The sequence below is a fragment of the Chlorocebus sabaeus genome, chromosome X (genome assembly GCF_047675955.1).
Source record: "Chlorocebus sabaeus isolate Y175 chromosome X, mChlSab1.0.hap1, whole genome shotgun sequence".
NCBI lineage: Eukaryota > Metazoa > Chordata > Mammalia > Primates > Cercopithecidae > Chlorocebus > Chlorocebus sabaeus.
The window spans coordinates 78932612-79004700 of record NC_132933.1 but is presented as its reverse complement, the minus strand read 5'-3'; the positions used below and the strand labels follow the sequence as shown (position 1 = coordinate 79004700).

The following is a 72089-nucleotide window of genomic DNA, read 5'->3' as shown; positions in this document are numbered from 1 at the left end:
TAAATGAAAAAGGCAGACAGGAGATTCAGTGTCAGGCTGACACAATGAGGGAAAGACTATCAGCAGTTGATAGCTTTGAAGATAGAAGAAGGGGGCCATGAGCCAAGAAATGTGAGTAGCCTCTAGAAGCTGAAAATGCAAGAAAACGGATTCTTCCCTAGAATCTCTAGAAATGCAGCCCTGCCAACGTTGTGATTTTAACTCAACGAGATGCATTTTAGACTTCTGACATCTAGAATTGTGTTGTTTTCAGCCCTCAAGTTTGTGGTAATTTGTTACAGCAGCATTAAGAAATTGTACAATGACCATGTGCAGTGCCTCATGCCTGTAATCCCAGCACTTTGGGAGGCCAAGGTGGGTGGATCGCTTGAGTCAAAGAGTTCAAGACCAGCCTGGGAAACATGGTGAAACCCTGTCTCTACAAAAACACAAAAATGAAGGCAATTTCATATAAAGATGATATGCAATCTATGACAGCAGAGTAGCTAGTGGAAATCACAACACCTAATTCTATTTTTATGTCATTCCCTAAGCCCTGGTCCCATGTGGATATAGCATTGTTCAGGGCTATCTCTTTGCTGTTCTTTTTTTTTTTTTTTTCAGACTCACACAAGCAATGTGGAGAAGGAACATGAAAACATCTTTGAGGTAGAGCTTAATACAGATGTCAATCTCTTTGTGAATAAGCAATTAAAGGTAGAACTACTGTCCAACATGTGAGAAGAGTGAGTGGCTATTGCCGGACATTTTTAAATACACATAAAATGTGTTATAAATGGTAGAATGCCAGGAATAGAAGGAATATTTTATAAGTTACCTAGTCAAAGTTCTGGCTTCTGGGCAGAAAACTATCTAAACTCAGCCAGATCATCAATTTCAACTAAATCAGGAAAACACGGAATCATCTTTATCTAGGTAGTGTTATAGTTACATTGCCTCATTTATCTACACATCAGGAAATTCTTTCTCATTGCTAATATTTATCATTCTTATAGTATAAGCAAATGTTTTAATTCTATTATGGTAAATATAAGGTTTGCATAATTAAAACACTTTAATCTGGAAAGACAGCAGTAAACCCTTCAAGCAAAAGCCCAAGTAGATTCAAAAATAATAACCAGAGAGGTTAAAGGTAAACCAGTAGAGTGATATGTTACAGCAACTAAGGGATAGAGGCAGGAATTTTTAAAAAGAGAGAAGAGAAATTATGTTAACAGAAACAGGTTAGCCAGCTGCCAGTTTAGATGAGCATAATGAGTCTATTAGATAGATCATTGGTGACTTTTATCAAAACACTATCAGTGGAGTTGTGGGAGTGGTAGCCTGACTATAATGGATTGAGGAATTAAATAGTGATGAACCCCAAAACAGAAAGTCTGAAGAAATTCTCTTTGAGCCAAAAAAAAAAAAAAAAAAAAAGGCTGGGTGCAGTGGCTCACACCTGTAATCCCAGCACTTTGGGAGGCCAAGGCAGGAGGATCACCTGAAGTCAGGAGTTCAAGACCAGCCTTGCCAACATGGTGAAACCCCGTCTCTACTAAAAGATACAAAAATTAGCCAGGTGTGGTGGCAGGTAACTTAATCCCAACTACTTGGGAGGCAGAGGCAACAGAATTGTTTGAATCCGGGAGGTGGAGGTTGCAGTGAGCTGAGATTGAGCCATTGCACTCAAACCTGGGGGACAAGAGGGAGATTTCTCTCAAAAAAAAAAAAAAAAAAAAAAAAAAAAAAAAAAAAATTCCCTTTGAGCATCTCTACTGTGGAGATGAAATAAGAGAGAAGTGGATTATTTAGTATAGAGATGGAAAGGTATGGAGCTAGAACATGTGGGTTGTGAACAGTGGATAATTAAATCAGGACCAGTAACCTAGATATCACATTGGGCTGAATTGCTGGGTTATTCATTCATTCAGGCAACATATGTTTGTTGAGAACCTGAATGTACCAGGTAATAGAGACACAAAGGTGGTTAAAATAGACCTTGGCCTCTGTCTTCAAGAAGCTTCCAATCTGAAGAGGGATGAAAACACCTATTAATCAAACAATCCCACAAAGGCAGGTATGATTATACACTGACAAATATACCTACTTTGGTGTCAGGAAATTAAGAGAAGCAACTGATGTGATCAGTGAACAAGTAAGATTTATTAGGAAGATGGAAGGGCAACATTACTTCAAATATATTGCAGGAAACCCCAACCATGGTAACAACATCAGGCCTATCTTTATGTATGTTTAATAATGCTTAACTTCACTTTTGCTCCTATCCTCCCCAAAGCAATCTTCAAGTTCTTCTGTATCTTTGTTTTATTTTCTTTGTTCTTTTTTGTTTCATTTCCTATACTGTTTGTATTCTATACTTTGACAGTTCAGTGAACTCCTTTGATAGATCCCAAGTCCTCCTTTTTCAATATTCACAGTTACAATCATTTTTGATCACTCCAAAACAGAACTTTGAGTGTAGATTTTCTAGGCTTCTTATTTTATTTTTAGACATTATATAGAAAAATTAGAGGGAAGGGAAAAGAAGGATGGCAACACGGTAACTGGGACAGTGTTCAAAAGGTCCAAGTCCTACTTCTCACTCCATACAAATTATCTGCAATTTTTTTTATTTTTGAGACAGGCTCTTATCTGTCACCTAGGCTAGAGTGCAGTAGCACAATCATAGCTCACTATAACCTTGAACTCCTGGGCTCAAGGGATCCTTCCACCTCAGCATCTTGAGTAGCTAGGACTACAGGTGTGTGCCACTACACACAGCTAATTTTTTTATTTTTTTATTTTCATAGACACAGGGTCTCACTGTGTTGCTCAGACTGGTCTTGAACTCCTGGGCCCAAGCAATCCTCCTGCCTTGGCCTCCCAAAGTTCTAGAATTGTTACAGGAAAGAGGTCCCAATCCAGGCCCAAAGAGAGGGTTCTTGGATCTTGTGCAAGAAAGAATTCAGGGTGAGTCCACAGTGCAAAGAAAAGCAAGTTTTTTATGAAAGTAAAGGAATAAGTTAATGGCTACTCCATGGACAGAACAGCCCCAAGGGCTGCTATTTGCCCATTTTTATGGTTATTTCTTAATGATATGCTAAACAAGAGATGGATTATTCATGCCTTCCCTTTTCAGACCATATAGGGTAACTTCCTGACGTTGCCATGGAATTTGTAAACTGTCATGGCACTGGTGGGAGTGTAGCAGTGAGGATGACCAGAGGTCACTCTCGTGGCCATTTTGGTTTTGGGGGGTTTTATCCAGCTTCTTTACTGCAACCTGTTTTATCAGCAAGGTCTTTATGACCTGCATCTTGTGCCAACCTATATCCTCCTGTTAGAATGCCTTAAGCATCTGAAAATGCAGCACACAAGGTGTCAGCCTCATTTTACCTAGCTCCTATATAAGATGGAGTTGCTCTGGTTCACACACCTCTGACATTTTTCCCCTCCCTTTTGTAAGAGAACTTTTAATCCCAAGGGTTTCAGAGGGATGAAGATTCATCTTCTGTAACTACATCAAGCTGAACAGGGGTGACAATATTCCTGCCTAACTATTAGTGTCTCTTGTGTTCAGGGTAGAGAGGAGCTCAGTCAGAGAGCATCAGTACAGTGAGAGCCATTCATAACTCCAAGTTCCAAGAAGAGATGATACCTGGAACATTAATAAGTGTTCAATTTAAGAAAACATTCAGTAAGTTTATCCTGCATTCCTACACAAAGAATACAACAGCAATATGTTCCACAGCACTAAAGCAAAATAAGTAAAATTGTCCCAAGTAAACTAAATAAGAAGGCTTTCTATGAAATGGGCAACTGTTGGAACCAAGCTGATATGCGGTTGCTAGCTGATTTTAATGTGCTCAGAATTAGAATATTGATCCAGATTTTTACATTACCCATCCCTCTTGTTTTTTTCTCAGCAGCAGTCAGGGGTCACTGGTTGGTTCACAGGAATAAGCAGGTTAGCTTAAATTGCAGAAACAAACTTAAAAACAACTGATGAGATGAGAATTTAATAACAAGGGTACCGCAGTTCTTGAAACATAATATTTCTCTCTCCAGTTTCCCATTTTTACTAAAGGCAAATCATGGTAAGACTGATTTGTTTTATTATACTTGGCCTGATTATTTGGATAAAGTGCAGCAAGAATATTTTTCAAATATCTTTTTTAAAATTGGCCTTGTTGTAACTCTGTTCCATAGAAGGAATCTCAGATAAGACTTTTTTAGAGCCGATCCCTGCCATGGATTTTTATCCTCAAATACCTATGAGTTGAGTAAATTCCTCTCCTCTTGGGGTCCCAAGATAACTTGGGGCTCCTGGACCTGTTAGAAAGTGACATTCTTTACTTACCACAGGTCAGAAAACCTGTACAGGGACTCTGTAGGCAAGGTATGAGGTGATTTTTTCCCCAAGGGGCTTTTACAAGTTTGGTTTTACAAGTCAAGTTTGATTCCTTAAAGGAAAGCATGCTATTCCAGTCAAAGCCTTGGCAAAATAACCAACTTCTCCAATTGTGTCCTGTGCAAAAGAAAACAGATTATTATTACACTTATGCAAATAACTACATTGCCATAAATTAAGAATACTCACAAATAGTTTCCAAATTCTAGAGAAATCAGGTAGAGATAAACAAATATGCTCCACGTTGTGTTCACAGAAGTATAATTTACTCAATTGCTACAAGCTGTAAATAGCTTAAAAGAAAAGTTTTCTTGACTCTGAAAAATAAAGCAAAGGATCAGCAACATTTTAAGCAAAGTCAAAAAGATTACTTCAGACTTCTTTAGTTTATGCAGTTAAATCCTGTTCTGTTTGATATTCATGAATGTTTCAGTTCTAAAAGTTGTTTCCTCTATTATAATGTCACAGTTTCCAAAGTTATTAGAAACCTGCATTCAAAAACACCTGTTAGAGATCAATAGTTGATTATAAACTACCTTTTAAAGAGGATCAAAACAAGATAACAATTGTCTGTGGATGCTAAAAACTCTTAGGACAACCACTATTGAAGACACTAAGGAAATTTGGCTACTTCTGTGGCATACAAAATTTTACATAACAATTATAACTATTAATAATGTACACTAAGTTATATTAGAATAACAGGAGTTTCTCATTATTTTGGAACATATACCAATTAACACATTTATACAAATATGGCCCAAAGAATACCAAACACTATTTCATATTTGACAATGCCTCCTGTACGATTTTAATATACCAAATAAGCCAAATGTCACTTTTACATTTTGTGCATTATTAATGCCAAACCCAATTCTTAATAAAACCTTATAGACAAATCTATCCAATTTTTTTTTTTTTTTTTTTTTTTTTGAGGCGGAGTTTCGCTCTGTCGCCCAGGCTGGAGTGCAGTGGCCGGATCTCAGCTCACTGCAAGCTCCGCCTCCCGGGTTCCCGCCATTCTCCTGCCTCAGCCTCCCGAGGAGCTGGGACCACAGGCGCCGCCACCACGCCCGGCTAGTTTTTTGTATTTTTTAGTAGAGACGGGGTTTCACCGTGTTAGCCAGGATGGTCTTGATCTCCTGACCTCGTGATCCGCCCGTCTCGGCCTCCCAAAGTGCTGGGATTACAGGCTTGAGCCACCGCGCCCGGCCAATCTATCCAATTTTAATGCCTGACAATAAGGTAAGATTTTTATAAACATGTTATTAATCCTTTACATTTTTTGTTAAAGAGCATATTATAAGCAGGTTTTTACTCTAAGAAAAACCTGTGAGGGCAAAGCACAATGGATCATGCCTATAATCCCAGCACTTTGGGAGGCCAAGGCAGGTGGATCATGAGGTCAGGAGTTTGAGACCAGCCTGGCCAACATGGCAAAACCTTGTCTCTACTAAAAATACAAAAATTAGCTGGGCATGGTGGTGAGCACCTGTAATACCAGCTACTTGATAGCCTGAGGCAGGAGAATCATTGAACCAGGAGGCAGAGGTTGCAGTGAGCTGAGATCACACCATTGCCCTCCAAACTGAGTGACAACAGCGAGTCTCCATCTCAAAAAAAAAGAAAAAAGAAAAAAAAAAACCTGTTGTGATTTTATTCCAATGTTCAATTTGTGAAAAAACTGAATAATACCCCTTTAACTTTAGCCAATATGTTCACACACAAAATTTCTTACAATTAATCTTTATAAACTTTCCACAATTTGTTCAAATATTTAGATGTTTCCTATCTCACTTAAAACCATCCTTTAGCCCTCTGAACTTAGGCAAGCATCCACATTCCCATGCTTTCTTATAATCTTTTACCAAAAGTACATTTTACTTTTCTTAAATGCTTTGCATGTAGAACTGTTTCTGCAGTAGTCTTAATTAAATGTTACAGTGTTAACTCTTAGCAACTTTTGGTGAAAAACCTTAGTAAGTTCGGGATTTTAGTTATGTACTAGTGTGGAGCCTAGCCTAGGATACATCAAGCAGAAGTGCAGATAAGGTCTGACTCTTTACAGCACAGCTAGGGTGCCTGGCTCTCCACATGTCCCCAGGCCTTATCTAGAATCTAATGTCTCCAAGGTAGGTACATTGAACAATTTTCAAAAGTCAAAGAAGCAGTTTATCACCTTAAAGCAGTTAGCAAACTTAATATCTGACCTGCCTAATTTAGACCAAATGTTTACATTTTTTAAGATATTTTTGTTTTATCAATCATCTTTAAAACTACTTTTTTTTATTTTCCAAAGATTACTTAAGTCACATGAACTAAAAGGCATTACACATTTTATTTTTCTGATGAAATATCTGATTTAAGCACTTATTATTTTTAAACCAATTAAAGCTTTTTTATATCACACACACACAACACATATAAATACACAGACAGGCAGGGTACAGTGGCTCACACTTGTAATCCCAGCAATTTGGGAGGCCAAGGCAGGTGGACACATGAGGTTAGGAGCTTGAGAGCAGCCTGGCCAACGTGGTGAAACCCCATCTCTACTAAAAATACAAAAATTAGCTGGGCATGGTGGAGGATGCCTGTAATCTCAGCTACTCAGGAGGCTGAGGCAGGAGAATAGCTTGAACCTGGGAGGTGGAAGTTGCAGTGAGCCAAGACTGGTCCACTGTACTCCAGACTGGGTGACAGAGGGAGACCCTGTCTCAAAAAGTTAATAAATAAATACACAGACAGAAGAAGATAAAGGGCTTATCCCCTAAGGTGGGAATCAAACCCTGAACACAGGCCACCATTGTGAAAAGAAAAAGCACAGACACATGGTTACAAGGTCAAGCTCCCAAGGACATACAAAACAAGAAGGAAACCTCATCCAGTTTTTTCAGGGACCTGCAGCAAAGTTTGTAACTGATCAGTTTACTGGGCCATCTTGAACGGCAGGTTTACAGGTGTCCTTAACTCATGTTCTATCCTAAGATACCCCTCTTTATGACAGAACAACATAGAAAGACACACAACAGATTTGCTACAACTTAAGACTAGCCTCATAAATCAATTTTTTCACTAATCAAAACTTTACAGAGGAAATGAACAGTGATTTTTTGCCACCCATTCAACCAGTTTCAGAGAGAGAGAGAGAGAGAGGAAAGCATTGCCTGAGGCAGGGTGGGGAAGGCCAGGCACTCAGAGTGCCAGAGAAAGCCCCACCCATTGCAACAACACTGAAAAGTTCAGGTGGCTACTTGTCAGTCATGAAGGGATTTTTTCCAGCAGTCTCATCAGCTCTCAAGTTTCCCTTTTTAGGGAGGGAAAAACTCCCCATGTTCCACAATCCTGTACATTCCTAATTCTGTCAACTATAGCCATCAGCAAAGAGGGCAAGGCAGATCAATCCAAAGAGAATAGCAGTTAACATCCTGTAATGCCAAACCTGTTCTTAGCTGAAAGGGGCTTTACTGAGAGAGACTTTACTGAGAGGGGTCTCTAATCCCCTAAATCTTAGAAGAGATTCTAAACACTCCTAAGTTGGGCCTCTAACCCAGTGTCAGTCAAGCATCTTTGCCTTTTATTGAGAGGAAGCTTTAACCCTCTCTTAGGAGAGACTCTAACTCCCCTAAGTTGAGCCTCTCCCCAATCCCATCCTTTACCTGGGTACCCCACCACTTACCCAAAGTTGTCCAATTAGTAGTGCTGCAATCTATTTCCTTTGTTTTGGGGGGTCTCCTCAGTATTATCCCTTCAAGTTTCACCAGAAAGATGTTACCAGACCCCATCACTTACCCTAAGTTAGCCTTTAGATTGGGGTTTTCTGCATTATAGTCACTTTAGTGGTTGCCAGAAAGATGTTATCAGACACCCAACACTTAACCAAAATTAACCTTTGGATCAGGTGTTTCTGCACTATAGTCCCTTCTGTGGTAACCAGAAAGATGTTACAGGAAAGGGGTCCTAATCCAGGCCCCCAGGAGAGGGTTCTTGGATCTCATGCAAGAAAGAATTCAGGGCGAGTTCACAGTGCAAAGCAAAATCATGTTTATTAGGAAAGTAAAGGAGTAAGAGAATGGCTACTCCATAGACAGAGTAGCCCCCAAGGGCTGCTGGTTGCCCGTTTTTATGGTTATTTATTGATGATATACTAAACAAGGGGTGGTTTATTCATGCCTTCCCTTTGTAGACCATATAGGGTAACTTCCTGACATTGCCATGGCATTTGTTAACTGTCATGGCGCTGGGGGAAGTGTAGCAGTGAGGATGGCCAGAGGTCACTCTTGTGGCCATCTTGGTTTTGGTGGGTTTTAGCTGGCTTCTTTACTGCAACCTGTTTTATCAGCAAGGTCTTTTTGACCTGTGTCTTGTACTGACTGTCTATCTCATCCTGTAATTTAGAATGCATTAACTGTCTGAGAATGAAGCCCAGTAGATCTCAGACTCATTTTACCTAGCTCCTATTTAAGATGGAGTTGCTCTGGTTCACACACCTCTGACAGGATTACAGGCATGAGCCGTTATGCCTTCCCCAATTATCTGCAATTTTGAGTAAGTAATTTAAATCCTCAGACCTCAGGATCTTATCCCTTAAAATAGAAAACTTCAAGTACATAATTTATAAAGTTAGCATTTTTTCAACTCTCTCTTTTCCCAGCCATGCTAATGTGTTTTAAGCCTTACCCCAGCCAAACTACGGAAAAGCAAAAATTACTTTGTTTCACTATTACCCCTAGTGGCTAACACACTAGCAGGTCATCAGAATATTTGCCATTCCTACAAAATTCCAAGATTCTGTGATGATCCTTTGAGTATAAGAATCACACAGATACATGCTTTCTTTAAGTTATCTATGTTATGTTTTCTCTTTACACCCCCACCCCATTTCCTGACTCCTTTTTAAGGGGTCTTTGGGATCATGAAAGCAAAATGCAGCATCCTCAGTGTCACATGCATCCATGTGAAGAGACCACCAAACAGGCTTTGTGTGAGCAATAAAGCTTTTTAATCACCTGGGTGCAGGCAGTCTGAAGAGAGTCAGCAAAGGGAGCTAGGGGTGGGGCAGTTTTATAGGATTTGGGTACATAGTGGAAAATTACTGTCAAAGGGGGTTGTTCTCTGGTGGGCAGGGGTGGGGGTCACAAGGTGCTCAATGGGGGAGCTTCTGAGCCAGGAGAAGGAATTTCACAAAGTAATGTCATCAGTTAAGGAAGGAACCAGCCATTTTCACTTCTTTTGTGATTCTTCAGTTGCTTCAGGCCATCTGGATGTATACGTGCAGGCTTGGGCTCAGAGGCTTGACATTCCTGTCTTTTTATATTAATAAGAAAAAAAAAACAAAATAGTGTTGAAGTGTTGGGGTGGTGAAAAATTTTTTGGGTGGTAGTATGGAGAAATAATGGGTGATGTTTCTCAGGGCTGCTTCAAGCAGGATTAGGGGCAGCGTGTGAACCTAGAGTGGGAGAGATTAAGCTGATGGAAGATTTTGTGGTAAGGGGTTATATCGTGGGGTTCTTAGAAGGAATATTTGTCATATAGAATGATTGATGATGGCCTAGATACAGTTTTGTATGAATTGAGAAACTAAACGAAAGACACAAGGTCCAAATAAGAGGAGGAGAAAACCAGGTATTAAAGGACTAAGAATTGGGAGGACCTGGGACATCCAATCAGAGTGCCTAAGGGGATTCAGCGTGATTATTTGCTTGGTTGGTGAATTTTTGGGCCTATCCTTGAGTTTTTTTATGTTGTCACATATCAGGCCAGATTGATTTAGGTAAAAACAACACTCTTCATTAAAAAATATACAGAGTCCCCTTTTTTAGCAGTGAGTAAGTTGAGGCCTTGGTGATTTGGGAAGAAAGAGAAATGCAAAGCCAGCAATTGTTTGTTAAAGAAGGATTAGAAATGGCTAGGAGACAGTGAGTGAGATTGATAGTGTTGTGGAGATAACTGGAGAGAGATAGAGGGTGGCATAAGAATGGGAATGAGAATAAGAGTGAATATAAAAGTAAAGAATAGGACTTTATTAGGGTGAAAGTATTGGAGTGTGCCTTGCCACTGAAGATCTTCTATCCACCTCAAGAAAGACTTAAGGAAGGCGGTTTGAGGTAAAACCAGGAGATATGAGTTATGATGGTTTGGAGGAAAAGTGTAAACTGGCAGTGTAAACAAGGGCAGGGCATTTACGAGTAGTTGAGAATGGTGAATAGGAGTATGACTAGACAGAAGATAGAAGGGATGACAAGTTTTTGGGGTACAGTCAAAGGAGTGGGGGTGACTGTGTAAAGCCTTGTTGCAAAAAGTAGGGTAAAAAACTTAATAGAATGAAAGAATGTATTAGGCTCATAAGGGTTACTACTGTTCTTCAGAAATGTGGGTGAGTTTAAGGAAAGTAGGGTTGAGTACTTGCAACTTCTAGGAGGAAGAGGAGAGATTAGGCTGGCTGTCCAATGGACACAGCTTTATTCTGGAACAGTGAACCTAATGGGGAAGGTCTTGCAGGCGGATGGCAGTTGGGGTATTATAGATGACTAAGTAGGGTCCAGTCTATCAAGGTTGTAGAGTTTGAGGGGTCAGATTCTTAACAAGAACTTATCATCCATCTAGGGTGTCTTTATATGGCTGGGAATATGGACTGGGCAAGAGAAGAGTATAATAGTAAAAGTTTAAATAGACTGCACCCTGTAGCATCTCAAGGACAGTCTCTAATTCTGAGAAGGGCAAGAGGTAAAAGAACTGTCCAATCTTTTTTAAGTTGGAAGCTAGGCTTGGTGAGGTGTGTCTTTAAAAGACCATTAGTCCGTTCTACCTTTCCTGAAGATTGAGGATGGTAAGGGGTATGAAGGTTCCGCTGAATACCAAGAGCCTGAGAAACTGTTTGGGTGATGTGACTAATAAAGGCCAGTCCATTATCAGACTGTATAGAGGTGGGAAGGCCAAGCCTAGGAATTATGTCTGACAGAAGGGAATAAATGACCATGGTGGTCTTCTCAGACCCTGTGGGAAAGGCCTCTACCCATCCAGTGAAAGTGTCTACCCAGACCAAGAGGTATTTTAGTTTCCTGACTCAGAGCACGGGAGTAAAGTCAATTTGCCAGTCCTGGACAAGGGCAAACTCTTGAGCTTGATGTGTAGGGAAGGGAGGGGGCCTGAGAAATTCCTGAGGAGTAGTAGTATAGCAGATGGAACACTGAGAAGGGATATTTTCAGGATAGATTTTTACGAAGGAAAGGAAATGAGAGCTTTTAAGAGGCAGGTTAGCAGTTTGCAACTTACATGGAAGATGTTATGAAACGACAACAGAATAGAATGGGCCTGTGAGACTGGAAGGAGATATTTTTCCTTGGTGCAAGAACCATTTGCCTTGTGTGGGAAGAGACTGATAGGTGGAAGTTTCAGTGGGAGAGTAGGTGGGAGTGACTGATGAGAAGGAGAAAAACTGGCCATGAGGGACAGAAGTTGAGACGCTAGCTGCTTCTTTAGCTACCTTATCAACATAAGCGCTGCCCTGAGTGATGGGATCTAACGCTTTTTGATGGCCCTTGCAGTGAATGACTCCAACTTCCTTTGGAAGTAAAGTGGCCTTAAGAAGAGTTTTTATTAAAGAGGCATTAATGATGGAGAACCCTTGCATAGCAAGGAAACCTCTTTTAGCCTACATAACAGCATGGTGGTGCAGTATATGGAAGGCATATTTAGTGTCAGTATAAATATTGATGCATAGTCCCTTTGCAAGAGTTAGGGCCCAAGTTAAGGCAATGAGTTCGGCTTACTGAGAGGTAGTGGAGATAGGCAGAGCAGTAGCCTCAAGGATAGATGTGGAAGATACTATAGCATAGCCTGCCTTTGCTGATGAGTGGTGATTAGGCCTGATGGAACTGCCATCAATAAACCAAGTGTGATCAGGGTGAGGAACAGGAAAGAAGGAAAAATGGGTAAATGGAGTGAATGTCAGGTGGATCAGAGAGATAGTCATGGGGGTCAGGTGTGGTATCAGGAATAATGTGGGAGCAAGCATAAAACAGTAAGGTCAAGTTGTTCAGACAGAATGGCTACAGGGCATGGTCCTGGCTCTTGTGTAAGAATTCCAACTGCACAGCCCTGCACTTTGGCTGGGTGTAATGAAAAAGGTTTGGGATGAGTTAGGGATAGCTAGTGTGGGAGCAGCTTCCAGGGCTGTTTTTAAGGAATGGAAAAAGGAGTGGGGAAAGAATTTAGGATCTATGGAGTCAGCTAGGTTTTCTTTTGTGAGTTTATATAATGGTTTAGTCAGGATGGTAAAACTAGGTATTTAAAGGCAAAAGTACCTAACCATGCCTAGGAAAGAAAGGAGTTGTTGCTTTGTAGAAGGGGTTGGGGTTTGGGAGATTAGCTGGACATGATCAGCAGGGAGAGCATGTGTGTTTTTATGAAGAATTACGTTGAGATACCTAACGGATGAGGAAGAAATTTGGGCTTTGGAGGGGGATGCGCAATGTCCTTTTGAGAATAAATGTTGGAGGAGCAGGAGGGTGTCCTGTTGGGAAGATTTGTTGGAGGGGCTATAAAGTAGAAGGTCATCAAAATATTTAATAAGGTGAGAAGCAGATGGATGGAAAGACAGTAAATCCTGAGAAAGGGCTTGACTGAAGTAATGGGGGCTGTCCCTGAAGCCTTGCAGCAGTACAGCCCGGGTAAGTTGCTGAGACTGATGGGTGTCAGGGTCAGTCCAGGTAAAAGCAAAGAGGGGCTTGGACGAAGGGTACAAAGGAATAGTAAAGAAAGCATGCTTGAGATCCAGAACGTAATATTGGGTTGTGGAGGGGTTGTGAAGGGAGATATTGAGGATAGGAGAGTATATGGGTTTGACACCATGGGGTGGATAGGTAAGACAATTTGGTTGATAAGGCGCAAATCCTGAACTAACCTGTAAGACTTTTCCAGTTTCCAGTGGCGTCATGCACAGATGGGACATGGCTTAGGAGGAATCCCAGGCTGCAGGCATTCCTTGGCCCAGTGGCCAGATTTCTGGCACATGAAGCAAGATCCTGGGGGAGGAGGTCCTGAAGGAATGCCTGACCATGGTGGCTTAGATGTTTTGAAGTTCTTGTGTGCTGGAGATGTGGCTGGGGTTTCTTTCACAGTGGAGGCAAGTAATTGCAACTCTTCTCTATTATTGTATACCTTGCAGGTGAGGTTGACTAATTCCTGTTGTGGGGTTTGAGGGCTGGAATCTAATTTTTGGAGCTTTTTCTAATGTCAGGAGCTGACTGGGTGATAAAATGCATATTGAGAATGAGATGGCCTTCTGACCCTTCTGGGTCTAGCTAGGGTGGTAAAGTGTCTAAGGGTTGTTGCCAAATGGGTCATGAACTGGGCTAGGTTTTTATATTTGATGAAAAAGAGCCTAAACACTAACTGATTTGGGAGAGGTCAGCCAAAGGAAATGGAGCATTAACCTTGACTACACCTTCAGCTTCAGCCACCTCTGTAAGAAGAAACTGTTGGGCAGGTGGGGGAGGGCTAGTTGAGGAACGCAACTGTCAGCCAGACCGGGTGTGAGGAAGGGAGGTGATAGAAGGATTATAGGATGGGGGAGCAGAGGCTGAGGAAAAATTGGGACCTGGCTCAGCCTGGCGAAGGGCAGTCTGGGGAGGAGGGGAGAGGTCAGATGGGTCTGTAGAAAAGGAGGATTCAAAGGACTCAGAGCTTGGGGTGGAGACTGAAGGAAGAGACAGGAGAGAAAGAAGAAAGATTTGGGACGAGACACATTGGGAGCAGAGATTAGGAAGGGACTGATGTGCAAAAGAATTCCTGGACATCAGGCACGTCAAACCATTTGCCCATTTTATGACAAGATTTATCTAGATCTTGTAGGATGGAGAAATCATAAGTGCCATTTTCTGGCTATTTGGAACCATTGTCGAGTTTGTATTGGGGTCAAGTTGTATTGCAGAAGAAAATAAGGCATTTAGGTTTTAGGTCAGGTGTGAGTTGAAGAGGTTTTAAGTTCTTGAGAACACAGGCTAAGGGAGAAGAAAGAGGAATGGAGGGTGGAAGGTTGCCTGTAGTGAAGGAGGCAAGCCCAGAGAAAAGAGAGGGTAGAGACATGGAGAGAAGGGGTGGGGGGTACTTGCCCCCCAGGGAGGTGGTGCTTGCCACCAAGGTGAAGGATCAAGGCAGGCATCCCTGCGGTGATCAGACACCTCTGAAATGTGGGTGAATAATCAGGCAGGCATCCCCACAGTGATTTAACACCAAAGGAAGACTGTCTTCCCAAGTCCATGACTGGTGCCAGAGTTTTGGGTTCACAGATAAAAAGTGTCTCCTCTGTCTCTACCAGAAAAGGAAAGGCACTGAAATAAAGAGAAGAGAGAGACTGAAGGGTGGCACAAAAATTGAAAGGAGAAAGAGGTTGAGGGCTAGTGAGAGAGGTTGGAGAAGGAGTAAAAGGAGGCTATTTACCCAATTTAAAATTGGTGAGATGTTCCCTGGGCTGGTTGGTCTGAGGACCAGAGGTCATAGGTGGATCTTTCTCATGGAGCAAAGAACAGGAGGACAAGGGATTGATCTCCCAAGGGAGATCCCTCAATCCGAGTTATGGCACCAAATGTCACGTGCATCCGTGTGAAGAGACCACCAAACAGGCTTTGTGTGAGCAATAAACCTTTTTAATCACCTGGGTGCAGGCAGGCTGAGTCCAAAAAGAGAGTCAGCAAAGGGAGCTAGGGGTGGGGCAGTTTTATAGGATTTGGATAGGTAGTGGAAAATTACTGTCAAAGGGGATTGTTCACTGGTGGGTAGGGGTGGGGGTCACCAGGTGCTCAGTGGGGGAGCTTCTGAGCCAGGAGAAGGAATTTCACAAGGTAATGTCATCAATTAAGGCAGGAACCAGCCATTTTCATTTCTTTTGTGATTCTTCAGTTGATTCAGGCCATCTGGCTGTATATATGCAGGCTTGGGTTCAGAGGTCTGACACTCAGCAGCTACTACCATCACTGGCACCACTGCCACCACTGCCACCACCCCACCACACCCCAGTTGCTTCGCTTTCCATCAAAGAAGCCTTTTCAGCAACAGCCAATATTTGTACCCTCACCAAGCCCTCTGATTTTCCCAATCACAAGGTCTTCACTACGATATTTTCTTCATTCATAAGTGCAACCTATTCTCCATCCCCAAGGTAAGTCAGTTCTAATTTTTTTTGCAAGGGTTGACAGAGGTAAAGCCTGTCCAGATACCCCAAAGATGTTTCATCTTGGCAATTCTTGACTCTTTCAAGGAAATAATAATAGTCAAATATAACTAAGTAAAATAAATAAGAATATATAAGGTCTGTAAACCAAAAAGAAAAATTCTAAGCCCCCCAACCAACTGAATGGACCCCTCCTCTCAGCCAAGGGCATTCTAAAGTTAACCTGAAAGACTAGTTCAGACCATGATGGAAATGGATGATCAGGCATGCCTCATTATATCCTCCTCCCTTTGGAATTTAGGCACAACTGACCAACATTAACATTAAAACAGAGACCTTAAGATTGACAAAGCAGACTCTTTGTAGCAATAAGATATGAACACAACAGATAGCAGGCCCCAAAATATATTTATTAAACATATTTTTAAATGATCCTGCAAAGCTGTCTCTGGTGGGGAAACCTACATTCTGTAGAGAATGCCCTTCCCTTTCCAATTATTTTCCCTTATCCAGGAGAGAATTAACTAAGAGTCTGGTACCTTTTTAAGTCTGATAAGAAACGTTTACAACCTATTCTCTCTGAAGCCTGCTACCTGGAGGCTTCATCTGCATAATAAGAGCCTTAGTCTCAGAAGCCCCTTATGTTAATGCAGATACTCCCTTCTATTGATTTCAGGACTTTAATCAGAAAATATTTGAATCTACCTATGACCTGGAAGCCCCCACTTTGAGTTGTCCCAGATTTTCAGACCCAACCAATGTACATCTTACATGTATTGACTGATGTCTTATGTTTCCCTGAAATGTATAAAACCAACCTGTAGCCTGACCACTTTGGGTACATGTTCTCAGGTCTCTTGGAGCTGTGTCATGAGCTATTGGTCACTCATATTTATTTAGCTCAGAATAAATCTCTTCAAATATTTTATAGAGTTTGACTCTCTGTAGACAAGTCCTAGTTTTAAATCAGTTACCTTGTGGATGAAGGAAACCAAAATGCTCCTCTTTAAAATACTGAGGATTGTTGAGCTAAAGAAAATTAAAGTGCAGGGGGACACTACCCTCCCCCTTCTTGCCTGATGGCAGGATAGCAATTTACAAAGACAAAAGGTCTTCCTGCCCTCCCCTCTGCCATTTTTCACACCTTTACAAGGCTTATCAGCTCAGAGACAGTGGCACTCGAAAATCTAGAAAATCTAGGAGCAGATTTTACTCTTCCCATACATTTATCTTCTCACATTTTCCTGCCTCTTAGAAACCTGAAGATGCTCTCTTACTTGTCTTGTCACTATAGGATTTATGGCTTTTTGTTAAAATACTATTTAAGCAAGGACCCTAAGCCACTGCCTTAAGAGAGAGATACTTTCAAGCTGAAGCCTCTCCTGCATGATGGGTGTAGCACAAATCAATAAGTTTCTGCTGGTTTTTCTCTTGTTAATTTTACTTTAGTTTTTAGGAGAGTGTCTCAACTAAGAACCTATGAGGGAAAGAAAAGAAATTATATTTTCTCCTCTGCACAGATAATCTGACCACTTCTCTGAGCCCTCCTAAATATAACACAGCTAAATTATCTTAAATAACATATACCCATTAGTCAACAAGTCAGTACAGTGCCTCTACTGGCATAGCTATAAACTAAATGACTTGTTTTTATTTCATTTATTTATTTTGAGATGGGGTCTTCCCTCTGTTACCCATGTTGGAGTGCAGTGGTACAATCTAGCTCACTGTAACCTCTGCCTCCCAGATTCAGGTCATCCTGCCACTTCAGTCTCCTAAGTAGCTAGAACCACAGATGTGTGCCACCATGCCCTGCTAATTTTTTGTATTTTTGATAGAGATGGAGTTTCTTCTTGTTGCCCAGGCTGGTCTCAAACTGCTAAGCTCAAGCAATCCACCTGCCTCAGCCTCCCAAAATGCTGGTACTACAGGCATGACCCAAGGCACCCAACCAAAATGACTTGTTTTTAGACAAGAGGTTAGAAATTTCTTTCCTCAAAGGGCCGGAGAGTAAGTAGATTAGGCTAGGGTTTCTCAACCTCAACAGTATTCATATTTTGGGCCAGATAATTCTTTATTGTGGAGTGCTTTCCTTTTCACTGTAGGATATTTAACAGCATCCCTGACTTCTACTCCCTAGGTGCCAATAACATCTTATTTTCAGTTGTGACAACCAAAACATTTTCCAGACATTTCTAGATGTCCCATAGGAGGCAAAATTGCCCCGAGGTGAGAATAACTGGTATAGACTTTGTATTCCATATGCTATCTGTCACAACTACTCAGCAGTGCCATTATAGCACAAAAGCAGCCATAGACAATATGAAAACGAATGAACATGGTACTTTCCCAATAAGTACTATGTATGGAAACTGACATTTAAATTTCATATAATTTTTGTATGTAACAAAATATTATTTAAAAATTTTAAACATTTAGAGATGGAAAAACCATTGTTAGCTTGTGGGACAAACAAAAACAGGTGGTAAACCATAGCTTTCCAACTCCTATTTGTTTTATTTTTGAAAGTTTAATAATATATGTAATTTAAACTACTGTATCAAAATAATATTATTTTAACATGTGGTAATTATAAAAATCAATTCATAAATTCAGTATGTATTTTACACTTACAATATATCTCAATTTGGACTAGCCATATTTTAAGTCCTCAATAGTCATATATGGCTAATAGCTAATATATTGGGCCATGATGCCCTAGAGTATTTGCTTTTAGTTATTAGGCATACTTCCTCTCAAGAGGCCCTGGTCATTGGGAACATGAGGTCACTTTCCTTTGAAGGTAAAAGCCTCTAAGTCCTGTTATTGATCTAAACTCACACACGAAAGAAAAAAAACTGTAAGTAAGGTTTAAAAGACCACCATGACAAGATTTATCCAATTTGTGACTGTATTTCTGATTGGCAATTCAAAATTGTATTTGGCTTAGTAATTTTTCTTGCTATCTTGAAGAGGATCAATCCCAGAAGGTCTGATAGACAATGAGTGTTTTGGTGTAACTAGGTTTCTTTATGTACAAAGCTACAGAATTCCCCTTGAAGACACTGTCCTTGACATCCCTGAAACAGCAAAATAGCCTTTTTTGTTTACTCCACAGCTATGTAGTATATGACAGTTAGTGCATTGTAGATAGGGCCATCTATTGAAATCTACATATAATTATACTCTATTGAATATCTACTTTAAAACAGCAAACATGAGAGCCTACAATTGACATCTCACTGTTTAAAAAAAACAATTTCACATATATATTCACAAACATACTGAAGTGGTCAATATTCAAAGCAAATAGTAAAGACTCAGATATTCCTCACTTTGCACCATGGTTTAGTTAAATAATACAAGTACCCCAACAACACAGTTTAAATTTCAGTTACCATGGTATATTGACTGTGATACTAAATAAAGTACAAATTTCACTGCTAGGTTTTCAGTATGTAAATTACTATATAACTAACAGATGTGAATCATGATCAATTATGAATCACATCACTTCTTTCAGTCTTTGGTGACTGGTCACTTATCATCTATTCAGTATATGTGCAGAGAACAAGTCATGTGTTTATGTTGCCTCTTTGTCTCCCAGTGATAAACCTAAGTGACATTTAACAAAAATGTATAATGAAAGAGGGAATTGGCCAATAAAAGATGAAAGCTCAAGAAAGAAACTAAAAGGCACGATGCTGGAAATGAAATTCAAATCAAAGGTAAATGAAGTTATAGAGGAAATAGCTGATGGTGGGAATGTTGACACTTCCACTGGTTGGAAAGGCTATATAGATATGAAGCCAGAGGAACTTAGTTAAATCAGACATTGACATAAATGAGGAATTTGGTTGTGACAAGCAATGCCTATTTTAAACCAATGGCTTGTGTCCTCATTAGGGACTGTCAGTATACCAAAAGAATGGGTGTTAAGTCTAGGAAAATTATAATACATCCTTATGTTGACTTTTAGTTCCCAAGATTTCCTATGACTATAATTACTGTTTTTAGTATTTAGATATTACTGCTAATGGCAAAATGGCCTATGAGTAGAAAATATGAAATTTATATTTCTCTTTATCCAAATTTCCCAGTGGATCCCTGGCCCTAACAATGTTTACCACTTCTTACTGTCCATTTTCACAGATATGGGGTACATGATTATATGCCCTCAACCCATATGTTTTCTAGGTAACTCTACTACAGAATAAAGTGGTACTCAAATTACTCTCAGCTTGCTTAATATCCACTCTAGGACACCGAAAAACAAACACAAAGGGACTAAACAAGATGAATAGTATGTATCCCATTTCTTTTAAGTCCACTATCTTGATATCATGAGGCCCCCTCACTGGTTTTATGTAGATGTGCTACTGGAATGCATAAGCCAGTGCCAATTCTTATTTTCCAAAGATGTTAAAAGATTAACAAAGGATGGGAGGAGAGTGAGGATCAAAAAAACTACCTATCAGGTACTATGCTCACTACTAGTGTAATGAAATCATTTGTACATCAAACCCCATGACACACAATTTACCCATGGAAATTTACCCGTTGGCTTTTGCTGCAAAAGTACCCCTTGAACCTAAAATAAAAGTTGGAAGAAAAAAAATTAACATAGCAAATTCTTAGACATTGTTCTGACTTGTTTGCAAGAACTATGCTTTCTTTCTAAGCTGGTGGTGGATAGTTCTGTTGATTTTTTTTTTTTTTTTTTTTTTTTTTTTTTTTTTTTTTTTCATTATCTATCTTCTCCCTCCCTAGCATTGCCACCAAGGGAAACTATTTCATGTAAGACATTCTTTTCCCTCCGGCCACTTGGTTGGCCCTAATTTCTCTGAGCACATCTTTTCTACCTGTATTGTGAACCACAGAGCAGGCCTAAGGGAAGGTTATAAGGACTGTAAGATTGGTCTGTATTGTCTCAGTCTCTTTTAATATCTACTCCCTTGTGTATGGTACTCCTTCTTCTCAGAGACTGAAGGCCTATTCTCTAACTTCTTCATAATCGGCTTTCAAAATAGGATCTGCTGTCAGTGATTTATCCCTTTAGTGCTAGGATGGTAAATAAATTTTATCTTGCATGCCAACTCTAAATTATCAGTAGCAGTCACCTGAAATGCTACATGAAGGATTCTGGGGATGCATCCAGTTGAATTAGTTATGAGAAGAAAAATTGGTTACTATAGGAAAGAAAATCAACAATTCAATGGATTAAAGAGAAAGAATGTTAATTATTTCTTACATGACAGTATCAATGTAAAAAGTTCAAATCAGAGAGGGAATTCTGTTTCTTAGTCATTCAGGGACTTGATTTCCTTCCAAGTCACTGTACTTTCATCTCATAGGGAACCACTCTCATCTGTATGACTGAAACTGGGTAGCCATTACATGTGAGTTAAAGCTGGTGGGAGAAAGTATGGAAAGGAGAGCATACCCTGTGTCTTAGGACCCAGGAGTGGAAATGGCACACATCATTTCTACTCACATTTTATTGATTATAACAGTCATTTGGCTATGCAGAACTGCAAAAGAAGCTGAGAAATGTAGTCTAGTTTGGCAGTCATACATCAAGCAAGAATGGGAGAATGTATTTTGGGGGGCAACGAGCAGTTTTTTCCTTACTAGGTTTAACAAGAATCAATGCTGTGATTAATGAATGAAAGTTTCCACGAGTTGGAAAAAAGAAACTGTGGCAACCACCCATATTATGGTATTAGCTGATCTTGCCTTAAGTGTGAAATGGAAGTCTTGTTTTCTTTCCTAGAGGGTTCTGAAGTTTAAATATAATTCAAAAAAATTTAACAGACATTTTCTACTATGAGAAAGGTACTTTTGTTAGGTACAAAAATAAACTAGTCCCTGCTTTATCACTTATTGTAGAACCAAAGATTCATCTCCAGATAATGGAATTTCAGACATCAGCTACCAAGGAGGGCAAATATAGGCTTGGGAAAGAAGGCCTTCTTGTATGAAATCACACCACACAGGCACTAGACAGCTCTAATTACATATAAGTTTAGCTCTATAAAAATGAGATTGGAGTGTTTCAGATATTTTATTAGGAAATGTACAGAGAAAACACTTGATGGGGCAAAAGCTATAAACACTAAGGTGAGAAGGAATCAGAATATAGGCAAGAGTTATAAAAGCATCTAAATGGCATTTGTATCTGTTTAATCAGCCTATCAGGTAAATCTGCCCACTTTTCTCCCTACCAGTGAACATCTGTTTTGAACCTCTAGGATATGGGACCTCTTGCTTGATACCACAGTCTTTCTGTGCCTACCTATACTAAAGCCTGATGTCATCTTCTGTGCCTTCCCTTACAGGCTTATTTCCTTCAACACTGACCATTCCTCCAGCATTTCTTATTCTAAAGATGAACAGGTAAAGAAACTTCGTTGGAGGGAAAATTAAGCAGCGATTGGCATTAGAGAGGGAGCTGTGCACAGTCCCTGTCTCAACAAAAATAGCTTAAGATGAGATGAGTACCTTACTTAGCATAATCTTGCTACTGAAGGGGCTATTCTAAATGTCCCCCAACCCAACACCATTATGTAAACATTCTCTAACATTCGCTTTAATTTAGATAATCCACCTTTCCTTCTGGCCATTGCATTCCTTATCTAGCAATGCAGGAAAAGGGCAAGAAATCAAAGGGAAGGAATAAAGGGACTTCTGATTCCAGACTGTATTTTGAAGGGAAGTCATGGCTGGTTCACAATTTTCTTTAGCTTTTGTTTTGCCTTTGCAGAATAGCTAATATTATTGTTTTACCTATGGGAACTGGTATCCAATCTAGTGCCTAATGGGGCTGTTGTTACTAGAGCTATTTTCTGTGAACCTCATAGCGTACTCTCTTCTGCTGAAAATGAGATTTACTATTCATTCTGGGTTCTCTCGAAAGCCAGCCTGCCATCTACAAGAATTAGCAGTCACATCCATTTGGCTATAGTTCAGGTAAGTCCCATACTTCATGTCCTGCTTCTCAGCAATCTGCTGCTCAGAGCCAAAAACCCTATCTTAGAACCCCAAAATATATGTCTAGTTGCTGTATTAAAAACCAGGTAGCAGCCTTTACAGAAAGTCCCTTCTCTCAGAATCTAGTTGAGCCAATACTAGGCAGTGGCCACTATATGCTTCTTGGTTCATTCCCTTTCTTTTGGAGGCAACAGCTTAATATAGTGAGGACAACTGGAATCCATTTCTATCTATTCACCACTTTTTAAGTAGTAAAAGTAGTAGCTCAAAAGTAACTTTATTCCCTGCTAAGTCTCGCTCTTTCCAATTATTATTCAAACATGAGAAGTGACAGTGAGAAGATTGGTTTGGCATTATAGGATGGTACCATGCAAGGTACTCTAACAACCTGCCTTCTCTCTCATGGTCTATCTCCCTGCAGATTCAGGTTGCATCAGCTGTCCTCCTATGTCCACAATCCAAATGCTATGGGATACTGTGCCAGACAAGTTTTCCAGTTCTTCAGGAAGTAGCAACTGTGAGTACTCTAGCTCACAATGGGAGGAGCACAATGACTGGACTCCAGCCATGAGCAAATACAAGAAAAGGTTTAGCTGAGACTGTCTGCTCCCCAGTTCTCCAACCCCTGCCTATCCCAGGCCCCTTTTTGTCTTCATTTATAGTAGAAAAGTAATAGCCGGCCGGGCATGGTGCCTCACGCCTGTAATCCCAGCACTTTGGAAGGCCGAGGCAGGTGGATCACCTGAGGTCAGTAGTTCTAGACCAGCCTGACCAACATGGTGAAACCCCGTCTCTACTAAAAATAAAATAAAATAAAAAATTAACCGGGCATGGTGGCAGGCGCCTGTATTTCCAACAACTCGGCGGGCCGAGGCAGGAGACTCATTTGAACCCCGGAGGCAGAGGTTGTAGTGAGACGAGATCACGCCATCGCACTCCAGCCTGGGGGAAAAGAGCGAGACTTCGTTTCAAAAAAAAAGAAAAGAAAAAGAAAAGTAATAGTCACAAAACGGATATAAAAAGAGAGGTAACAATGGGAAACTACAGGAGGGCAAATTAATACTTTTATAGTTTCAGCAGACCTGTAGTAATAGAAGAAAAACTGATTTTCACTTGGTTCTGACTATCTCCCTGGGCTAGAAGGTATAGGGCCAAGGTAGAGGAATCGGAGGTAGATGAATTATCTTCCTGTGTCTTCCTTTAAGTAGTTCACATTGCTCCCATTTAGGTACCAGCTAATAGTCATAATTACTATAATCCCTCTCTTTGGATATTCTCTAAGACTTTATTTCCCCGTGAGCATAAAGACATACAATAGTACACTGGAGGTTAGCTATGATTAGGAGGAGCCATTCTAACTATAAATTACTCATAATCCAAGCTCTTTCCTGATGAGCGTGTATCCGTTATAAAAGAGGCTATGATAATATACAGTGAGAAAAGAATTCGTTTGGAAATTAAGTGAATTTGGATCTAGGGTCACTTCAGCTATTTTGCACTGTGACATTGAACGAGTTATTTTCTCTGGGTTTCAGGTGCCTCATCTTTATTTTGTGCATTTAGATACACAATTCTAATTGGTCCAATGGGAATTACACAGCTAACACAATCATGCAGCGAAACAAAATAAAATACAGTGGAATTGAAGTGAGGGAGTAAAACCACCACACTATGCAGATGAGACTATCTGCCTAGTAACAAGACATTTCTTGGACTCTGGTACTTCAGCCAAATGTCCTCTGGGGGTGGGGAGGAAGACAATATAGCCCACTGCCAGATAGAACCCACATCTGTTCCACCATTCTCATCGTCATTGCGTTTCCTGGGATACTTTCAGAATAATTCATTAGCAAGGGGAAAAAAAAAAAAAAACAGAAAGGAAAAGGCTACAAGGGGAAGGGTCTTTCTATGTCTTTGGGATATATCTAATCATTTCTTCATGGAATATTATAAAGTAGGGTCCACTCAAAGCTCATCCCTCACAAGCCACCCAACCTTTGACATTCTTCTTCTATTTAATACGAGTCTTTCTAAGATTTTTAAAAATCCTGCCTGCAAAGTCTGCTTATGAACTTTTTTCCTTACCACAGAGTTCCCAAAAAGGGACGGGTTCTGCCTAAGTAGTTGACTACCTGCAAGGTTGCTCAAATCCAACTTTCTTTCCCATTCTACTTTGCATTCTACTCTCCCTTTGCTCTCCTTTCCTTAGGCCTTCAAGTGATGCCAGCTTTTGTTCTAGCACTCTAGAAAGGAGTTACAATTTTGATCCAGAGTACACAGGGAAGAGAAACTGGAGTGGGTAAAAGGAAGCTCGTCACTGGGAAAGCTGGTACTGGGAGAAAGGCTGTGGCAGACCCAGGAAATACTAACAATAAGAACCCCTCAAAAGTTCACCTTTATCAAGCCAATGGAAACAATATAGCTGAGTGGGGTTTAAATTTTGAGACCTATTCAAATGAGTCCTCAGCTACCATGTAAATTACCTTGGTGCTCCATTTGCTATAATTCATAGGAAAGGTACTAAGGTCCTTCAACTGGTTTTCCTTGCTACCTCCACCTTTGTCAGAAGTTGAACCTATGACTAGCACACTTCCTGCCTATCCATTCACAGTGAATACAATGGCTGGCTAAATTTTAGGCCCCATTTAAATTATTCCACTTTGAAATTTGAATGATAGATGCTTGCCTAAGTCTACTAGCCTCAGTAACATTACCTTTTCTCATGACCAAGGGTAAAAGAGTAAACTGATAGGAGGCACAAGTTTTTGTGGATGTGGGTTGGGCTGGCACCAAATCTAACTACAAGCATACAGTGATCACTTCATACTCACCACATAAAAAATACAAAAGCTGAAAAATACTATCAAATGCTTTGACATTTTCTAAACATTCCTACTGCCCCTATAAAATTGCCTTGTCTGACCTTTCCTCACTAACCAGGAGACATGGTGTTTTTCATTTCCTCTCCCTTCAAATTTTACAAGAGAATGAAGAGAATTTGAGGACCAAAGCACAACAAATACAAGAGTAAGCACAGCAGATATGACAAGGGGACTGAAGTAAGCCCCTGTGGGAATAGGATCGGCTGAAGGAATCAAGAGGGATGGACAGAGGAACAGAAGACACTGAAGAATAACTTCAGGAAGTCTCCTTACCTCCTCACCTGCTTTCCCTCTGTCCTATACATCTAGCCTTGCAAAGAAACAAGAGTAAAGTCCGTGTAGGACCATCCCAGTTCAGAAGCAACCCCTAGGATATGGGTCAACCTTATCACCTCAAACTCTACTCATTTATAATGACAAAATTCAACTGTTAACACATAGGTAAGAGTTCTTCAGGCATTAGTTTTGAAGGTACATGTACTGGGACGGGCGCAGTGGCTCACACCTGTAATCCTAGCACCTTGGGAGGCCAAGGCAGGTGGATCACCTGAGGTCAGGAGTTCAAGACCAGCCTGGCCAACATGGTGAAACCCAGTCTCTAGTAAAATACAAAAATTGGCCGGGCATGATAGTGGGTGTCTGTAATCCCATCTACTCTGGAGGAGTCTGGAACGGGAGAATCGCTTGAACCCGGGAGATAGAGGTTGCAGTGAGCCCGGATCACACCACTGCACTCCAGCCTGGGTGGCTGAGCAAGACTGTCCAAAAAAAAAAAAAAACACACACACACACACACCATAGTTTCCAGTTTAATTTCCAACAAAGCAGTAGGAACTCTTGCCTATAGAATACTGTGCTGGGGACTGGCCACGGTAGCTTATGCCTGTAATCCCAGCACTTTGGGAGGCCGAGGTGGGTGGATCATTTGAGGTCAAGAGTTGAGAGACCAGCCTGGCCAAAATGGTGAAACCCTGTCTCTACTAAAAATACAAAAATTAGCCAGGTGTGATGGTACATGCCTGTAATCCCAGATATTCAGGAGGCTGAGGCAGAATTGCTTGAATCCGGGTGGCAGAGGTTGCAGCCAGCTGATCACGCCACTGCACTCCAGCCTGGAGTGAGACAGACTCCATCTCAAAAAGATAATAATACTGTGCTGGTTCATTTGCCTATAAAGTCACCAATCTAATGTTTGGGTATTTTATCATTCCGAATTCTAGAAACACTGAGGATCCTTCCACCTACGCAGGGTATGGGCCTCTTTCATAAATGCTTAATTCCCACAGACTTACAGTTTATTTATACCCTGCTCCTCTCCCACTTTTGGTCCTCAATAGTTTTTTGCTTCTCACATTTTTTACTGGGTTTCTGCTTCTCAGTAGCCTTGACCAAAACAACTGACGCTGTAAGAAATGAGACTTCAAATCATTTACCCGCACTGGGTGGTTAAGGTAGTTTTAAAAAAGAAAGAAATGAGGCTGGGCACGGTGGCTTCCACCTGTAATCCCAGAACTTTGGGAGGCCGAGGCAGATGGATCACTTGAAGTCAGGAATTCGTGACCAGCCTGGCCAAGATGGCGAAACCCCGTCTCTACTAAAAACACAACAATTAACCAGGCATAGTGGCTCAGAACTGTAATCCCAGCTACTGGTGAGGCTGAGGCAGAACTGCTTGAACCCAGGAGGCAGAGGTTACAGTGTGCCAAGATGGCACCACTGCACTCCAGCCTGGGCAACAAAGCGAGACTCCATCTTCAAAAAAAAAAAAAGAAAGAAAAAAGAAATGAAGAACTTAGGGTAATTAGTGTGGTTAGGGACAGTGAGTTAGAAATTGTCATATCAAAATACAAAGTTTTCAAAGCAGTATATTTTATTTTACAATAGCAACCCAACTCCCCAGTTTGTTTCAATTGTGACATCTAGATGGCTTAAGATTACTTTTTGGTGGTCACCCATGCTGAACAATATTTTTCAATCTTCAAAACAGCAAAGACTCAAAAGAGATTCTGCATTTCACATCAGTTCACAAGTTCAAGAGTCTTCCATTTATCTTAGCATTTTGGGATAAACTCTCTTTGAGGTAGAAGGGCAATGACGAAGCCACTTAATTCCTTGTGTCTGCATAAAAGCAGATTTATTCATCAGTTCATTTATGTGAATAAAGCAGATGATGATAAAATGTTCTCTTATTCTTGTTTAATCAGTAGTGGTAGTGATGCCAGAAACTGTGAAAGGAAGGCTTTTAGTTACTTTCTTCTTTCCATTTTCCAATAATGCATTCCCCATCCCCACCTGAAGAAAGGGGTGTTACTGAGTCCAGCTGATACCACACATTAAAAGACAAACATTAATATTTCAAATCTGATGTCTAACTAAAAATGTACAGAATGAAAGCTAGAAAATTTCAACCCCAGATTATCTTCAACCTTGCTCCCTCAACCAATCATACTTTGACATTTATCTATTTCCTTCTCCACTTATGGATGTAATTGACTTGCCATGGAAACTACAGTTTAGATGCTTTGAAAGTATGTATGAACTACAATGAACAATAAAGTCCTCTTCTTTTGAAGCATATTTTGGCTTCAGCTTTAAGATAATCTTATGACAAGAGGGGTCACACTGATTCACTTAATAAACTCCATTCTTACCTAACACAAGGTTTAGTTGATAAGCACTTGGACAAAAATAATTACTTTTCAAAAATATAAAGCAAACTAGTGAGGACAAAGGATTTTGTCCTCATCTCAACAATGATCAGTTATTGGAACTGCATGAAACTAAACACTTTAGACCTGAAGCTGGTAATGTTCTTAAGGCCAATTCAGAACAAAGGCAGGCTGCCCTTAAAACAGGTTTGACCTTTTCCTTCACTCTTCCTCCTGTCCCACCCTCTGTGAGTGATTTAAAATGGAAAAGGTCAAAGCCCAGCCAGGCCTACATTTAGAGAAATTAAAAAAAAAAAAAAAATTTCCTTTCAATTTTGGCCAATTATTTCCAATTTTTATTTTATTCTTAAAACTTAAGCATGGTAAAATGTTAAGCTGTTTTCATCCACTGATATTATTCTACTATAAAAAGCCCCTCTTGAGCAGATTTGATAAAAAGGAGGACATTTCTAAGGTATAAACTGAGAAGCTGTTGCATGAGAAATCATGTCTCCATCTCCATTTTGCTATGCGTTAGCTGAGGATTGTTTCTGAAAGAGATCTATTTAGGCAGTGTATGTATGTGTCAGCACGTAAAAAGTAAATAACTGAAAATAGACAAATCTTGTAAATGCACTTCAAAACCAATTGTGGCTCAAGTATGGGTGGTTCCCCAAGGCTGGTACCAATGAGACTGGGGTTTGGGAATTAGTCATCATCCCTCCTGCTGCCCAGCAGTGGTCAGTCATTTTTCATGAGGGATGGGCTAGGAAAATGAAGTGTCTATTATAAGGAGAGTTCCTGCAACTTAAAGGAGCAAGCTCACTACAAAACCCAGCTACCTGCTTATTGTAGTGGCCAGAGTGGTAGAAGAGATATGGAGTAGGAAGTAAACCACACAATGTTATTTAGGGACTAAGCCATGCCCCTAACAAGAAAACAAGCCAAAAGGAAAGTATTAGGCATTCTCTGGGAAGGCATGCATTTTTTTTCCCATGTCTCTGGGGCCAAAAACCTTATACCAAGTACCTATTGGCACCCAAATATATTTGTAGAATGAATGAATACATGAAAAAAAAAAAAAAAAACCGTAACCTTTCTCCTATATTCTACTTTCCAAGCCAATTAATAAGCAAGTGTCTTTTAGTCATGATCTTTTTTGTTTTCTGTCTAGGATTTAACACAATGGTTGATATAACAGTCACTTCTGTTTGATGAAGAGTATCACTTCATTCCATTTATTGTGTTTTTGTTGCATCTCCAAGTCAAAATAAATGACTTTTGGAGCAGATATATTTCATTTAGCATTTAGTATCATCTTCATCAATATTCATATGAATGAAAAAATAAAAAGCCCTCTCTTCCCACTCGACAGAGCATGTCAAAGGTGATCTATTTAGTTTTTCCTTAGTATCGAACATATCACAGCTACTCAATGAAGTTTCCTCTCAACTAAAGAAACACAGTCTCTTAGAGAATGTGTTCCTGTGTTTCCACCACAAGATAAATGAGATAAAGTGCACTTTGGTTTAGGTCTTTCAAGCACTTAAGAACAGCACTTTATTCAGTTTTAATAAATTTTTACTAAATATGGTAAATGGGAAAGAATTTTTTGTATTGCTCAAATGTCTTCCTGTCTCTAAGCCAGACCAATGAGCAAATACCTTTAAAACTAGTTGTTTCATCTTGAACCATGTAACTGTAATAAAAGCAGAATGTTTGCTTAATAAATTAAAGAACAAACCCTGAGCCCTTTTATCAGTCTCCTGGCTTCAAACTAAGCCAATGAGCAAGTGATTTGGGGGATTCCTGAAACTAGGAAAAATGTCTCTATTTTGAAAGAAACTTGCCTTTTTCTTTCTTTTTTCTTTATTTTTAAATCTCAAAGGCAATTGAGTGTGTCTTCTGGACCAGACCTATTTAATTTACTAATTTACCAAGCATAGTACCTTGCAGAGAATAGGCACTGAAATATTATTTACACAATCAAACTAAAGATGTTCTTCTATCTTCAGCTGTCAATGGTCTAATGCCCTCACCTCTCTCATCCTCAGGACCCAGAATGGTACATTCCACATAAAAGATGCTTTGTTTATCAAATGAATCAAAAAGCAAACCTGAGGCATTTATTTACTGTCTGTAAATTTACTGTCTGTAAACCTGAGGTATTTATTTACTGTCTGTATTTATTTACTCCTTTACTGTCTGTAAGCCAGACCAAGGTGGGTCTAATTCACTTCTATCATCAGCACTTAAGAAACTGTATGGAAGACCACAACACCTTGTTTTTTGCAAAAATTTTCCGTCTCTTCAATCAGGCCAGGGAGCACATATCTTCTGGACAGGACTTTCTCTCTCTACTTAGCTTAGTACACTGCCTTATACTAGTCCATTTGTCCCATGTTTTCATCATTGAATAAACTTGTTAAGTGACTTTCGGTCTGGATCTCACACCTATTACTTCATTTCCTTCTGTGAGCACTCTATAATGATGACATCATTTTTTTATATCCTAGGGCATGTAGTTCCGAGCCCCACAGAAAGTAATCACCATTCAGTAAGCCAATAGTTCATTCCTATCTGTATAGAACTGTAGGCTTGGTAAATCAGAACGTAATCACCATTCAGTAAGCCAATAGTTCATTCCTATTTGTATAGAACTGTAGGCTTTGTAAATCTACACAAAGGTCTCTGTTGTAGGTTCAATAATGATAATAAATATTTGTGCCCCCAGTTGTTATCTCTTAAGGATATGAGTAATCAATGATCATTCAGCAGATACTGCTTATATATGGGTGGCAGTTTAGAAATTATAAATTGATTTTACACATATTTTCTTCTGCTACCCAGGACACAATAAAGATGGTTTATCTTTGCATCCCCAATGCCTAGCAATGAGATTGGCACACAATAGATAACTACTATAGTGGCATTCTTCAGACAACCAATCCCTTGCATATGTGTATTCAAAAGTTAATCATTGTTACTCAAATTTTCCTACTTCATTTGCACAATATAATAACTATCATACAATTGTATAAACCTAGTTCTCAGCACCAAGTAAGAAAATCAACAGTTACATTTATATGGTGCCTTAGAGTTCACAAAATGCTAACATAGGTATTGCCTTATTTTTGGCTGTGGGTAAATGAAATATGATAAATTTTCAGTGCCTTTAACAATGAGTTCACATAGTAGGCAATCAAAATTGATCCATTTAACAGGTATTTAAACCCTTGGTTTGTATAACTACGTATAGAACCCTTCTCATTGTGGTTTAAGTATACAATGAGAATTTTGTAGAGACAGTACCTATCTTACAGAAAGTTTTATTCATATAGAAAGCATCAAATTTTTCACATTTACAAGTGCTTTATAATTTAGAAAGCACATTCGCAAACTTAATTAAGTGACTTTTGATCTGGACCTCACTTCCATTACTTCATTTCCTATACTATCTCCTTCCCGGTTACCCAGGAAAATGTACCGGTAGTAATTTAACTTAACGTCACCAGTAAAGTCTTGATTGTTTAAAATTAAGCAATATCTCATTCCTTACATCTGAATAGTCTAGAGGATAAACTTTCCTCTTATTATAGGAGAATTAATCTTGTATTTCACAGTACCCAAAACAATAGCTGGTATGTAAGAGGCAGTTAATTTCATTCATTCATTCATTCATTCATAAATATGTAGCCCATTGACATTTGTATTGTGCTTTAGTTTACAAAGCACTTTAATATGCACCTTTCTGAAATTTTTTGTTCTATGAGAGTATTTCTTTCCCCTTTGGTAGTTCTAGTGCCCAGCATGGTATCTGGTACATTATAAGTGACCACAATAAGCTGAGTCCCTTATGTATTCAGTATACTTTAAAGTTTAAAAGCAGTTTCCATGTGTTTTCATTTCTGATACCTGGAATACTGCATTTTTACTCAAAATTACCAGAGCAGCAAACACAAATTGGCCTCAAATACACATATAATTTATTCATTTATCAAACAATTCTTTGTGTCTGCATAGTACTATATCCTTTTGAAAGAGCACTTTTTTATGCTTGCTCCTTTCTTTGTATCCACAATGTTTATCACAGTAGAATACAAGTGCTTTATAGTTTACAAAGCACATTCACTATTTTTCTTCAGGTCACCTACATGTGAATCATCGTTGCATTTTGAGTGCCTAGCACAGGGACAGGCACAGAAAAGGAAATTAGTAGTATTCAGACATTTTCTCTGAATAACAAATAATACATCAGGGGGTGGTAAGCTATGAACAGCAGGCCAAATCCAATTGGCTCAAAAACTAAGAATGATTTTGACCTTATAAAAAGGTTGTTTAAAAAACAAATATGTAACAGAAACCGTATGGCCCACAGTCTAAAGTATTTATGATTTTGACCCCTTACAGAAAAACTGTGGACCCCGATTTACATAATGCTTCACAATTTACAATGCACTTTCAAATGTTTACTATGCATGATTGCCAATGCACTATTAAGGAGCACGCCTTGGTTTTTCTCTTACGTTTTACAGTGCTTTCATATACATTATCAATCATTTAAATCAACTTCCCACATAAACAGGAAGGAAAAAAATCAAGGAAAGTATTAAATGTGCTCAATAGTCCCAGGTTCTCTCGTCTTTAAGCCTAGAGATGGGTATTAAACCCAGGAGTAGGGTTGGCACAGTCCACCAAATTATTTGGCCACTACTATGAGCAGGGAGTTCAGGCTGTCCCCTTGGGAACTCACTTTGTCCCAGGCCCTGTCACCCTTTCCATAACCATCACTAGAAATCCCAAACCCCAGAATCCTGCTCACCTAAGCTCAAAGAATGAAGCTGTTGCTGGCAGGTGCTTCTCAGAAGTCTGGCACATCTGTGTATTTCTTGTCTAATTCTTCTCACTGGCCTGCAGCATCTCTTCACATTTTTCTCTAGAGGGCCTGGCACTTTTTTTCCCCCAACAATCTGACCATTTTATCTTCTCAGTCTAGGGATTCTGGGGTTAAAAGAGAGGACTGAAATACAGTATCACCTATATGAATGTTTGCTCCTGAGGGGAATAACAAAATCCAGATTAGATACTGACTGGATTCTGGTGTCTCTCTCAAGTGGAGTAGATGTGAATAGAAACAGAAGTTTACAAAACACTAAAGCCTAACAAATAGGTAAAAGCTGTGATTTAAAGCTGGCTCAAGACTGGCCCAGGCATAATACTGTCAATCTAAAGATATGTTCCTTTAAGGTAACTGGCAACATCAAAAAGTACATCTCAAAAGAATCAGGCTTAAAGAGAAACAGGAGAACTGGAAATATATAAGAGTAAGAAGTGTAAACAATAGAAAAGAGGTGGGGTTTAGGGTTCTCATCTTGGGATTTCCCCAGGTCTTCAAGCTTCCATCCTTCCTGGGTTCTAGGTCATGGACCTCCAGATTCCAGCCTTTAGTCTTGAGATATCTGTTTCACTTGGGTCCTCTATCCATATAGGTAGGCTTTGTGACAGAGGCCTTCCATCCTTGGGTTGTAGGTCTTCCAACTACAACCTCGGGCTAATCTTAGGTCTTTGGCCTTGTGTCACAAGTCTCAGTTCTTAGGCCTTCCATGTGTCCTGTCCCAGGTCTTAAGACTTCGAACTCAAGACTTGAGACTTCCATCCAACTCAGGCCTTCTGTCCAATTCAGACCACCCTCTGTTTTCTTGGCTCTAGAGGCTTTTGTTCGTTTCAGGCCTGAGGCTTCTATCTATCTTGGAACATGGGCTTTCCATCTTAGTCCTCGGGTCTCAAGTCTCAAACCATCTGTCTTCTACTTTGGGCCTTTTATCCATATGAGCCTTCCACCTTCTGTCCTACTTGAGTATTGGGTTTTACTGCAGTCTAGACTCTAGGGCCTTGTTTTGGTCTTGGATCATCTCACGTGGCAGCCTGGCATAAGGAACCGCTCCACAATGCTCATTCTGATAGCCGACGTTCTGCACCTATCAGGCAGAGGTTAAGAAGCCCCTCTGCCACACGTGACACACACACACGTACACATGCCCACATATGCAAAGAAATATTTAAGGAGAGAAGATTACATGAAATAAAAGAGAGGGAGATAGATTCATGAAGAGGCTGAAATACTCAAAGGTGAGTAGAAAGGGAAGAAGCAGAGAAGAAACACAAGCCAACAGAGATTAATACTGAAATAGAAAATCACAAACAGCAAGAGATGCTGAGGCACACAGGGGAGGAAAAAGAGAGAAAATAGCCCAAGAGAGGCAGAAAGGAAATGTAGAAATGAGAAATGTGAGATAAAAAGTAGAAACAGCAGAAAGGAGGCCAGACTCAGAAAAAAGGTGAAATTTAAAACGAACAAGAAGGGGAAGGGGTAACAAATAATCACAGTTCACAAAGAGAAAAGAGAGGTAGGCAGAGAAAGGAGAAGTAGACAGAACAACAGAAGGACAAAAAGCACACACATGTGACCCAAAAAGGAGACATGAAATAAAGCGTGAAAGAAGAGCCACATCTAGGAGAGCAAAGAGAAACAGCAACAAAAGGAAAAATGAGAGATACGTCTAAGACAAGGCACAGACCAGTCTTGTGAACAAAAAGAGAAAATGAGGCAAAGGCGCACACGAAAGAAAGTAGCAAGAGAAAGATGGAAATGGGTAAGACACACTTTAGATAGAGAACAAAGAGCAAAGACAAGGAAGAAAGAGACAAAGAAATACACACTTGAGTGCAAGAGATAAGCAAAGGCAGACATTCAGAGAAAGTAGCAGAAGAGACAAGATACAATGAGGGGCACAAGAGGCATGAAAAGCATCACAGAAAGATAAAAAAAAAATCAAAAAGTGTCATTAGTAATTATATTAAACTATTGTTACTACCAATACTATTTATACTACTACAATAATAATAATTATAACCACCACCACCACCAACACAGATGCTCTTCTATTTACAAACTTTTACCTTAGGGATTTCTTATATAGAACCAAAGCATGCCAACTCTGCCTGCTACCTGATAGTGCTAGTGGTCACTTATATTGTGGGAAATGAACTTATAAGTCTTCTTGGCTTACCTTTTACTTGCCATGTGCCAGGCACTGCAATAGGTGAGCACTTTACATACATGATTTCATTTAACCCTCACAAACAGGCAAGTCTAATCAGAGACTTTAAGTTGCCAAAGGTCATATACCTAATGAGTAGCAGAGGATTTAAAACACACAATGTGTGCCTCTTAACATTCTGTTACAACTATTCACTAGGATTTCTGGAAGAGCCAAATGGGATGTCACAGATGACTAAATATTTTCATAAAGGGCTCTTTGATAGGACTTGCTCAATCCCCTCCTTTAGCATCACCTTTCCCCAACTCTTTGGAAAACTGACTTCATTCTCACACTTTTATAATGGCTACTTCAGAGTTTAGTCTTCTTTTTACACTAATCTTAACTGACGACAGAGTCTCTCACAAATGGAGATGAGAAAGGGTTACCCTTTCAGCAGAAAGCAGAAATGGTGTTTTAAGCTTCTCAATGTTTAAGGCTCTAAGAATGACAGAGGACGTATACAGTGAAGACACAGAACACACAAGCAAAGGCTAGATTCTTCTATGATACAACTGGTAAGAAGACCATAATGTCTTTGAGTTGCTTCAGTGAACTTAGTAATATGGAAGACAGGTCATCTTTCCATCTCACATTTAGCCCCACTTCACATTAGACCAACATACCACATCCAACACCAGCTCCCAAAAAACAGCTGTTATTAATAGTTCTGAAGTGATCCTCACAGGACCGCAACACCAACAACTTACTTCATTCGGCTATCCTAAAGTGCTAGAGTGCCAAGTATGTTGATCTTCAGGTAGGAAGGCTGACCTCCTTCAATGTGTTCAAATTTCTTGGACCTGCTGAAGACTCAGTTCTCTGCACTGCTTGTAGGAAGTGTAATTATTTGGCAGATAGGAACAATGAAGAGCTATAAAAACACATGAGATAAACCATGTAAATGCCGTAAGTATTGAGTACTGTGCTAGAGTTATGTAAGATTGAAATTAATAAGCAACAGAAAACGTTTCCACAGAACTTTGAAACCTACAAAGTCAAAACTTTAAGGTCTTTAGAGAGAAAATTTCCTCATTCAACAGAACAGGAAACTGGAATAAATGGGAAAATGTCTTGCCAAATATCACTTGATGAGTCACTAGAGACACCACCACCAGTCATAGCCTTATACCTTGAAGACTAGAACTGCCGGGCGCGGTGGCTCACGCCTATAATCCCAGCACTTTGGGAGGTTGAGGTGGGCAGATCACCTGAGGTCAGGAGTTTGAGACCAGCCTGACCAACACGGAGAAACACTGTCTCTACTAAAAATACAAAATTAGCCCAGTGTGGTGGCGCATGCCTGTAATCCCAGCTACTTAGGAGGCTGAGGCAGGAGAATCGCTTGAACCCGGGAGGCAGAGGTTGCAGTGAGCTGAGATTGCACCACTGCACTCCAGGCTGGGCAACAAGAGCAAAACTCCACCTCAAAAAAAAAAACTACGATCCTGTTTTAAGTGCCAATCAGCTAGGAGTCCCTTTAAATGATTAGTAACTGAGATCACAAAAATAATAGATATGAGAGGAAAAAACATAAGGTATTTCCAATGTTTAAGGTTCACTTCAATGTTTTAGGACCAACTCAAGTTTGCTTTATTTACGTCTCCTGGCTCAGGACTAACAAAATACAGCCACCGAGCAGCATTTCCAAAACTCGTAATACTGCTCTTTGAGATAAAGGTGAGTCACTCTGGAAGGCAAATATTCTCACAATAAGAAAATTCACATAGGTTGTTTAACATTGCAGCTAAAATACCAAAAAAAAAACCAAAAAACAAAAAAAAAGAAAAAGAAAATTTACATAGGCTACTGGCCCTAGGAGAATTTATCTAAAGATTCTGAGTACAATAGATAGATCTTCCTAGATAACTCTCAACTTAGCTTTCTAGTTCCTAGGCTTTCTAAAAATTTCTGTTAGTAACTTTCTCTATTTCTAAATCTACAGAGCTTTCCAGTCAATTATAACATTTTGAGAGTTCTTACCCATGAAAATATTTCATGAAATTTATAGGTACCCACTATTTATGAAGAATGCTGGGCAAAGCCTATACGATCAGGATTTATTGCACTGAATGGTCACCTTTATCTGCCAATCCTCACTCGCTAATCAGCCTCTCCCAACACTGACCTAGAGAATATAGGGTCCTGGTTCTTTAGCTCCTGCCTGATGACAGATAACTTTGTGCCATTTTTAGTCCATTTGTATTTATGCAGCTTCCATCAATCAGCAACCATAGCATAAAAAGACACACCTCTCACTTGTCGTATTATATCCCATGGCATCCCAAGCCATCCCGAAGTATGTAAATGATTGGCAAAGTTCTTCTGTAAGGCTTTAAGAGAGACTTTGGGGACCAGATGGAACAGAATGATTTGCCCATGTGATCAGTGTCACTGATGTGACAGTTGTCCATGTTCTCCTAAAAGAAAGAACAATTTAGCTGTAAGCCTCTGCCACACGTTATAGTCCCACTCTAAACACCCGAACACATGCAACCTGCTACCCTCTTTACATCATCAATTTAACCAATCTCACACCCACTTGCTTCCCAGGTAAATTAGGAAGCTGTCTTTACCAAATCATATGCAGAATAATGATGAATACGACCTCAGTGAAACGCTAAGTGCAATGTATACTGGAAAACAAAATCAAAATAACTACTTATTATGCTTTTAGGGACAGCTTACGCACCTTGACGTGTGGTGGTTGTTTTTGAGACTTTATCTTCCTATCTGGGACCAGGAAAGTATCCTGACAGAACCTCCTGACCTAGGGTTGTTGCCCAGTGGTAGTGAGCTTTTCCCCTGGAGGATCCTCATGCCCCATCTCCACCTAGGGATCGTCAAAGGGAATGGATCACTAACACTGTAAAGCAACAAGCCTATTCTTCTGAGGAAGATCTGAAAAAGAGATAAAAGAAAAGTATTGAAATGGAGTACACCAGGAAAGTCTCTCCTAATGGGCAACTAGTGGTTGAGTTCAACCATGTTTACCCTTTTCTTCATGTGGATTGAAGAGTGGACATTTACAGTTGTGCGGAGCTATTATATTCTGGCTACCAACCTAACAAAAAAAAAATTGTCCTATTTGTCCCAGCTCTATTCTGTATGTTTTCCCTCATTTCCAAGAGAAATTTAGAACTGAATAATTGCCAATATCCCCATGCTGCATTTTATTCTCCAGTCTTTATTAAAGAGCAATCCTCTAGAATGTGGGTTGTTAATGCCCTTGTGTTCTCAGCACAAAATATAGTAGAGGGATCAAGAAATCAAGAGGTTGAAACTAATGGAAGGAGAAGCTAATGCTTTCTCAACCAAGAGAGCCATGAAGTCACACAGAAAAGGTCCAATGTGGTCTAACTCTACGAATTCTGTAAGAATTCTCCTCCACAATGCTTCTGGCTTCTTTTATAAAGCGCTATTTTAAGAACTGAGCAATCCACCTCAATCAAAGTGCCTGTCAGCTAGTTTTGTAGCATTCCCCTCTTTTAATTTGTACTTTAAGTAGTGCCATGCCATAATATTGCCAAGATAAAGAGAACTGTTTTCTACTCAATCCACATGGTAACATTTCTTCAACAACCTGTGTAATAGGGAGCCACCAAAGTTCTAGGATATTCAGAGAACCAAGAATGGTCACAAACATACAGAACTCCAGTTATAACAACAGCTGGTCAGGCGCAGTGGCTCACGCCTGTAATTCCAGCACTTTGGGAGGTCGAGGCGGGTGAATCACCTGAGGTCGGGAGTTCGAGACCAGCCTGACCAACACGGAGAAACCCTGTCTCTACTAAAAATACAAAATTAGCCTGGCATGGTCACGCATGCCTGTAATCCCAGCTACTCGGGAGGTTGAGGCAGGAGAATAGCTTGAACCCGGGAGACGGAAGTTGCAGTGAAGAGCCACAGTGCCCAGCTGTGTTCTGCTTTAAAAAGGAGAGTTATAGGAAGTTAAAGCCAAAGACAGAAGCCCTACAACAATAAATTCCCCGAACTACCTTTTTCTCCAGGTGGCTGGCAACCCATCCAAGTAGATTTGCTGGAGCTTGGCCAGATTCTCAAAAGGAATGATATGCTGAATTTGAAGCCTCTTGCAGCTGTTTGCAGTCCTCGGGTCTCACATGCTCGGAATGTCCTTGAGAAGAAAGACAGGGTTCAGTAGGCTACCAAAGCACCGGTAGGATACCAAAAGAGTTACAAAAACCCCAACGAAAAAAACCTAGGAAGTATAAACTGAAGCATTAGACATAGGCATTTCCTGTCTCTACTTTCTAGCCTGTTTGGTTTCCCTAAAGTCCTCTAATAACAAGCCCTGGCGGTATCATGGGAGGATTAGACAAGAAAAAGAACTACATGAAAATATGGGTCAAACTAATACCGACCTTAAGGGCTGACGCTAAATTTGTGGCTAATGGTCATCCTGTTGCTGAAAATACTTCAAGATTCAAGGTAGTGTGGCAATTGCTACTACTGCTTAGAGGTGCAATTGTCTTGATTGTTTTTAATAATTGGCTATCTACATTTACTGTAGCACAGGAGCTCACTAAAGCGGATCTAAGCCAAACTTGCAGCCTTGAAAGCATTTTGCATGGTATGGTATGGTGTGAGAAGCACCCAGTATGTTAAACCCGAGGACCTTAAATGAATACAGGCTTCCAGATTCCTGATTAGGGATTATTGTATCATGACAAAACCTTTATGTCAATGTCAAACAGGAATGTAGGGAAGATCCCTTATTCAACTCTATTCTCTAGCTTTAAAAAGGCCAAACTGTTCTATGATGTTCTCAATATGAGCAGAACAAGCTTCAAAATCTCTTGCCAACACCCTTCCCCATCCTAATTTAATCTAAGATTAGATACTTCACTTCCAAATGCAGGCTTCCAGTCAAACATGGAGGTTCATACATGTTTGTGCATTTACTCTACTGCTTCCTGAAACTCCATTAACGAAGAGTAAATGTGCACTCCATGTGCAAGCAAATTGACCTAAAGAAATTTTAAATCAATGGATCCTAGCTCAAATTCATTTATACACTGGCATCTAAAAGGAAACAACTATTCCAGTCTCCCCAAGTCTTCTTAACCATATTTATGGAGTATCTTGCTTTAGCATCAAAGCCCTCTAGTTTTGCCTGTCACTATGGTGATGACATACTCAAGGAGCATTCCCTTTCCCTTAATGGGAATCTAAGGCTAGAGAAAATGGTTACATTTTGGAACTGGGAATCTAAGGCTACAGAAAGTAGTTACATTTTGGAACTGATACAGAACCATACATTTCACTAGGGTTCAATATTCATGGACAAGAATTTTGAGAATCTGTCATATTGCAGACCAACGAAATATCGAAGTATTATGGAGAGAATAGCCAAGTGGCATAGGCAGCCATCTGGTTCAAGTACTCCAGTATCAGACAGAATTGTCACAGATAGAAGTGATATTAATAATCACATACGCCTGGTGCAGTGGCTCATGCCTATAATCCTAGCACTTTGGGAGGCCAAGGCGAGTGGATCATTTGAGGTCAGAAGTTCGAGACCAGCCTGGCCAACACGGGGAAACCTCATCTCTACCAAAAATACAAACATTAGCTGGGCATGGTGGCGGGCGCCTGTAATCGCAGCTACTTGGGAGGCTGAGGCAGGAGAATTGCTTGATCCTGGGTAAAGGAGGTTGCAGTGAGTCGAGATTGTGCCACTTTACTCCAGCCTGGGCAAAAGAGCGAAACTCCATCTCAAAAAAAAAATTTTTTTTTAATTAACATAATTCAACATTTTCATTCTCTAAGGAAACTGGGAACTCAGAAGATGAAACTACCTCAATGTTACACAAATAACAGGTGGCCAAGTGATACTTAAACCCATGTCTTCCCTCAATTCAAAGATCTTTTAACTCTGGGGTTTGTGCATGGATTCTCAGGATGTATGGGAGCTTTCTACAAAACTTTTACAATACTCTCATTTCACTGTAAGGATAGTCTAGATCAGCTATATGACTACCTCATAATATAAGACCACATTGCCAAATTAGTGGCAAATGTTCTAGTTTTGTTGCCTGGGGATAATAGAAAAGAACAGAAGCAAACAATATATAAATGTGTTTTGTGCCAAATGAAAGCCAAATAGCATTGCTATGTGCTATAACAGCAGGATTTAAAGCGGTTTGAAAACAGCAGTTTGGTGAAGTGCATCAACACAGCATGTGATAGTACAGACACACCACTCAAAAGAAACTATAATACTATAATAGTAGTACCATATTTGCATTTTAGTTATCTATTAACTACTAATTTGTACATCTGCTATGTCTTATAGTTGTATTATAGATGTAGACAAACAGATTTCATCCCAGGTTTGTTCATACACTTTAACTTAACAATTATTCCCATAAACCTAAAGAGTACATAATAATATTTTTCTTCTACAGAAAAAGTTTAATCAAATATAGCAAAATATTAATTGTAGAATCTAAGCGGTGGATTATGTAGGTGCACACTGAATAATTCTTTTCTTGAGAGAAAACCTTCGTACTATCAAACTTATTATACAGACTTGAGAAACACTGTCTCAAACTAATATCTAATATAAAATATTAAAATTATACTCAACACAATTTCGTGTTATTTTAAATTGCTGATTGATATGCAAGGCACATAGCAATGCTGTTGATCAGGGCAGTTTTTGTAACAGCACACCAACTTTCTTGACTAAAACTGAAAGGTTAAAAATTACATTTGGGTTACAATTGCCAAGGAAGACATCTACTCCTTGGGTCTTAAATATGCACTTTGGAAGGCTAGCTGGAGGTCAGTAAATGAACCTTTCCTATCCACATGTGAACATGCCTTTCCCCTCCTTTCTCACCTCCAATGTTCTCAGGGTTCTTTAGCTCTTAGAAAAAAACTGAAAGAAGAAATGCAGAAATGCATACCCAAGGAACAGCTTACCTGGCGATATCAGAATAATTTAATCTGAAAATCAATGTCAAAACGTGGATTGAAGTAAATTCTGGTTCTTAAGATAAAAGTTTGTTTCTGCAACCTATTTTACGTTTCAAAATTGGCAGAAACATTTAGGGCAAAAAGGTCATTTCTAGTTTCAAGAATACCCTACAGCTAAACTCTCCCTAAACTTAACCATAGAAGCAAATGTCAAATACTCACTACCCTAATATTAACAGAAAAATTTCCCAACCAAGCCAGGTTTCTCACTGTAGAAAGGGGAGGTAACAGATAAGCAAGGAGGTGAGACTATAATGATCCATGTGGCAATGATTAGAGTTGGAGATGTAGGTATAAACACATTTAGTTTAATATAGATACAGATGGTTATATATATTTATAATATGTGCATATACACAAGTTAGAATGCAAACATGTATCTCCTTGCTCTTGTCAACTGAAAAGGTCTTGAAGGAATGACACTCCAGTAGCAATGAGCGCACCTAGCACTCACTTCTTGATTTCTAATATTACTCTCCAATAAAAAGTATCAAGGCTCCTTGGAGAAATATATCATTCTAGGTCAAGGCAGGAGATATGCAAATGAGCCTGAAGCATCTTGTCGTGCCAAAAATAAGAAAGTGCTCAAACAAAAAACCCACATTCATGGGTTACATCAAAGCCAACTGAAGGAACTCCCAATGGCCAAAGCTGGAACAATTTGAACAACAGAATAAAATAATACTGTATTATAACCCAAAGTATAAAATATCCCTGAGATCATACTAATATAAGCGACTGAATAAACACAGTACATTGTGGAGAAAAGACATCCCATGCAAAAGAATTCCAAATAATTTATGTAAATACTCTGCCCTCAACAAAGTGGAAGATAATTTCCCATTCCTTAGTGCCAGCTGCACATAGTGACTTTCTATGTGAACAGTACAGTATGGAAATGGAGAAATAAAGACTAATTTTATGCTGGAGAAACCTAATAGTACCTCAGACAGGTGATTAAGGATAACATAAACAGTTATAAGTCATGTTGATAGTATGTACTCTTGATAAATGATAAGAATGGCACTCTACCTTTGTGGTCTTCCTCCTAAACACTCATAAACCCAATCTAGTCATGAGAAGAACATCGACAAATTCCAATAGAGAGACATTCTATAGAATACTGGACCATTAGTCCTCAAAACTGTGAAGTTCATCAAACACAAAGAGTCTGAGAAACTGTCATTACCAAGAGGAGCCTAAGGAGACACGACTACTAAGGACACATGCAGCATGGTATCTTCAGTGGAATCCTGGAACACAAAAAGAACATTAAGGAAAAACTAAGGAAATCTGAATAAAATATGGACTTTAGTTAATAATAATGTATCAATATTGATTTGTTGTGATAAATGTATCAAACTAGTTTAAAATGTTAACATTGGGAAAAACTGGGTGTGAAGTACACAAAAGCTCTATCTTCAGAATCATTCTGTAAATCTCTACACTGTTCTAACATTAAAAGGGTATTTTTTTCTAAAAAATCTCCCAATCAGATGCTGAAGACTTATAAGATAGTTTTTAAAAAGCAAGCAAAACGGAACCTGAGAACTGGTAAGTCTATGTTCCAGATTTTGCTACAGTAGGTACCATCATTGTTTGTAGATCTGACCTAAAGACTTACTCTCTTTCTTTTCTGTTTATATAGATTTATAATAGGTAATTTTGATGTTAAAATATACAAGGCCCAAATAACCAGGTATCCATAATATCAAAAAGTTATTTTTTAAAAAACATTAGCAATTAAACTTTGTTTTTGTACATCAACAGATTTCCCGGAAAGACCTAGTCAATCTGCTGTAAAAAGTAAGTCAGTGAGTTAGTAGCTAATTTTCAGTCAAGGGAGATCTGTAAGGCTGGAAAACTTTAATGATATATAGATTGTAGAGTGATTATATCCCATCACTGTTCAATGCCAATCACACTAACAGCATACTATAAAATAGTTTTATAGTATGTGCAAATAGTTTTCAAAGCTATGGGTAAAGTAACATAGATAATTTTATAATGGGACCTGGTAAAGTACAGTGATGTTCCAGTCACATCCCTATTTTTAAATTCTTATATACACTTGATTAGATTATGTAATAAGAGGGTATTACTTGGGTCTACTGCATAACCTCTCATGTTTCCGGGGACACTAGAAGAATAGCATTTTAACTGGTTAAGGAAAATAATACTTTAAGTCTACCCATAATTTAAGAAGTCTAGCACCGGTCAAATTTATATTTTGTTTCAGTCTCTCATCCTAACATGAAAAAAAAATCAAAAGTTATTTCCAATACAAACATCAAAACAGTAAAGGAGAGGCTTCTTTACCAAACTCATTTGTATAAGATGCAAAAGGAGCCCAAGTTCCATGTATCAGTAGTCAATTTGGAAAGGTCAAGTAAGAACTATCAAATAAAGCCCAAGTCACCAACAAAAACATATCCAACTAAACAGTCTAATACACATATACATAGTGATATATAACTGTACATGGCCACTGAAGTTTAACTTGTTAAATTCAGCAGGCCAGCTATGTCTTAAATACATGAGCTCCAACTTCAGTTGGATTTTGAAGGAAAGCTGTGTAAAATGCTACTTGCCTATACCCCAACATATGGTAGTGAGAATATCAATTTTCTCCCAATCCAGTCTTTAAGACAAGGCAAAGGAAGGCATTAGCTCTGTTTAACCAGACATATCATTACTCTTTGCCATCCAAACTTATAAGGTTTGGGGGAACAGAAGAGGCATTAGCTCAGTTCAGATATAATCATTAGTTTCTCTTTAAGCTGGTAACACATTTCTCCAGGATGTTTTCACATATAAGAATATTTTAGCAGTCAACAAAAGTCAACTCTTAATTCATTACTTTAAGACACGAACTCCCTCCAAGCTGTACATTTGATAATTAGGGCACAAACACCCTGAAAAGAAATTATGAATGCCTAATCATAGCAGCCCTGGGTCTCATAGTCTTCTGTAATTTAGGGAGGTGGCTAGAGAAATGGAAGTTACAGAAAGATAAAGCTGAAAGAGGATATGAGAAAATGGTAAACTTCCCCCAATCCTACATGTTAAGGTTTTATAAAGGGAAAAGTCAGAAAAGAAATAACAATAATCATTTAGAGAAATGCCAAAAAAATGTTTCTTTTATTAGACTTTTGAAAATTTTCCAAATCACAAAATGTCAGGGATTTAGGTATTTGATTTAAGCCCCTATCTTATTTCACTAGCAGTCTCGAGATGGTCAGACTGATGGTGATTTGAACCCAAGTCAGAGCCAGGACTAAAGTCTAAGCGTTTCTGCCCAACACCATAATGATTTCCTTCTGCATCCTCCATAAGAAAGCAAATTCCTTGATATAAATCCTGTCTTTGGTTTTGCTATTTATTCCAGCACCTGGAACAATAATATTTGTTGAATTAACACAATAATTATCTCTATTTTGAAGATGCCCACATTTCCAGAGCATCCCTTTTTACAATTGCTAGAGATTTTTCTTAAGGGTACAAATTATTTTAGGCAATGAATTTAAATACAGCTTCAAGATTCACCTTTGGATGCTATCTAGCAGAATCAATCCACCTAAAAGCAAGCCATCCTTCCTCTTGAGTTAAGGTACAGAATCACCTCTAAATTCATTCCTTTAAAACAAATTCCAATAATAATTATAATTGTATGTCGACAATGGATGACAATTTAATTAGCAACCCAAGATTTCATAAGCATAGACCAGTATTTCTCAAATTGGGGTGATAACCCTGGGGATTTGTGGATATATTCTAATGGATCCCCAAGTTCTACATAAATTATATAAAACACATCTTTGACAAAGACAACATGAAATTGTATAACATATTTCCATTTCAAATACCTTTGTTAAGTCAGTGTTCCTCAAAACACATTTTTTTAGGGTCTCAGAAAATTCTGTTCCTTTAGGTATTTCATCATGAAGCATTACTTGAGTTTGAGAAACAATGGCACAGACCATGTTTCCAAGAAGGCTCAAGACCATGATGTATATTACCCCCAGTCAGCCAAACAATGTTGTTAAAGCATCTGGAGTGGGGGTGGGGGGCATGGAAACAAGCCATGAGGAAATATGGATGTGAATTAAAATGGGCTATAAGTGAAGCCAGTTCATTTATATGGTTCTCATTGCTCCTCCTGCGATGCATGAATGTGCACCAGAAAAAAAGTTTCAAATGTTACGTTAAACAATATTTTTTCAGCTGGAAAACATTAAGGAGGCTAAGCTGCTTTTAGCTTTACAAAAGCTGGGAGGAAAGAGGGTATATAAACTACAGCATAAAGTAGGCAAGGAAGGTCAAGGTTTTGACTTCACTTCTCCACTACGCTCTTGGCAAAAAGATTCCAAACTAAAAAAGTATTTATGATATGCATTATCCATGGTCATCTGTTCTTGGGCAGAAATGTAGTAAAATTGTGGAAAGAGCCGAAGTATTAGATTTATACCATCAATCTCTGAACTTTAAAATACTCAAGCTTATGAGATTTAACAATCACTAATTTGCCAACCTTGGCAAAAAGCCAAACACAATGGCTATGCCCTATCCCTTTCATCTCTTTCCATGGCTCCAAAAGAGGTAAAAAATGAATGAAATTAAAATAAACCAACTGGACTATCCAGATGGCTGCAATATTAATCCTATCTTGGCTTAAAGAGAAAAAGCAAACCCACTTCCTTAAGTTTATTCTATCAACTTCAAATCCTTGGGGGTTCCCTTCTTAAAACTACTACTTATGATTCACACAAAACAGCACTTTATTATTATTTTCTAAAGTTATTTCAAATGTGCTTATATTAGCTCCTCAACAATAAAACCGTCTCAGGAATGGAATTATATAGGATGATATCATTCCCACCCAGGTTATCAGTGTAACCTAGCATAGAGCTGGGTCCACAATATTAATTCTACAGTTCTGCTGGTTAACTCACATATGTGTATTTATGTATGTATCTATCTATCTATATATATATACACATATATATATTGCAGATGAGGTGGGAAGAAGGAAAGAAACTTACTGGACCCTCTGACTTTTCTATAGGTGGCATCTAAGAGAAGAAAATAGAATAGGAAAAAGATTACTTAATAGCTACAAAGTAGTACTTACAGTATTCTAAAGAGCCAGAGACTCTTCTTACAGCTGTCCGAGGAGCTAGTAGGGCAAACTGCTCCCTGAGCTGGGCCGATCTTTTGACATCCTTCTCAGAGAAACAATATTCTTTTTCAGTTATTACAAAGAACTGCTGTTGTGATGACTAGTTATTTGCTTGAGCAGTTCCATGTTACATACTCCTTTGCCACAAAACACCCTGTACACTAGTGGCTGGGATATTATTCATTTCCACTAGGCAGCTATCTCACTGTTGAAATTTATATCCAAAAGAATATTTAATTTTGGCTTATTTTTCTTATAAAATAGGACACTGGTCTTATCATTTTTAAGTCCTCACCTCAGTGTGGTACTTCGAACTACTTCAAATTATCAGTATAATTAAATGCTTCATTTTATATAATAGACAAATTAATAAAAAAGGTGGCATATGCTTTTTAAAAGCACCTCTGCATATGTTCCCTCATTTAATCGTTTTACTGCAATCTTCTTGAAATAAGTAGGGGCAGGTGCTCCAGACGAAGAAATTTAAGGATTATAAAATTTAGGTAGTTTTTCTAAAAATGAATCCTGGTAAAGCCCACACAAAGATACTGGTCTTAAGAGTTCCACTCTAGAACGCCTTTGATAATATTAAAATAGCAAGAGTCAGTGTTCTATCCACAGACCCACCACCCTCAGTTAAAATGAGACACTGGTCATGAGGTACATAGTATAAACGGATTTTTTGGCTTCAAAAAAATAATGACCAGGTTACTGAGTCCAGTCTACAATCCAGATGTCTTTCTTAAAAAATTTTTTTTAAATAATAATAACAGCAATTTTTCTGGCTGTATCCTGGCATTTGGCACTTTACAATAACAATATACAAAGGGGACAACAAGAGATTCTTAATCAGACAATCTGCTCTGGAAAGAATGCAGAGAAAGTGCCAACCTTCCTTCCTGCGAGACAATTTGATAGTGTATACTGGAAACACAAAATAAAGGATGGCAAACCAGCTCCCTGGGTCTGACTTGCCTTGAGTATTTTGCACAGTAAAGCAGTAACAGAGGTGGGCAAGAATGGTTCTTGTCCCCAGAATCTGACAATAATTGAAACTGGGATCATTAATAAATGAAAGAAAATGAATGAAGGCTTATCCACCTAGTTCAGGCCTGCTTTTCATAGTCAACACTGCACAAACACACCAAAGTGGTAGGGAGATCTTGGACTGATGGGCTGAAAAATGGGACAATCAGTACTGTGTTCATTAAGAACACAGAAGGGGCTTTGGGTAGTCAGCATACTCAGAAGCAATGCAAAAGGAAGTAGAAGGGTTCATGTATAATGGGTGGGACCAAGGAAAGTGCAACTGAGTATTTTTTAAGTCCAAGAGAAAGGGTCTTGTCCGGTCAAGATTACCCAGCAAAGAGGCAAATGGGGCAGGGCAGGGGGAAGGGAGGAGGGAGAGAGCACAATCTTATCTAATATCTGGATATATGGATACCTAAGATTGTGAGCAATAGTCTGTAAAAAGGGGCCAAGGGCACACAAGGGGCAGAGAGGGAAGACTTCGTACATAAAGCATGACACCATGGCTAACTGTGATTTTACACACTGGTGCAATGCAAAAGGGGTGGGAGTATGGTCCACTGTTTGATGGACAAGTGCATGGAATATTCCAATGCTTATACTTTATTATGCCATGGGAAACTAAGAGTGGGGTGGGGTGCTTAACAAGATCAGTGAGGGAAAAAACCATTGATAACTGCCATTGTGCCTATTAACAGTCCCAGGAGAAGTTTTGAGTAGTCGGCAGCCCCTGCAGTAAGGCAAAGGGGATACTAAGGCATAATATCCCACTCTAACAGAAGGAGACATGTATAATTGCAAATATTCACATTAACAGTACAAGGGGCCTTAGTGGGTCAGTACCCCTGATGTATGCATGAGGAGGCAGGAGTCTTATCTAATGATCAGTGCCCTTGATAATTGTTATTATTGCATATTAATTGTCCAAGAGCTGAGACTATGAGTAGTTAGCACTTTTCAGCAGCAATCCAAAGGGTAGTAGAAGGAACATAGGGTCTTTTTCTACTACACAGGTCCACAAATAAAATTGTGACATTAATATTAAAAGGGTTCATTCATAATTAACATGCCCCTGATGCAAGGGGAGTATGTGGAGATCAAGTCTTAGTCTAAAAGAAGAGGTAGACAATTGCATTAATGCATATTAAGTCCAAGAGAAGGGGCACTAAGTGAATAACATCCCCCTGCTCTAAAGCAAAGGTGGTACAGGAACATGCTTAGAGAATTGTGTTTGTGCACATGAACATTCCAAGTGAAAGAGTCTTGAGTAGTGGGCACTACCTGCTAAAAACGCTAAGAAAGTAGGTAGGATCCTTGTCTAGTGCACAGACCAGGAGCAAATGTAATTGCGCATATTAACAGTCCAAAATAACAGGACTTTGGTTGATCAGGACACCCTGCTGTACTACAAAGGAAAGGTGATGGGGCATGACTTTAATCTACTGACAAACACAAAAGAAAATTTCAATTATGTATGTTGATAGTCCACCAGAAGGGGCCTTGCAGGCAAGCAGTGTATCCCACAGTAATGCAAAAGAGGTGCAATGGTCCTAGAAGTGATAGGGTTGTGGACAACTGCAATTATTCCCATTAACTGTTCAAATGTGAAGATCATAAGGAGTGGGCACCCACTATGAAAAGAGGTGGGGCATCCTTGTCTAGGGCACAAGAACCCACATAAATGCAATTATGCATGTCAATAAGCCAAGAAAAGGGGACTTAGGGGTCAGCAACCCTGGTATACTGCAAATGGAGGGTGAGAGGGTAGGACCTTGTTTATTCAGGATGAACCATGTGGTGATTATATATATTAACGTCCAAGGGACATTGTTGTGGTCCATTAAAACCATGTACTTTGGACAAATGTAAGAATCTTAAAGTAGTGGGTACTCCTTCTCGAAAAGCAAAGGGAGTCCATGAGAAGGCATCCTTAGCTAGTACACAAGAATACAGACAAGCCAAGAAAAGAGGCCTTAGTGATCAGCACCCCAGCTATACTGCAAAGGGAGTCTGAGAGTAGGACCTTATTCAAATAGGATAAGCCGTGTGCAGTTATGCACATCAATTTCCAAGATGCATGGTTGTGGTCACTTACAATTGTGCACCTTGATTGTCCAAATGTAAGGGTCTTATGGAGTGAGCACTCCCTGCTGGTAGGAAAAGGAAGATTACAGGTAGGCAGGGTGGGGCAGAGGAGGCTTCCTTGTCTAGTACACAGAAACCTGGACAAATATAATCACACACATAACAGGCCAGGAAAATGGGCCTTGGTTATCAGCACCCCTGCTGTAATGCAAAAGGGGTCTGAGAGTAGGACCTTATTCAGACGAGACAGGCCGTGTGCAGTTACACACATTATTGTCCAAGGTGCATGGCTGTGGTCACTTACAATTGTGCACCTTGACTGTCCAAATGTAAGGTTCTTATGGAGCGGGCACTCCCTGCCAGAAGGAAAAGGAAGATTGGGGGTGGGGTGGGGCACGGGAGGCTTCCATGTCTTATACACTGGAACCCAGACAAATATAATCACATAAGTTAACAGGCCAGGAAAAGGGGCCTTGGTTATCAGCACCCCTACTGTACTGCAAAAGGGGTCTGAGAGTAGGACCTTATTCAGATGGGATGGGACATGTGCAGTTACACACATTTATGTCCAAGGTGCGTGGTTGTGGTCACTTACAATTGTGCACCTTGATCGTCCAAATGTAAGGGTCTTATGGAGCAGGCACTCCCTGCCGGAAGGTAATGGAAGACTGGGGGTGGAGTGTGGCAGGGGAGGTTTCCATGTCTATTACACAGGAACTGGAAGAAATGTAATCACACACATAACAGGCCAGGAAAAGGGGCCCTCGTGATCAGCACCCCTGCTGTACTGCAAAAAGGATCTAAGAGTAGGACTTTAGTCAGATGGGATGGGTCATGTGCAGTTACGCACATTAGTGTCCAAGGTGCGTGCCTGTGGTCACTTAAAATTGTGCACCTTGATTGTCCAAATGTAAGGGTATATGGAGTGGACACTCCCTGCTGGAAGGGAAACGAAGATTGGAGGTGGGGTGTGGCAGGGGAGGCTTTCATGTCTATTACACAGAAACCAGGACAAATATAATCACACATAACAGGCCAGGAAAACGGGCCCTGGTGATTCAGCACCCCCGCTGTACTGCAAAAGGCGTCTGAGAGTAGGACCTTATTCAGATGAGATAGGCCATGTGCAGTTATGCACATTAATGTCCAAGGTGCATGGCTGTGGTCACTTACAATTGTGCACCTTGATTGTCCAAATGTAATGGCCTTATGGAGAGGGTACTCCCTGCTGGAAGGGAAAGGAAGACTGGGAGTGGGGACGGAGGGGGGGAAAGGCTTCCTTCTCTAATACACAGGAACCCAGACAAATATAATCACCCACATAACAGGCCAGGAAAAGGGGCCTTGGTGATCAGCACCCCTGCTGTACTGCAAAAGGGGTCTGAGAGTAGGACCTTATTCAGATGGGATGGGCAATGTACAGTTACACACATTGATATCCAAGGTGCGTGCCTGTGGTCACTTACAACTGTGCACCTTGACTGCCCAAATGTAAGCGTCTTACGAAGGGGGCACTCCCTGCCGGAAGGGAAATGAAGGTTGGGGGTGGGGTGTGGCAGGGGAGGCTTCCATGTCTAACACACAGGAACCCAGACAAATATAATCACATACGTAACAGGCCAGGAAAAGGGGCCCTGGTGATCAGCACCCCTGCTGTACTGCAAAAGGGGTCTGAGAGTAGAACCTTATTCAGATGAAATGGGCCGCGTGCAGTTATGCACATTAATGTCCAAGGTGCATGCCTGTGGTCACTTACAATTGTGCACCTTGATTGTCCAAATGTAAGGGTCTTATGGAACAGGGACTCCCTGCCGGAGGGAAAGGAAGATTGGGGTGGGGGTGTGGCGGGGGAGGCTTCCACATCTGGTACACAGGAACCAAGACAAACATAATCGCATGCATACCATGCCAGGAAAGGGGGCCTTGGTGATCAGCACCCCTGCTGTACTGCAAAAGGGGTCTGAGAGTAGGATTTTACTCAGATAGGATGAGCTGTGTGTAGTTATGCACATCCATGTCTAAGGTGCATGGTTGTGTTCACTTAACAATTACACATCTTGACTGTCCAAATTTGAGTCTTATGGAGTGGGCACTCCCTGCTGGAAGGGAAAGGTGAGACTGAGGTATGCGGAGAGGACCCTCCTTTTCTAGTGCATAGGATCCCAGACAATTATAATCACATATAACATGCCAAGAAAAGGGAACTTGGTTATCAGCACCCCTTCTGTAGTGCAAAAGGGGTCGGAGAGTAGGACCTTATTCACATGGAATGAGCAGTATGCGATTACGCACATTAATGTCCAAGAGGCCTGTTTGTGGTCACTTACAATTGTGCACCTAGACTCTCTAAATAAAAGGGTCCTATGGGGTGGGCACTTCCTGCTGAAAGGGAAAAGTGGGGATGAGGGGAGCACTTTCCTTCTCTAGTGCGTAGCAACCTGGACAAATACAGTCACACATATTGAGAGGCCAAGAAATGGGGCCTTAGGTGTCACCAACCATGCTGTCCTTCAAAAGGAAGGATCCTAATGTAATTGTCATTAGGCACATTAACAGTTTGAGAAAGAGGCCTTAAGTGAATAGTACCCCATGCAATAAAGTAAAGAGGGTGTGAAAGGTCAGAAACCCAAGTCTAATTGAAGGACCATTGACAACTGCAATTACATGCATCTACAGTCCGAAGAAGGACTTAATGTTGGTTAGCACTCTCTGCTTTGATAAGTACAGGAGTCCTGATAAAAGGCACAGCTGTGTACAAATGAAAATGTATATCTAACAACTAAGATTATGCATGCTAACTTTACTAGTCGAAGGGTCTTAAGTAGTAGGTACTTCCCGCTGGGATGTAAATAGAGTGGGTGGAGTCCTTACATGATAAAAAGGTACAGGAGCAAATATAAGTATGCACATTAACAGTCCAAGAGAATGAATTCAGGCTAGTTAGAAGCTCCTGCAGTAATGCAAATGGAGCAAGGAAGCGGGAATTCCACTCTAACACAGGGGCACATCAACTACTGTTAATTATGCGCATTTAAGCAGTATAGGAGAAGTAGCACTAGCTAGTTAGCACTCCTGCTGCTATGCCAAGGAGGGGTGAGGGGGATGGGATTCCAGGGCAACTGTTTTACTTTATTTTTCTTTAATGTTGGCCAGGCTGGTCTCAAACTCCTGGCCTTAAGGAATCCTCCCACCTCAGCTTCCCAAAGTGCTGAGATTACAGGTGTGGGCCACCACACCCGGCCTCAGGGCAATTGTGCACACTGGAAGTTCAAGAAAGACTTCAGGAAATCAGTACCCCCTGCTATGATACTGAGAAGTCAAGATATTAGCTTATTGGGAGGGACCATAGACAATTGAAAATACGCACATTAAGAGTCGTGGACAATTAGAAATATACACATTAAGAGTCTCAAGAGAAGGACTTTGGGTTGCCAGCATCCCTTTATAAAATATAAAAGGGGTAGAATATTGGTTTAAAGGGAGAGACCACGAACATTGGAATTTTGCACATTCATAGTCCCAGGGAAAGGTAACATGAGTAATTAATATCCCTTGCTGTAAAACAAGGAGGGTACAATGGATCTGATCTGAAAGACATTGCTGTGATCAACTGCCATGGTTCACATTAACTATCCTAGTGCAAAGGTCTTCAGTAGAGGTCATCCACTCCTGAGCACAAGGGAAGTAAGTGGGGTCTTTAGTGCACAGGAAGAGGGACAAATGCAAGTAGCACATTAACAGTACAAAAGAAGAGTCCTTGTGATTAGCACCCTCTACTGTAATGCTAAGAGGGTTGGGATCTTAATTTAATGGAAAAGACCATAATTGCAATTATGCGCATTAACAGTCTCAAGTACCCCCTGCTGTAAGACAAAAGGAATATGAGGGGATGAGACCCCAGACTAACAGCAGATAGGGAAATTGCATTTTGCACATCGATAATTTCTGGAGGAGGGGCATTAGGTAACCAGCACCCTCTTGATGTAAAGCAAAGATGATGCAGGGACCATGATATAAAAGACTCAGTTCTAATCACGTAGGATTGTGCACATAAACTGTCCTAGTACAGAGGTCTTAAGTAGTAAGGATCCCCTGCTGGAATACAAAGGGAGTGGCAGGGTCAGTGCACAAGATCGTGGACAAACACAATTATGAACATCAATGCACAAGAAGAGTCCTTGGGTGATCAGCCCACATTGTAACATGCAAATAGGATACAGAGTCCAGAGTTCCTTTCTAATGCACAGGACTCTGGACAATTGCAACTGTGCAAATTAACTGTCCAAAGGCTGTTATTGAATAATCTGCACTCGTTAGCAATATCCCACAGAAGGTGGGATGGGGTGGGAATCCATTTTTATTACACAGAACCATGAATATATGCAATTATGCATATCAACTGTTTAAGAGAAGGAAACTTGGGTAGTCAGAACTCAGCAGCAATGGCAAAGGGGATATCCTAGACTAACGAGTGGGACCATAGGCAATTAGTGTTTTACATATTAATGCCAGGTGGTAGGCAGTTCACACTACCTAGGAGCAATGATAAGGGCATACATATAAGTGGGTCTCTTTTGTTAGGCAGAACCATGAATAATTACTATTGTATCCATTAATATTCCAAGGGAAGGGGCTCTAAGGATGAGTCCCTCTGCTGTTACGCAAAGATGTTTGCAAAGGCCACAGTGTAACTAACAGAACTATGGATAATTGGGATTTTACTCAATAATTTAAGAAACTCTTAAATCTCAGGTAGTCAGCACTGCCTCAAGGCAAATGCAAGGGCGACTGGTAGCCTTCAAGATTAATGGGTGAGACAATTAGCAATTACTACTTTGTTCTTTAATCGTCCGAGAACAGCAGGATTCTCCAGAAGCACAGCAAAAAGCGCAGTAGGGTGCCTTTGTTTAATACGCAAAGCTATGGCAATTGGGACTGAGCATTTTAACTGTCCAACAAAAGACGGGTTGTCTGAGACCCCCTGCTGAATGCAAATGGGGTTCAGAGTGCTGTCTAATCCAATGGGTAGGATTATTGGCAATTAGAATTTTACTCAATGCAAAGAGTTTTAGGTGGCCAACAGTACACAATAAAAGGTCACTACTCAAAATTGGGACTGTGACTACAGAAGCAATGACAGAGAAATGGTTTCTCCTTTAAGGGCAGGGGATTGAGAAAATGATTAGTAACTCAAATTGTGGGCAATAATGCTCTGATAGAAAGCTCTCAATTGACATTCCCTAACTTTAACGTACCGAGTAAAGAAATTCTGTTCTGAGATCACAGACAAATGGGATTGTATGCATTAACTGAAAATGGTCAAGGAGTCAGTACTGAAGATCAGCGATGCCAAGGGTAAAAAGAATATCCCAGTATAATAGGATAAACAATGGACAACTTATTTTGAGCACTGAATCAATGAAAATTAGAGTGACTTTCCAGAGAAGCTGGGCGGGACTGAGGAACTAGGACTAGGGCCGGGGCTGGGGGCTTAGGGGGCTGGAGCTGGGGCTGGGGCGGGGCTGGGGCAGGGGCTGGGGCAGGGCTGGGGCGGGGTGGGAGAAGGGTTGGGGCTAAACTAGGGGGGTTTGCTGGGAGCAGGGCTGGGGAGGAACCGGATGCTAGGCAGGCAGGATACAACAAAAAATTGAAATGTGGACATTAATACTCCAATATAAGTCTGAATAGAGGACACCAGACCACAGCAATTCAAGTTTCCTGCCTGGTAAGTAGGTGATTAGTCAATAAGTGCAGCATCAAGGATGGGAACAAAGCAAGGCCTGGACCTGTGTAAACCTTCAAACACTCTTTTTTACATTAGATCATGAAGTTAAATTTTTAACTGTGTCTGTGCTACAGACTCTTCAAAATCCAAAGGAAAGTAGTTAAGTCAATTTCAAAGAAAATAATCAGCACATTTTTTTTAAATTAGAAATGATTTGATTTTGACTATCTACTGCCAAAAGGTTAAGGAATTTGTAAAGAGAAACTAAAAACTTTAAGGAATTTTAAGGAACTCAAAATAAAAACTCATTAAATGTAATTAAAATGAATTCTACAAATAAAGCCTCTTAATACATTTCTATAACAGTCACTTAAGACTTAAATTCAAACACTAGCAAACCACAAAATCAGACTGTATGACTGACATCCAAAAGATAAATATAAATCAAAATCCGACCCCAGCATTAGCCAAGGGGTAGGTGTTCCTCTTGAGGAAGGCAGGAATTCCTCTTCTGCCACCTGTTGGCCAACGATCATCTGTGATCCATTCTGGTCCTTGACACGGGTCACCACCATGTCCACACCAAACAGGCCTGGAGCACTGGCCACAGTGCAGTGTAGGGCAGACCACAGGGGGTGGGGCGGTGGGGGGTAGGGAGTTGGGGGAGTTGGGGGGGTGGGGGTGGGGGGAAGTATACTTAGCCTTAGGTGAGGCACCAATACAGAGGAATGGAGTGAGGTTCAAACCACACAGCCAGATATCCAGCACTGCAAGAGGCAGCACTGGACAGAAGGTGACAAATGAGAGGGGACAGAGGTGGAAAGGCCAAATGTCCTTGAAAAGACCTTGAAAACACCTGCTGTACCGCCCACTGAGAGACATACACGTGGCCCCTCCACTTCTTTCTCTTGACTGGCTAAAGTGCTATGCTAATTCACCCAAGTCCTCGCTGAGTAGCTGGACAGTGTGTCATCAGTCTAATTCCATCTTCTGCTCTAATTGGCTGTGATCAATTCCACCCCCATTTCTAATTGGTTGGGTTATGCGACAATCCGGCACTGTCCATCCCACTTTCTCTCCCGCTCTGCATGGCACTAGGCGGCAAAACCCGCCATCTTTAACAATGCGGCAAGCCCGCCAAGATTGCACCGAGCAAAAGCCCGCCATGATGTCCACGTGACAAAAGCCATGATATACACATGACAACGCCTGCCATATTGTCCCTGCGGCAAAACCCAACACGAAAAGCACACAGCAAAGACAAAGAGGCCCGCCATGTTTTACACTGCGGCAAGACCTTCAGCCGCCATCTTTTCCTGTATGACCGCACATGTCCACCACCATGCTAACCACTTAACAAAGCCTCGCCCATCATGATGTGGCCTTCCCGCCACTTGAACACTGCGACAGAACTGGATCCGCCATTTTGGACAACCTAACAAAGCACAGCCCGCCATGCTGAGCAATGCCACAATGTCAAAATCGCCATTTTAAGCCTTGCACCTTAGTCTTTTCTAACCTTTCATTTTCAACTAGTGCCTTGTACTGACAAAAGACGATTCTGTCTTACTGCCTCCCGATACAACAATCACGCAAAGCTCGTAACAAGCCCCAAATCAACTTATTCAGATAGGTTTAGCTCATGCAATGCACATGACTTCCTCTGCCTGACCTATCATCCATCTTGCCTCCCTAGTTTAAACTTAGCACAAACGACTAGCCCTAAGCTGAGTTATGCGGCAAGTCTAAAATGGCGGCCACTTTTCCTCCACGCCCTTAGCTTAACTGCAGAGTCATTCCCTGCCAAAGCCGTAGGTACACTCACACACCACCAAATGATCAGCAGCAAAAAAAGTGTAGATATTCCAAAGAGTGCAACAACCCACAAAACCAACATTTTTTCATCCATAAAAAGCACCGATGGGCGATGAAAAAAAAAAATCAAAGCAGGTATCCGCGGCCCCGATGGGCCAGAAAAACAAAAATTAAAGCAGGTATCCGAGGCCCCGATGGGCAAGGAAAAATAAAAAATAAAAGCAGGTATCCGAAGCCCCGATGGGCCAAAAAAACAAAATTTTTAAAAAGCAGGTATCCACCACCCCGATGGGCCAGAGTGTTGGGGGGTCAGAGGGGAAGGGAATCAGCAGGTATCCGATGCCCCGATGGGCTAAGGAAAAAAAAAAAAATAAAAAGCAGGTATCCGCGGCCCCGATGGGCGAATAAAAAGGAATTAAAAGGTAGGTATCCACAGCCCCGTTGGGCAAAGAAAAAATAATAAAACCAGGTATCCGCAGCCCCGATGGGCAAAATATAGAAAAGAGAGTGGAAGAGTAGAAAACTGATCCACAAAATCAAAGATGTCAACCAAAAATGATTCCAAAAAAAAATTCCTTAAATATTAAAAATTGCCTCAAAATATTCCAAATACTTTTTTTAAAAAAATATGGAGGACGTGTCAAGAAAACACTAGGAGAAAGTATAGAATTTTAAAAAATATTTTATGGAATTTAGGTGATTTTTTAAAGAAATACGCCATAAGGGGTGTTGGGGGACTAGAAAATGTTCTAGAAAGAACCCCAAGTGCAGAGAGATCTTCAGTCAGGAAGCTTCCAGCCCCGAGAGAGGAAGAAATATGGCTGCAGCAGCGAATTGCAGCGCTTTAAGAACTGAGGGGGGGCTGAGGGCGGAGAGAGCATAAGAGGCGTGGCCTAGAAGATTGAAAGCCCGACATCTTTGTGATTTGGTTGGTTCAAAATTTACCCAGTAACGACAAAAAAGGGAAATTTCAAGAAAGCAAAGACATACCAGAAAGAACATTAACTGGAAGTAGACTTCATTTCTAGACCAGGAGTCACAACTTCAATGGGTTTTCCAGTTCTCATCTATAACATGGGGACATTGAGTAAATCAAGCAATAATTAATGCTAAAATCCTCCATAAACTACATAATAAGTGTGAAGATGTTAATTCAGTTTGGTTTTGAGATTGGGGGAAGGGATAGGTAGAGCTCTGATGTGTTGATAAAGTATCCAAATGTATCATTGAAACCAGAATTTGTAACTCCTCCACCAAACTTTTGTACCAAAGAAGCTAGAAAGGAGTAATACATTGAGGTTAGTACCATCTTCAAGGGACTTCCCATTCCATTATCCAATGTAATAGATAATGGAATATGTATTACATAGATAGTAATAAACGATTATTCCTGTTTTATACATTATAATAGAGTCCTATAGAGGTTACATCATGTGTCTGAGGTCACACACCATGATTCAGAGTCAATGTATTTTTTACTCCAACACCCTACCTTGTATGGCTCCCAATCATAAGAGAACGGAAGTGCTTATGAGTCAATTGGTGAACAAGAGAGAAAAAGGAAAGAAAGACATTTCATAGAATGGCTATTTAGTTCCTAAATAATCAAGAAAGAGTACTGTTTGTGACCTGTTTGTAATTTTTTAACTATGACTCCTTAATCTTTACTATTTTCCTATTTCCTCCATGAATCTGAGGAACCCAACATTGGACCAACCACAATGGCACAGTAGTGAAGTTGACCCTCTGTCAGTAACTGGTAAGTGGTAGGAAAAAAAGCTCATATAAAAGCCAAAGCTGCCCTCAGAAACCTGGCTATTTCAGTAGGAAGCAATTAATCTCATAAACTCTTCTATATTATTCGAGAAACAACAGAGAACCAGACGGGAGACAATGGCAACTTAAGCATTATAGAGCAACTTCTAGAAAGTCAAAGGATACGTTACCCTCCCAGTGGCTGAACTGGAAGGTGTAACCATCAACCCAAATCTATCAGGTAAGCTTGCTCTTCAGTTTCCAGATAAATAATAAAGTATGCAAATTTTCTTCCTTAAGAAATACCTTCCATCTTCTAAGTGTCCTTGGATCAAACAAAAAAAGTAATCTGACTTGTCATTCCAAATGAGGGTTATTGTATTGTAAAGTGGTACAATACAATGGTACCTTTGAGAAAACAATGCTTAACAAAAAGTGAAACTACCTACGGTGACACCTACGAAGCAGCTATCAGAAAAACCGGATTACCAAACCTCTAATACATCTTTATCTACTAGAAGTTTCTGCAAGTGTGGAAATGTTCTATACTTTTAAGAAATTTGGTTGGCCAGGCATGGTGGCTCAAGCCTGTAATTCCAGCACTTTGGGAGGCCGAGGTGGGTGGATCACCTGAGGTCAGAAGTTTGAGACCAGCCTGGCCAACATAGCGAAACCCCGTCTCTACTATAAATACAAAAATTAGCCGGGCATGGTGGCAGGCACCTATAATCCCAGCTACTCGGGAGGCTGAGGCAGGAGAATCACTTGAACCCGGGAGGCGGAGGTTGCAGTGAGTTGAGATTGTGCCACTGCACTCCAGTCCAGGCGACAGAGCAAGACTCCATCTCCAAAAAAGAAAAAAGAAATTTGGTTGGGGGAAAATTTTCTAAAGACTCAAGTAGCATCAACTATAAAAGATTGATAAATTTGACTCTGAAATTAAAACCTTTTGTTTCACAAAAATACCTTTTAAAATAAAAAGGCAAAAAGACAATTTATAAACTGGTTGCCCTGGGTTTCTGTGACCAGGCCCTGGTTCCAGGTGGGCAGTCACACTAGCAGATCACTCTCACTGGTTGTCACTGGATTTTTTTAAATGGTAATTCTTAAGGTTAGGCATGCAAAATGGTGCTGATGTGCCGTTATGGGGTGACACTCACATTGGACACAGGACACGTTCAGAGCTGTGGCCTACCTAAGTCCACTGTTGACCCTTAGGCTAAAGAAACTGCAAAAGCAAGAAATTTATAGTTTCAATACAAAGAAGTTCCAGAGTGCCGTTGCAATGGAAGTATTACAGTGTTGCTATGTTTTTCTCATGGAGGGAGATATGAAATTAGCCAGGAATGGTGCATTTAACAATAAACATAAAGAGATGATTTCTGGACCTAAAAAGGAAGATATGGTGCAAGGTCATTATAAAAATTGGTATTTGAACTGTTGAATAAACAAATATGTAAGCATCTCTTCTCCACCTGGTATTCTAAATTTTCATTGATAAATCACTACACCTCACATGGGCCCATGTATTTGTAATATATTTTTAATCAAACTGTTTACATTGAAAGGAACTTCTGAAAAATATTTGCCTAGGCCTTTGCCCTAGAGCAGTCCTGCCCTCTTCTGCCATTTATTACCTTCAGGTTTTACTTACGCCCCTGCCCCCACTAGCTTTCAACTCACTTTACTTCCTCCTCTTCCCAACCTGGCCTCACCTTCACTACTGCTTGGCTCCATTTTCTAAACCTGTTAGAATCAGAAGTATGGAAACTGAGACACTAGACGGAAAAGTGACTTGCTCAAAGTCAATTAGCTAGTAAGAGTTGGGCTCTGATGGGGATGTTTCAGGCATATTTTCTGTGGCCATGCCATAGCTGTGTTAGCATCCTCTTCTTGGGGCTCCCAATCACGTGGCACGCAATAGGAAGAAATCAGGTCTTCTTTTTAAAGATTCAGATTATTCCAGTTTTAGGATTGTCACTATGTTAATCTGTACATCCTCTCGCCTGCTAAATTAGGACCCAACAAAAGCCGGCACTGTCGATTTAGCCACGAGATGGCAGCATAAAATCATCAAAGAAGCACTGAGCCTGTCTGCAGGAAAGGAGACAAAGGCGTATACCGGGCAGGATCAGAATCTGATATAAAAAGGGGAAAGTCTGATTCATACAAGGTTAGTATCAGAAGAAAGGGTCAAAGAAAAGTGCTCAACCCCCTCTAATTTGAAGAGCACCCCCCACTAAACAGGAGTCTGTCCTTGGCTTGAGGGCAATGCCGTTTAAAGAGGATTTTGATAAAGCCTTCTAATTAGCAGGCTGGTGGGGGCCCTCCAAATCATCACCAGTGAAAAGCAGTTAAAGGGACCAGGACATATTATGGAAAAGAAAATAAGAGACCTGGGGAAGGACTCTTTACAACTCAAAGGGCTGTCTGCAATGGGGGAAGTTGATGAATAGTCTTGTTATGTGTAGCTCTAATAAATAAAGACGTCTGAATACTCTGAGCTGTCCAAAGATGGAACAGTAACACCTCCAGAACTGGTGAATGCCAATCTCTGAAAACCTGCAAGCCAATAGTGTATTTTGTGAGGATGCTACAGAGACAATCAACAGATAGAAAAGTTGTGCTATATTCCTTGTAAGGGTCTTCCAAATAGCCCCAAATCCTATGAACCTCATCACGGTATTTGGGCTATTCCTCTAGCCCTCAAACACACTATTTATGATATCCTTCAAGAGTGTATTAGGTTGTTGGGAAAGGTTTTATAGTTTATCGAAAGAGAACAAGGGGTTATACATATTAAAGCTCAGTGAGTGTACTCTTAACAATTGTATACATACTTCACGTCAACATTAAAAATACTGTAAATGGGCTGGGTACGTTGGCTCACTTTTAATCTCAGCACTTTAGGTGGCCAAGGCAGGAGGATCTTTTGAGGCCAGGAGTTTGAGATCAGCCTGGGCAAAATAGCGAGACCTCTGTCTCTACAAAAATAAAAAATAAAAAAATTAACCAGGCCTGGTGGTGCATACCCGTAGTTCTAGCTTCTCAGGAGGATGAAGCAGGAGGATTGATTGAGCCCAGGAGTTCAAGGATACATTGGGCTGTGATTGCCCCCACTGAACTCCAGACTGGATGAGAAAGCAAACACTACCTCAAAAAAATTACAATCTATTAAAAACATCACCAGTGGCCGGGTGCGGTGGCTCACGCCTGTAATCCCAGCACTTTGGGAGGCCGAGGCAGGCAGATCACGAGGTCAGGAAATCAAGACCATCCTGGCCAATATGGTGAAACCCTATCTCTACTATAAATACAAAAATTAGCTAGGCATGGTGGCACATGCCTGTAATCCCAGCTACTCAGGAGGCTGAGGCAGGAGAATTGCTTGAACCCAGAAGGCAGAGGTTGCAGTGAGCCAAGATCATGCCCAGCCTGGCAACAGAGCAAGACTCTATCTCAAAAAAAAACAAAAAATTCACCGGCAAACACTAGGGAGAGGGAGGAATTTTATTTCTCAAGGTTTCACATTATAATATTTAAATGTGCAGTTTTCATTAAAAAATTACAAGGCATACAAAAAACAGGAAAGTATAGCTAATATACAGAAAAAAGGTAATTAACAAAAAATGGTCCCTGAGAAAGTATCAACATTAAACTTACTAGACAAGGATTTTAATTAATTAATTAATTTGCTTATTTATTTTCTCATTTTTAGTTTTTCTAGTAGTTCTTTTTCAAATGCATTTTTAGTTCACAAATAATTGTATATATTCATGGGGTAAAATGTGGTATTTTGATATGTGCATGCATTGTAGAATAATTAAATCAAGCTACTTACTATATATCTCAACTCACATACTTATTTTATGATGAGAATACTTAAAATTTACTCAGCAGTTTTTGAAATGTACAATACCTTATCACTGTTGTCATCATGCTATGCAATATATCTCAAAAACTTATTCCTTCTCTCTAAAATTTTTATCATTTGATCAACACATTTTCACCCTCTCTTCAGATTATTAACCACCAGTCTACTCCCCATAAGTTCAAGTTTTGAAAATTACACATTAAGTGAGATAATATAGTATTCATCTTTCTGTGCGTGGCTTAACTTAGTATAATGTCCTCCAGGTTCATATATGTTGTTGCAAATGACAGATTTTCCCTCTTTTTAAGGCTGACTAGTGTTCCATTGTGTATGTATATCACATTTTCTTTATACATTTATCTGTTGATGGGGACTTACATTGATTTCATATCTTGACTATTGTGAATAATGCTGCAATAAACATTGGAGGGCAAATGTCTCTTCAACACACTGATTTCAATTTCTTTGAACAATACCCACAAGTGGGATTGTTGGATCATAAGGTAGTTGTATTTTTAGTGTTTTCACAAGCTTTCGTAATGGTTGTACTAATTTATATCTCCACCAACACTGTATAAAGTTTCCCTTTTCTCCACACCATCACTAATCCTTAACTTTTGTCTTTTTGAAAATAGTCATTCTAACAGGTGTGAGGCAATATTGCATTGTGGTCTTGATTTGCCTTTTTCTTTTTTTTTTTTCTTTTCTTTTTTTTTTTTTTTTAATTTTTATTTTTTTGAGACAGAGTCTCTCTCTGTCACCGAGGCTGGAGTGCAGTGGTGCGATCTCGGCTCACTACAACCTCCACTTGCTGGTTTCAAGCGATTCTCATGCCTCAGCCTCCCAAGTAGCTTGAATAATAGGCTCCTGCCACCATGCCCAGCTAATTTGTGGATTTTTAGTAGAGACAGGGGTTCACCATGTTGGCCAGGCTGGTCTCAAACTCCTGAGCTCAGGTGATCTGCCCGCCTCGGCCTCCCAAAGTGTTAGGATTACAGGCATGAGCCACTGCGCCCAGCCTTATTTATTTATTTTTTTAGACACAGTCAGGTGTAGGTTCCATCGTGTAATGGTTAGCACTCTGGACTCTGACACAGTCTCATTCTGCTGCCCAGGCCACAGATAATGCAGTGGTGCCATCTCGGCTTACTGCAACCTCTGCCTCCCGGGTTCAAGGGATTCTCCTGCCTCAGCCTCCTGAGCAGGTGGGATTACAGGCACCCACCACCATGCCCGGCTAATTTTCGTATTTTTAGCAGAGACAGGGTTTCACCATGTTTGCAGGCTGGTTTCGAACTCCTAACTTCAAGGGATCCGCCCACCTCGGCCTCCCAAAGTGCTGGGATTACAGGCATGAGCCACCACACCCGGCCTGTTGGCCATTTGTAAGTCTTATTTTGAAAAATGTCTATCCAGATTCTGTGCCCATTTTTTAATTGAACTATTTGTTTTCTTGATATTGAGTTCTTTGAGTTCCTTCTGTATACTGGATATTAACTCCTTACTGGATGTGTGGTTTACAAATATATTCTCCTATTCCAAAGGTTGTCTCTCACTCTGATCATTGTTTCCTTGCCTATGCAGAAGTTTTTTAGTTACATGTAATCCCATTTGTCTATTTTCGCTTTTATTCCCTCTGCTTTTGTGTTCATATCTAAAACGTTATTGCCTACATCAATATGATAAAACTTTGGAACAATGATTACAGTTTAAGAGTATTCTTGCCGGGCGCGGTGGCTCACGCCTGTAATCCCTGCACTTTGAGAGACCGAGGTGGGCGGATCATGAGGTCAGGAGATCGAGACCATCCTGGCTAACACGGTGAAACCCCGTTTCTACAAAAATACAAAAAAATTAGCCGGGCGCGGTGGCGGGCGCCTGTAGTCCCAGCTACTCGGGAGGCTGAGGCAGGAGAATGGGGTGAACCCGGGAGGCGGAGCTTGCAGTGAGCCGAGATCGTGCCACTGCACTCCAGCCTGGGCGACCGAGTGAAGACTCCGCCTCAAAAAAAAAAAAAAAAAAGAGTATTCTGAATTTGACCAGGTGTTTACTTTTACTGGTAACTTTTATACTTTCATATCTTTTCATTTCATTAATTAATGTCTTCTTTCAGATTGGAAAACTTTATTTAGCATTTCCTCTCAGGCAGGCCTTGTGTTGATGAATTCCCTCAGCTTATGTCTGAGAAAGTCTTTATTTCTCATTTAATTCTGAATGACAGCTTTGCTGATTATAGTAGTCTTAGTTGACGACTTTTGACTTTAACACTTAGAATATATCCTCACACTCTCTCCTGTCCTGTAAGGTTTCTGCTGAGAAATCTGATGGTAGCCATATTAAAGCTTCCTTGTATGTGATATGCTTCTGCTCCTTTGAGAATTCTTTCTTAGTTTTTGAATTTTGATAATTTGATTATAATGTGTCTTGATGAACTCTTCTTTTGGTTGAATTTAATTGCATATTCCTGAGCTTCTTGTAATTCAATATTCTCTTTTCCCAGATGGGAACTTTTTGGCCATTATTTCTTTAAATAAGCTGTCTGCCTCTTTCTTGCTCTCTTCACTATCTGTAGTTTCAGTATGCAAATAGTAATTTTCTTGGTGGTGTCCCTGTAGGCTTTCTTAATACCTTTTCATTTTTTTTTTCTTTTTCTCCTCCGACTGGATGATTTCCAATCATCTATATTTGCATTCTTATTTGTTATTCTGCTCTATGTAGTCTGCTGTTGAAGTATCTTTGGTATTTTTTACTTCAGTCATCATATTTTTCAGCTTGAAAATTTATCTGGGCCGGGCGCGGTGGCTCAAGCCTGTAATCCCAGCACTTTGGGAGGCCGAGACAGGCGGATCACGAGGTCAGGAGATCGAGACCATCCTGGCGAACATGGTGAAACCCCGTCTCTACTAAAAAATACAAAAAACTAGCCGGGCGCGGTGGCGGGCGCCTGTAGTCCCAGCTACTCGGGAGGCTGAGGCAGGAGAATGGCGGGAACCCGGGAGCGGAGCTTGCAGTGAGCTGAGATCGGGCCACTGCACTCCAGCCTGGGCGACAGAGCCAGACTCTGTCTCAAAAAAAAAAAAAAAGAAAAGAAAATTTATCTGGTTCTTTTTTCAAGTTTTGAATCTCTGCCTACCTTCTTGTTTTGTTCATATTCTGTCTTCCTGATCTTTTAAAATTATTTGTTTTTTTTGTAATTTGCTGAGCTTCTTTAGAACAATTGTTTTGAATACTTTGTCAGGCAATTCATGTACCTCCAATTCTTTGTGGTCACTCACTGGAAGTTTATTGTGTTTTTCTGGCAATGTCATGTTTCCCTGATTCTTCCTCATCCTTGTAGTCTTGCAAAGGTGTCTGCACTTTTGAAACAGCAGTCACCTCTTTCAGACATTATGGCCTGGCTTTGACAAGGAAAGTCCTTTACCTAAGAAGGAAAAAGGGAGACATACTAGGTGCACTGTGGCACTGGATCTAGACCATAGGAAACCAAATGTGGGGGCATAGTGTGGCTCTGGGTCTGGTGGTGTGGCGGCGGGTGGGAGCTGAGTCTAGTCAGCTCAGGCATGCATGAGTCATTGGCAACTACATGGTCCTTTGTGTCAAGAGCTGTGGGAGGTTCACAAAGATTATGAGGGCTGTTGGGGTCCTCAGCTATGTATATGTGACAAACAGCTAGGGTCTGGGGCTGGCAGCAGTGGAGGCGAGAGCTGAAAGTGTGCACATGCTCCACCGTGGAGTCTGGTTGCAGCAACCTGTTGTAGCCTCACACATGGTAGCAAGAGCTTGGGTCATATGCCGAAGTTGGGCCTGAATGTGAGCGTAGATGTGGTGGTAGGTGCTGCAGGTTGCCCATGCCTGATCACAAAGGCCAGATGCATGGTGGCAACAGGGATCAGGCTGTCCGCATGTGGGTATGTGCCACTGCAGGGCTCAACTGGAGGTGGGTAGGCATGTGCAGCATAGTGATAAATGCAGGACCAATGGGGCAGGGCCAGCAGCTTATGCATGAACCACTATAGGAGCCAGGACTGGCAGCATGCAGTAGTCCTGCAGAGATCAATCTTGAGTGTATGTGGGGTCAATTCCTGAGGTGAGGGGCTTTGGGGCTCTTTGCAGGCACAGGTGCAATAGCTGCACTGGATCTCTGGGCCAGAGCACCCATGTAAGTAACATCAGGGGTGACTTTGGAAAGGATGGTTGTCTTAGGCACCTGGAGTATATGAAGGCCACTGCAGTGGTACCCTGGGCTGGGACAACCACAACAGGAGCAGTTCAGGTGGCTTTGGGGAGGAGCGTGGTTGGTTAGGCACCTAAAGACTTCAAGGCTCCTGGGTTGTGTCACCAGGCTGAGGAAACTGCAGCAATAGCAATCCTGCCCTAGACGGCTCCTGGGAATGGGAAGGGGAGGTGACTCCAGCACCTTAGACTATGAATGTGAAGAAAACTGCAAGGCCTTCAGTAGCAAAAGTGGCAGGGGGGTTTATTGCTGGTGTGCTGGCATTTGTTTCTCTCAGTAGTAAAAGCTGCTATGTTCCTCTGCAGGACAAGCTGCTGGGCTCCACAATTTCAAACATTGAGGAATCCTCAGCAGTTAAGGCTGTGGAGTCTACACAGCAGCTCCAGGGGCTGTTTGGGTCCTCAGTGGAGAAGTCTGCTGCTTTCCCATGTCAGGTAGGCCACTGAGGGTCACAATAACTTGCACCTTTTGACTGATTCTAAAAGAGCTCATGCAGGCCAGGCGCGGTGTCTCACGCCTGTAATCCCAGCACTTTGGGAGGCCGAGGCGGGCGGATCACCTGAGGTCAGGCATTCGAGACCAGCCTGGCCAATACGGTGAAACCCCGTCTCTACTAAAAATACACAAATTAGCCAGGCATGGTGGTGGGCACCTGTAATCCCAGCTACTCGGGAGGCTGAGGCAGGAGAATCACTTGAACTTGGGAGGTGGAGGTTGCAGTGAGCTGAGATGATGCCATTGCACTCCAGCCTAGGCGACAGAGCAAGACTCTGTCTCAAAAAATAAATAAATAAAAATTAAAATAAAAATAAAACCTCATCCCTTGTCTTTGTTCTCGGCTGTCTCCAGATATCTCAGGTATGCAGGTTACCCCCAGAGATCTGGGTGGGCTGAAACTGAAGCTAGTCATTTAGGCAGTGTCCTAAAATACTGGCAAAACTGGTTATATACCTTGCTCTGCTTTGTCTTGCAAGGCAAACTCAAGCTAGGGAGGTCCCTCTTCATGCTGAGCAGTGTCAACATGGAGGATGGAGTGATGGAGGTAAAATGAAGTTGTTCTTATTACCATTTTTGTGTGGCTCTTTTTGGGTTTTCTCTTCTACTGTATTGTTGTGTCACCTTAAGTGGATCCTAGCCTCTTCCAGAGATATTTTGGTTCATGGATAGTTGCAGAATTGTTCTTCACAGGGAGAGGAAGGCTGAATCTCCTACGCTGACATCATGCTGACCTCACTCCACTAGACAAGGAATTTAAATTAAGTATTTCAAAAATGCTCAAAGACGTAAAAGAAACAACAGACAAAGAACTAAAAAACACCGAGAGAATGATGTCTCAACAAACAGAAATTATAAATTAGAGATAGCATTTATAAAAAGGAACCAAATAGAAATTCTGGAGCTGAAAATGCAATAACTGAAACAAAAAATTCATTCTAGGCAATCAACAGAAAATTTGAGCAGCCAATAGAAAGAATCAACTTGAATAGGTCAAGTGAAATTATTCAGTCTAAGGGGCACAAATAAAAAGAAATAAGAGAAATAAACAAAATGTGAGGGACCTATGGAACACCATCAAGATGCCAACATACATAGTATAGAAGTTTCAAGTGGAGATAGAGTGAACTAGCATAAAAAAAATAAAAATAATAAAAGATAATTTTAAAAAGGAGAAATAATGGTTGAAAAAAAAAAAAAAAACTTCCCAAATTTGATAAGACACATTAATCTACACATTTAGAAAAACCTCAGTGAGCCAGGCCAATCCCAGCAGCCCCAGGCTCCAGACCAGCTCACCACTAGGCCAGCCCCCATAGTCCCAATCTTCAGTTCCACCCCAGCAATCAGCTGTTCCCTGCAACTGTAGTCATCAGGCTGGCAACCACAAACCCACCTCCAGGCCAGCCCCTGTGGTGCCAGGTTTCAGACTTGCTCCAGCACCATGTCAGCAATGCTGGACTCAAACACCAGGCAGGCACCCACAGACACAGGCTCCAGGCCTGCCCAGCACCAGGCCAGTCCCCATGACCTCACACTCCAGCTGGACCCTGTGGCTTCATGCTTCAGCAGACCCAGGGTCTAGGCCTTTCCCAGTAGGCCCCTGTGCTGGATTTGCCCCTACAGACACAAGCTTAAAGATTGCCCCAGTGCACATATACACCATGGAATACTATGCAGCCATAAAAAAGGATGAGTTCGTGTCCCTTGTAGGGACATGGATGCAGCTGGAAACCATCATTCTTAGCAAACTATCACAAGAACAGAAAACCAAACACCGCATGTTCTCACTCATAGGTGGGAACTGAACAATGAGATCACTTGGACTCGGGAAGGGGAACATCACACACCGGGGCCTATCATGGGGAGGGGGGAGGGGGGAGGGGGGAGGGATTGCATTGGGAGTTATACCTGATGTAAATGACGAGTTGATGGGTGCTGACGAGTTGATGGGTACAGCACAGCAACATGGCACAAGTATACATATGTAACAAACCTGCACGTTATGCACATGTACCCTAGAACTTAAAGTATAATAATAATAATAATAATAATAAAAGAAAAATGCAAATCAACACCACAATGAGATGCCATCTCATGCCAGTTAGAATGGCGATCATTAAAAAGTCAGGAAACAACAGATGCTAAAGAGGATCTGGAGAAATAGGAACGCTTTTACACTGTTGGTGGGAGTGTAAATTAATTCAACCATTGTGTAAGATAGTGTGGTGATTCCTCAAGGATCTAGAACCAGAAATACCTTTTGACCTAGCAATTCCATTACTGAGTATATACCCAAAGGATTATAAATTATTCTACTATAAAGACACATGAACATGTAATGTTTACTGCAGCACTATTTACAATAACAAAGACTTGGAACCAACCAAAATGTCCATCAATGATAGACTGAATAAAGAAAATGTGGCAGCCATAAAAAAAAAAAAAAAAGATTGCCCCAGTGTATCCAGGTCACAGGAACCCTCAAGTCCCCCAAACCCAGGCCAGCCCTCACAGTCTTAGCCTCTAGGCCAGCACCTACACACCCAGCCTCCCGGCTGGGACAAGTGGACGTGAGCTCCAGACTGAGCCTGACAGCCCTGTGCTTAAGACCAGCCCCAGGATCTCCAGGCACGAGGCCAGTTCCCATAGACCTAGGCTTCAGACTAGACCCTGTGAACCTAGGCTTTACACCAGCCCCAGCACCAGGTTAGCCCAGGTTGATCCCAGTAGAAACAGGCTCCAGAAAACACAAGATCCAGGCTTATTCCAACAGACCCAGGGTCAAGGCCCACTGCAGTAGACCTCAGTGCCAGGCTAGACCCCATGGACTGAGGCTTCAAGACTATATCTGCAGACATAGGATCCAGGCCAGGCCCTGTGGACCTAGGACCCAGACCTGCACCATGGACTCAGGGTCCAGGCCAGCCCCAGTGCCAAGCCAGTGCTTGTGGACTCAGGCTCCAGGATCATCCCAGCACCTGCCCAGCCCCTGTAGATGTAGGCCTAAGCCCCACCCTACCAAGTGCTAGGTCAGCCTCTGTGGACCAGGCTTCAGGCTTGCCCCTGGAGACACAGGTCTCAGCCTCAGACTCATGGACCCAGGCTCTGGGCTCAACAGTGCAGTCCCAATTAACAGGTTCACCCAAGTGGATGCAGGCCCAGACTCAACCCTGCAGGTGTAGGAGTCAGGCCTGTCTACCTACTGACCCAGGCGTAGGCCAGCTTGTTCAAGGACTCCAGCAGCAAGGTTTTCTTCAAATCACGCCTGAGAGCCTGCTGAGAATATTTGGATGAGCTGATTGGTGAAGGGCTTTCCCAGGCAAAGCATTCTATAAAAACTGAAACAAGGCCCAAATTGTTCAAATCCACAGACATCAACTGAAGGCAACAAGAAACATGAAACGCCAAGGAGACATAACTTCACCAAAAGAACACAATAATCTCTCAGTAGGCCAGGCGCAGTGGCTCACGCCTATAATCTTAGCACTTTGGGAGGCCGAGGCGGGTGGATCACAAGGTCAGGAGTTCAAGACCAGCCTGGCCAAGATGGTGAAACCCCATCTCTACTAAAAAAAAAAAATACAAAAATTAGCCAGGCATGGTGGCGGGTGCCTGTAATCCCAGCTACTTGGGAGGCTGAGGCAGAGAATTGCTTGAACCCGGGAGTTGGAGGTTGCAGTGAGCCGAGATCATGCCACCGCACTCCA

The 72089-nt window shown here is 40.8% G+C and overlaps 1 long non-coding RNA gene across 4 annotated transcripts; it reads right to left on the bottom strand.

Moving 5' to 3' along the window:
* Nucleotides 1-27290: 27290 nt before the first annotated feature.
* On the bottom strand, nucleotides 27291-58837 carry LOC103232191 (uncharacterized). Of its 4 annotated transcripts, XR_497087.3 has the most exons (9): nucleotides 56663-58837; nucleotides 47231-47260; nucleotides 45735-45824; nucleotides 43378-43441; nucleotides 39185-39321; nucleotides 37879-38087; nucleotides 37439-37606; nucleotides 35897-36060; nucleotides 27291-34805 (listed from the first exon to the last, which is right to left on the bottom strand). It is a non-coding gene; the product is annotated as an uncharacterized lncRNA (long non-coding RNA). The 4 variants fall into 4 exon arrangements; XR_005237453.2 differs by lacking the exons at nucleotides 47231-47260; nucleotides 56663-58837 and adding an exon at nucleotides 47320-55986; XR_005237455.2 differs by lacking the exons at nucleotides 45735-45824; nucleotides 47231-47260; nucleotides 56663-58837 and adding an exon at nucleotides 47320-55982 and having other exon boundaries at nucleotides 27291-27663; nucleotides 32909-34805.
* Nucleotides 58838-72089: the final 13252 nt, after the last annotated feature.